The sequence below is a fragment of the Helianthus annuus genome, chromosome 14 (genome assembly GCF_002127325.2).
Source record: "Helianthus annuus cultivar XRQ/B chromosome 14, HanXRQr2.0-SUNRISE, whole genome shotgun sequence".
In the NCBI taxonomy this organism is placed as follows: Eukaryota; Viridiplantae; Streptophyta; class Magnoliopsida; order Asterales; family Asteraceae; genus Helianthus; species Helianthus annuus.
Genome location: NC_035446.2, coordinates 36,641,089 through 36,713,177, shown reverse-complemented (window position 1 = coordinate 36,713,177; position 72,089 = coordinate 36,641,089). Strand labels below are relative to the sequence as shown.

Here is a 72,089-nt window from a genome sequence, read left to right as displayed (position 1 = left end):
ACCCATACGACTAGATTATCGAGGCCGGTGTGCTTGCTCAACACAAGTTCCCTAAAGTTGCCGTATAATGAGATCCACATTCGTCCCATGAGGTAGCGAATACCATCTGTCCTGCCAAAGGTTGCTTTTCCATGCCCCGCATGGGTTTAACTTGAGAATCCTTCTCTCTTTAGTTCTCCAGTTTGAATAGAGCGAGTCTGATCAGGTAGATTAGAGTCGATAGTGAGTGGCAAAGCTCGTCCACATTCAGTTTTCACAGTCGTAATCATCCAAAAGTTCCATCCAGCGATGCCATTAACTGATTTAGCTTTTTCGAAACAAGGGTACATAGGAGGCCCTTGTGATCGGTCTAAGTGGTGCATTCGGTACCGTCCAAGTAATGCCTCCAACTTAAATCCAAAGACCACAGTTTCCACCGCAGGTTGTGTGTGTCGTGCCGCTCGCCTTCGTAACTCTATTACGCAAGTCATCACCTTCTCGTGTTGCATCGGTGTGTAACTTGGACTCTGATTAGAACTATCATGGTATACCACCAGATCATCAGTACCCTCGGGTAGAAGTGATGCTCAGTGCGTTATAGGGTTGGGTTTCAAAAGCTGAGAAGACGCCCTCCTATTTTGGTTCCCATGAGTTCACAGCTCCCCGCTGTGCTAAAGAGATTAAGGTTGCGCAATCTTCGAAAATCCTGTGATGAATCTACGATAGTATCCAGTGAAACCAAGAAATCGTTGCATCCCCGAAGGAATCCTTGATGTCGATCAGTTTCTAGCAAAATGGATTCTAGCAAGATCCACGCGTATTCCCACTTCGTTGGTTACATGATCAAATGCATCTTCCGAATCTAGATGTTACACTAAACAAGACTTCGCATGTAATGGCTCCTCCCTCAGGAGCCCTAAAATAAGATACAGATTTTGTCTATGATGTTCCTTCCTCCTGGAAATGATTCAACACGTTGTCAATAAGCATAGTCGATTCATGTGATCCATGCAGCTGCCGGTGTGATGATTAGCCCAGAGGTTTTGGAATACAACGTCGCATTGGCCGCCCTGTGTCTGATATGACGTTGTAGGAACATTCTCCCCTCTGGACTCCCATCCGATGATAGTTCATTCGTTAGTCATTCCCCGAATGGAAGCTTGACCCTCGCACTGGTAGACAGGTTGCCAAAACATGATCAAGGCAAACGATTCTAAACTGTCTCCTTGTTAGGTTCTGGATATTCAGTACACATACGAAAAGGCTTATCTTCACGGGTATAACTGGGGCTCCCCAAAGCGACAAGCTAGATCCGACAAACTCCTGCCTAGTATTTCCTGTAGTTGATTAAACAGTTCTTGCAACCCTCTCGTGCAAGATGGTACAATGTACGAGTATTCAGAGCTGCCTCCATCGTGAGATCAGCTGAGATTCCGACTAACAGTTGTGAAAGTAAACCTGAAAGTTCCTCGAGTAGCACACCAAGGGGAGTCACGAACAATTAGTGGATCCCTGATCCTATTTTCCTTAGCCTGACAATCAGAAACATTTGCTAACACAGCGGGGTAATCCCTCCGTAGACACTTCTGGGACTTCATAGCTGATATGGCGTTAACCCTTGCACCACTCTGTTGTTATTCCCCGGGCCTTCATAACAGCTTTAGAACAAATAACGATTCTCTACACAAAATTTTCTCCTCATAAGGTATGTCTGCGCGACCTCTGAATAACCAATCCACACTAACTACTGCACTGTAACCATCAGGGGTAGTAGAAAGAAGGTCGATGTCGAACACCTATCCCCCAAGGTAGAGTTTGCATCCTGGCGAACATATAAGGCTTCAGTTGACTTGCATCGGCCAACTCCACAACAAGTTCGGTTTCAAGAAGCATTAGGGTGAAACAAAACAGTGACAGGGTGATCAGTTACCAAGAATGGGTAGGCCACCATGTTGTTATAATCCGGGCGTCGCCCACGCCCATCCTAAATGCCCTTCCACGAGTACCACATCCAGTGTTGTTGCTTCTGCTACTAGGACTCCCAAAACTGTCGTTATTCCCTGGGTTGTTGGCATCTTGCCTTAACATCAGCCATTCCTTGTTGAAGCCACCATCATTTCCATGCTGAAAGTCATGATTTGCGAGTACCTTGATGTCATCGTGACTGTTTCTTCTAATGTTGATGCTGGAGACGGAGTCCTGCGGCCTTACACCGACAGGGTCCACCTTTTCACATTATGTGCCACGTCCTAAGGCGCTACTCATTGTGCTGGCAGTTACACATTCTACACCATGGCCGACTCTCATCGTTTATGTCCCGGTTGACTCGTGAGAGTTGACTCTCATAAGTCGTTGTCTAGGGTTTAAGGATTCAGTTGAAGTCAATTTGCTGGTGTTCGCTGCCGGTAATCAGGGTCGTTCTAGTACTAAGGTTGGTAAGGCACTACGCTCATCCTCTTGTCCATCGTTCTTGCATGTTGACTGAGTACTACACGATATGTTTCCAGAGTGTTGTAGAAGTGATCGCACTTCGGGGTCTAAGACGTTTAGTACAGTGAGTTCCAGCAAACAGAAAGGAGTGTGAGAGGTATAGACCAATCATTGGTGTTGCAACATCCAACTCAGGGACGTTCGTACAAGCACCTAACATTCTACACAGTTCGCTGGGCGTTCGGATGAGGGTTCAGGTGATATTCGATAGCATCGAGATTCGCAATGATTCAGAGAGGAATGAAAAGATCACGTTCGAGTAGGAGACAATCACTACTGTGACTCCTATAGATTGTTGTGTTTCACATTGATCAATTAATGCGACGGAACCCCTTTCTCACTTGTTAAGCCTCACTGGGACTCACATGCACCCCACATTATTATTATGTGTGCACCCACAATAATATTGCGATTTGCATGCTCATCTCAGTTCCTCTTAACTCATGTCAAATGGTTCCTCCAACTCGAGTAGCAAACAAAGAGCATCCCAAAATGTGAGTCATGAATGTTTAGGGAAATACCACCCTATCAGTCACATAACACATGCAAGTAATACATGAATTCATACTGTTGTGCTAGACATGCAATCACATGCAATAACATATAAAAGTGTTCACTAGTTATGCAGTACAATGAGTATACGAGAGACGAACCTTGCAATCTGGAGCTGAGTGTCATGGTCGATCTCGGATCCGTTCGGTTATAGTCTGGTTTTATAAAAACGTTTTAAAACCAAGTTCACTATAACCAGTGGCTCTGATACCAAACTGTCACACCCCCAAAATACCACCTAGGGAAAGTCCCTGCTAGGCGCGTGACGTACCAACAACGAGCCACTAATTACATTGAACCAACCATAATATGTTTAACAAAAATTCCATTCATTAAATAAAAACGTTCATAGAATATAATCCAAGTTAAATAGTGACAGCGGAAGCAAATAACCATTCATTGTTTAAATGTTTCAAAACCTAATATATATGAATTCAGTAAACAAGACGCGTAGCTAAGCACTGCGACCCATGACCACTCCAGCCATCCAGATAGCAAGTTCCCATCCAAAGTACCTAACGACCTGCGAGCATGTAACAAGTGTATCAGACAAAGCTGGCGAGTTCACAATTTAAGAAAACGTTTGTTACCAGTTGTATGTAAAACAGTTCACTGACAATGCAAGTAATATTGTTAATATCTCAATTCCGAACAAGACGACTCCTGAAAAACATGACTGCCCTTCCCACGTACTCCTATCTAGTACTGGGCCACGACTGGGTCATTAGTTCACATCCGTCCTCTCTAGGAGCGGTGTGAGGGTGCCAAACCTAAGTAGCGCTACCAACTAATACCCGTTACCCTCCAGGTAACATAATAAGGGACTTACAAGATTGATAGGTGAGAATATTAACCAATATACCTGTTTTTACCCAAAAGACTTATCCCTCCACGGGATACCCACTGACTGTCCCCAACCACTGGGACGCATGCTCGAATGTAGTGAACTCACCTTTGATTTGCTCGGTTAGATTAGCTTCTTGTTTTATAGTTGGTCAAACACGCCCTAGCATAGGTACCAGTAACAATCAGTTTCGTAGCACTTAAACACACATTCCTTATACACATTACACATGTGGCACACAAGTATTACATACACCCTCAATCCATTAGTGTACCAGAAATATATATAACATATGGCCAATCATAACAATTACGCACGCACATTAGCTATTCATTGTCATCAAGCAACTGGTATCCCAGTCGTATACAAATTTACATCACCGATTCATATTACACATAAGCTCATTCATTGATTGATACACCACATGACCCATTAACATCACCTGGCCCAATGAGACTTGAGGCCCGTTAATTAGTACCCAACCCAGTACCGATTAATTATTCATTACAGCCCAATAGGGTCCTTAGAATAATGCCCGGCCCAACACGAATCGCATGAACTCATTAGTTTATTTACTTATAACAGCCCAATTTAAATGTCTACATAATCTCAGCCCATATCTAATATTACGAATCCAACTATCAATTATCATAAGTCCTATACATTCTCAAAAACACTCATGTGCATAAATCAAAACTAAGCATATTATATAACTCTGATTATTATGATTAAACTTGGGAACAAATAAACTCATGCCAATTAACTTATACTTAGCAAGTTACATACCATCATATACCAAAACAGTCAACCCATGCATGCACATCGTTTCATAATACATTTTAGACATTCAAACCATATGTTCATAACACAATTACATGATTCACATCAATGAGCTAACAGTGCACGGCCCATTCAGTCGAGAGCCCCTAGTGAGTGTGCGGTTCACATTTAATTGTGCGATCCCAGCCCAACTGTGTGTGTGCCCCCGTGTTATCATGCAGCCCATTAACGTGGTTTAGCCGAATAAAGTGTGCGAGCCCATTACTTCCTGTGCGGCCCATTTACCTCCGGCCCACTCGGGTGTTTGTTTAGTCGCATGGCCTACCCCCTGCCCACTATAAAGCATGCGGCAGGCCCATTCCCTTTGGTTCAGCCCACAACCTAAAGCAAGGCCCGAACCCCTCATCTTCCTTTTGTTTCTCGAATGATCAAGCCAGGATTACATTCATATGTTCTACAACCCACACTTCTCTTTTAATCAGTGTCTAGTTCAAACCAGTTAGTTAGGTTTAGAAGTAAAACAACTATCATGCATATCCTATGCCTAATTCAAGCCAGACAGTGTTATATATATCCAACATTGAGTGACCGATTTGTAACTTGGTTCACTAGATTAATTACAATGGATCTAATCAAACTCGTGGCCCTATAATCTAGCCGTTTAACCGCACCCGAGACCTTTATCACATGATCGATATATTGTTTTCAATACGCTAAAGCAGCCCTAGTCATTCTACAAAAACATATAAACACCACCAACAATTAGTAGACACATATATGTGTACTTAGACGTTCAACGAATCCATGCTCATAACATCACATAACATCGTTCTCGTCATACCAGGAGATAACCTAAACTTACATGTATAATATAAAATAGAGATTATCATAAGCATGGATTTACTAACCGATTACTTGATCCAATATGATGGTGTCTCGAGGGGGAGGTGTATCTACTGCCGTCGTGTTTTAGAGGGGTGTAGGGTTTGCCAAGAGTTGTGAAGTCTTATGCATAATGTACGTAGATAATGGGGAAGGGAGGTGGGCTCGGTTTGGGTTTGGTCCAATAAACAATCACCACATGTGCAGCCCACTTAATGCAATAAATCAAAATCACATGCAACTAGTTAAAAATCACATGCAGCTAGCTATTGATTGGAGCCTAATGTCGGCCCATGTGCTGAACAAATAATTAAGCTTATGTCGGCCCATGTGCTGAATAATTAATAAGTTTATAAATATTAATTTGCGTGAGATATGTTTAGTGATTTAATAATAGTGTTTACCCGATCCATGACTAACAAAGATATCCACAAAGATATCCTAAGTGTATGCGTGTGCCAAGATGTCCACATGCGACCCAAATGTAACGTGTGTGCGGTTTGAAACATAAATTCGATATAGACGGCCCAAAAGCATAATCGGCCCAATCGTCTACCAAGTTTAACATGAGAGGAAACGTTGGAAAGGAATAATGAGAAATTAAGATCACGAACGAACTGGCACAAACCTTGAAAGTCCGGGTTGTCACACCAACCGAGATCCGTCAATTCCTAGGTTTGGCAGGGTGCAGATTTATTGAGGATTTTTCGAAAATCGCTCAACCTTTGACCTCCTTCACTCAAAGGGACAAGAAGTACGAATGGGGAGATAAACAAGAAGAAGCCTTTCAGTTGCTGAAAAATAAGCTTTGCGATGCACCGATTTTATCCCTACCCAAAGGCACTAATGACATTGTGGTATATTGCGATGCCTCGCGTCAAGGTTTAGGCTGCGTGCTGATGCAGCGACAGAAGGTTATAACCTATGCTTCGCGCCAGTTGAAGGTTCATGAGAAGAACTACACCACGCATGATTTGGAATTAGGCGCTGTGGTGTTTGCTTTGAAGATCTGGCGACATTATTTGTTGGCACCCGATGCACGATCTTTACAGATCACAAGAGCTTACAACATATATTCAATCAGAAAGAGCTTAATATGAGACAACATCGATGGGTGGGGCTGTTAAATGATTATGATTGTGAGATCAAGTATCACCCAGGGAAGGCAAATGTTGTAGCAGACGCCTTGATTCGGAAAGAAAGGATAAAGCCCATAAAGGTTAGGGCTTTGGAAATGATTATTCAAACGGACCTCTCATTGCACATTCGTGCAGCGCAGAGAGAAGCTCTTAAAAAGGGGAACCTTGTGAACGAATATCTCCGTGGGATGGAGAAACAGTTAGTACCCAATGAGGAAGGAACATTGTGTTTCATGGGAAGAATTTGGGTACCCCTCTTTGGTGGTCTCAGAGAAGTAATTTTTGATGAAGCTCACAAGTCAAGGTACTCGATCCATCCAGGATCGGATAAGATGCACCAAGATTTAAAGGATTTATATTGGTGGCCAAGATTAAAAGGTGATGTTGCAACGTATGTTGGTAAATGTCTGACTTGTGCCAAGGTAAAGGCCGAATATCAGAAGCCTTCAGGTCTTCTGCAACAACCTGAAATACCCATGTGAAAATGGGAGCAAATTTCAATGGATTTTATAACGAAGTTACCAAAGACACCCATAGGTCATGATACGATTTGGGTAATCGTAGACCGTCTGACGAAATCTGCTCACTTTTTGCCGATCAAGGAAAAAGACAACACTAGCAAGCTTGCTGACAGATAGTTGCACGACATAGAGTGCCTCTCTCTATTATCTCTGATAGAGACGGAAGATTTTTGTCAAGGATTTGGCAATCCTTCCAAAAAGTCTTTGGTTCTTAGTTGAATCTGAGTACTGCATTCCACCCACAGACAGACGGCCAGAGTGAACGAACGACTCAAACGCTAGAAGATATGTTGCGAGCTTGCGTAATGGATTTGGGTGGCAGTTGGGACACTCACCTACCTTTGGTAGAGTTCTCATATAACAACAGTTACCATGCGAGCATACAAGCTGCACTGTTTGAAGCTCTCTATGGACGCAAGTGTCGATCACCATTATGCTGGGCAGACGCGGGTGATAGACAGCTTGTTGGCCCCGAATTAGTTCAAGAGACGACAGATAAGATTATTCAGATCCGAGAGCGCATCAAGGCGGCTCGTGATCGACAAAAGAGCTATGCGGACCAAAGGAGGAAACCTTTGGAGTTTCAAGTGGGAGATATGGTTTTGTTAAAGGTCTCACCCTGGAAGGGTGTAGCACGCTTTGGGAAGCGTGGGAAGTTGAACCCAAGATATATTGGACCGTTCAAAATCCTAGAGAGGATTGGTCTTGAAGCTTACAAGTTGGATCTACCCGCAGAACTGAATGGCGTGCATGATACTTTTCATTTATCTAATCTGAAAAAAGAGTCCAACTCAAGAAACAGTTGTCATTCCTGTCAATGAAGTCTAGATTGACGACACACTCCACTTTACTGAAGAACCTGTTGAGGTTACTGACTGGAATGTTAACTGATGGGATTTTAACATGTTTATCAAAGCAATTTCATCCATATGAAATAAAAACGCAGCGGAAATAATGTTTAAAACATGTTACTTTTATAAGATATAAAACCATTTTAATGCAAAATCCCAAAACCCGGATCCATATATGAAGATGCATACTATCAAACATAACCATAGGGTGTTTAGAAAAACTACCTTCTTGGAGTAATAGGATGATGAAAGGGATGATGATTCTTGAAATGGTTGTCCACAAGAGTAGAAGACCTCAAGCTTGTATACCCCAAGCTTCCAACAAACACCACAAGATTAGCTAGGATTTAACACACTTGATCAAAACCGAAAACCTTGAGAACCCCTTCTAATGGCCGATTTTGAGAGCCAAAATAACACAAGTCTTACACCAATTTTGTGAACTAAAAATGGTTATAAAGGCATGAGAGATGATCACCTCCAATCCACCCAATCACATGCCTTCTTACACATGCAAATGCATGAAAGGTAATTGGACCAAAATGGTCTTGGAAAGACCATCCAATAAGAACCCATCTAACTTGTAAGAAGTGCATGTAAAATGATTGGCCCTTTTTGTCTTGGGAAGGGGGGGGGGGGCGGCCTAGCTTATTTTATAAAAAAAAATCAATTCTTTTTATAAAATTTAAGTCTTGTTTATTTTATACCTTTTATAAAATATTACACCATATGTTTGCAAGACTTTATGTAATCTTTTATAATGTTATTTAACCCATTAAATAACAAAATAAAATATTCTCTCAAAATAAATTATCCATATAATTTATTAGTTTCTCAAGTGTAATTATTTAGAAAACCAATTTCTAAATATTGTAAGTGTTAATATTTATTTGTTTGATCATATCACAGATAAATAATATAAGTGTTTGTCTAGCTTGTTATTGGGTATGACTCGACTTGGATCATAACGCATTAGCCACATCAATTTAATATGTGTCTTGGGCATACAGAGTCCAACAATCTCCCACTTGCACAAGATACATAGAAGATTGATGCAAGCAGTAAATGACGCCTAACTACGGTTTACTACCCCCAATACGTATGACTATATTTGCCATTCAATAACATCATCCCTTTCAAGTCCCTTACTTGAACATGATTTAGGTGAATCTATCATTTATCCTTTCGTTACAGATGTCATGTTAAATCCAGAGACATAGAGTGATCACTCTCTGTTGATTTAACTTTATCAGGCCTTAGACATCTTACTCTCAACGAATAAGAGGAACAAATCCCTTCTTGACTACATACGTCTCTCACAACCACCTTGTACCACACCTGAGCTCAGCCTTATGTACTGTCATATTACTGACAGCGAAGAAATAAGTCAAGGCATAATATTTGGTGAATATCAAGACCCAATATGTATCTCAGGTCAGAGGATACTATGATATTCGCCTTAACTCAAATTTACTTATGATCAATCACAAATGATTCCATGCAGTAATATTTGAGAGCGAGTCAGTCCAATATTTGTATCCCACAAATATCTATGAACTTTGGCAGCAACACTTTGCTCTATATTCATTCTAAATGAATATCCACCAATCCAAGTTCATAATAGTCTTACATTCATATTTGTTCCCACAATTATGATTGACTACGGACATTTAGAATAATTAAGTTATTCACGGATTTAAACACGCTAATATGAAACGTAACTCAAAATACCATAAATGAGTTAAAATAACAATTGTTTCAATATCCAAATACAAAATTTGATCAAATCCAATCACTAGAATATCGAAGTCCTAAGGAACATGTGTGACCCTCATGTTTTCCTCTGTCAAGGAGCTTCGTGAGTGGATCCGCAATGTTTTGATCGGTGTGAACTTGGCGGATACATATCTTTCCTTTTTCAACTTCATCCCTTATGTAGTTGAATCTCCGCTCGATATGTCTAGTCTTTTGGTGCGCACGAGGTTCCTTGATTTGAGCAATCGCACCCTCGTTGTCACAAAAGATCTCTAGGGGATCTTGAATGGTAGGGACCACCCCTAGGTCGGCTATAAATTTCTTCAGCCATGCAGCTTCCTGGGCTGCCAATGAAGCGGCGATGTATTCTGATTCTGTAGTGGACAATGCTACCACGTCTTGTTTTGAGCTCTTCCAGGAGACTGCTCCTCCATTTAAAATGAAGACATACCCCGATTGCGATCGAGAATCACTTCGATCGGTTTGGAAACTCGCGTCCGTGTAACCCTTTACAACGAGTTCCTCCTCACCAGATCCATATATTAAGAACATATCCTTAGTCCTCCTAAGATATTTCAATATGCTTTTAACAGCCATCCAATGACTGTTACCTGGATTTTGTTGGTATCTACTCGTCATGCTCAAGGCGCATGAGACGTCCGGCCTAGTGCATATCATTGCATACATGATGGATCCTATAGCTGACGTATATGGGATTCTTTTCATTTTCTCTTGCTCATCCTTTGAGCTTGGACATTGAGATGTATTCAAAATTGTCCCCTTTTGAATAGGTACAAAACCTCTCTTAGAGTTCTCCATTTGGAACCTATTCAAGACTTTGTCAATGTATGCACTTTGGTTTAAACCTATCAAGCGCCTTGATCTATCCCTATAGACCTTTATTCCCAGAATGTAGGCTACTTCACCAAGATCCTTAATGGAAAAACAACTTCCAAGCCAAGCTTTTACACCTTCCATGGTTGGAATGTCATTCCCAAATAGTAGAATGTCATCGACATACAGTACTAAGAAAGTGATGATGCTCCCACTAGCCTTCTTATACACACAAGCTTCATCGCCGTTCTTGATGAATCCAAAATTCTTAATTTCTTCATCAAAACGGTGATTCCAACTTCTAGATGCTTGTTTCAATCCATAGATTGATTTCTTTAACTTGCATACTTTGTCAGGATGTTTTGGATCGACAAAACCTTCAGGCTGAACCATATAGACATCTTCATCAAGATATCCATTGAGAAATGCCGTTTTGACATCCAATTGCCAGATCTCATAGTCATAATATGCGGCTATGGCAAATAATATTCGATTGACTTTAGCATCGCCACAGGCGAGAAGGTCTCATCATAATCAATCCCTTGAGTTTGAGTGAAACCTTTTGCTACAAGTCTTGCTTTGTAAGTATCCAAGTTACCATGCATATCAGTTTTCTTCTTGAAAACCCACTTACTTCCAACTACTTTAGAGTTAAGTGGTGGCACAACCAATTCCCAAACTTGGTTGTCATACATGGATTGCATCTCTATGTTCATGGCTTCAAGCCATTTGTCGCAATCGGATTTTGACATTGCATCATGGTATGTGGTTGGTTCATCTGAATCTACCACGTAGCATCCATCCATGAAAAATCCATATCTTTCAGGTGGATTGCTAATTCTACCAGATCTGCGAACATTTTGTGTATTTCGATCAACCTCTTGATCGATTTCAACAACCTCTTGTTGAGTGCTAGTATCAACCAAACGTGTATCGTCTTGTGGTTCTTGATCCTCCTCAAGTTCCACTGTTCTATCACTAGTTCCTTCCATAAGGAACTTAGCTTCTAAGAACTTACCCTTTCGAGCAACAAATACCTTTTGCTCAGTTGGGTCGTAGAAATAGTATCCTATATCATCTTTAGGATAACCTACAAAGATACACTTAGTAGATCGGACTTCCAATTTATTTGGAGTGTATTGCTTAACATAAGCTTCACAACCCCAAACCCTTAAGAATGATAATGATGGAGGGTTTCCGTGCCATATTTCAAAAGGTGTCTTTTCCACTTTCTTGGTTGGGGCCATATTTAATATACGGACTGCGGAGAGCAAAGCGTAACCCCAAAATGATAGAGGCAATGTGCTTCTAGCCATCATAGATCGAACCATATCTAATAGAGTTCGATTTCTCCTTTCGGACACACCATTGTGTTGTGGTGTTCCAGTTGGAGTAAGTTGTGAGATAATCCCACAACTCCTAAGATGATCTTGAAAGGCACTACTAAGGTATTCACCTCCTCTATCGGTGCGAAGGACTTTGATTGTTTTCTTGAGTTGATTTTCTACTTCACTTTTGAAGTCTTTGAACATTTCAAATGCTTCATCCTTGTGTTTTAGTAAATACACATAACCATAACGACTATAGTCGTCGGTAAAGGTAATGAAGTATCTTTCACCATTCCTAGTCATCGGCTTAAAAGGACCACATACATCTGAATGTATGATACCTAATAAGTCCTTAGCCCTTTCAAATGTTCCACTAAAGGGCGTCTTGGTCATTTTGCCTTGTAAACAAGATTCGCATACATCAAATGAATTATCTTCATTTGTATTTAAAAGACCATTTTTCTGAAGTGTATGCATGCGATTCTTGCTTATATGTCCAAGGCGACAATGCCAAAGGTAGGAATCACTCAAATCTATTTTGAGTTTCTTGTTGGTTACTTGGTACATTGAGCTATCATATGATGCGTTATCATGATCTAATTCATAAATACCATTTAAAGACATAGCTTTAAAATAAAACACATCATTCATAGAAACATAAATGTCTTGGTTAACAAATTCGAAATTAAAACCAGATTGTTTTAAAAGGGAAACTGAAATTATGTTCCTAGTCAGACTAGGAGCATACAAAACATTCTTCAAAATGACTTCCAAACCACTTGGAAGTTCTAAAACGTAGTCTCCTTGAGCTTCGACTTCAACTTTTGCTCCGTTGCCCATAAAGAGACTAGCGTCCCCTTTCTTGTAATGTTTATTTCTTTTGAACCCCTGCAACGAATTGCAAATATGAGTTCCACATCCGGTATCTAGTACCCATGTGTTAGAAGAAATAACATTAAGCTCAACATGTATCATAAAGATAGTACCTGAGGTCTGCCCTGCATCCCTCTTGTTTTTCAACTCTTTGAGATAGGTTGGACAATTTCTCTTCCAATGTCCTATCTCACCACATTCAAAACATGGGTCATTCGTAGCAACCTTTTGCTTCTTTTCTTTTGGTTTGGCGGGTTCTGCTTTAGCTTTTCCTTTTCCCTTTCCCTTGACGTGTCCCTTCTTTTAGCATTGGTTGCTTTAGAGTCGGGGTGGGGCCTTTTCTTATTTCCTCCTTCATTGATCGCTAGGACGGGTAAAGCCTTTTTGCCCATACTTGCTTCGGCCGTTTTGAGCATTGCATGAAGCTCACCAATGCTCTTGTCCCATCCATTCATGTTGTAATTCATAACAAAGCTCTCAAATTTCTTTGTTAAAGAGTTGAGGATCAAATTCGTAGCCAACTCTTTGGAGACGGGACAATTTAGCCGTTCGAGGCGATCAATGTGGCTTTTCATCTTGAGAACATAAGATGATACCGATTGGGTTTCCTCCATTCGACATGCATGAAGCGCCCGAACAGTTTCGAAGCGTTCTACCCTTGCTTGTTGTAGGAACATTTCCTTTAACTGGGTAATCATGTCGTATGCCCCGTGGTGTTCAAAATCCTTTTGAATTTCGGGAATCATAGTTCCCAACATGAGGCATGAGGCTTGCATGGAGTCCTCGGTATACTTAACCCAATTGTTGTAGGCTTCCACATCTTCCACGTTAGGTTCATCAGGAATAGGATCATCCAACACATAGGATATCTTCTCTTGCTTGAGAACGATTCTCAAGTTTTGAAACCAATCCATGAAGTTGTTATGGTTGAGACGATCCTTTTCAAGGATGGTTCTTAGTGATAGGTTTCGGACGGTTTGGGTAATCGGGTTTGCATTGTTAGCGGCCATCTACAAAATTTAACAAGTTCAATTTTAGTATTTTCGATATTATTATATTTTAATCATTAATACCCTTTTGTGTCTTAAAGACAATTAATAATTAAAATCTAGAATCCAACGTTACATTTAAATATTGGTTAGGTGACCTTTATCCCTCTATTTAAATTAACAAGGTAGTCAACGTTTGACAATTGCAACTCTTTGCAATTTCTAGCCATATGGGATCGGTTAAACATCTTTATGTTTAGTTGGCATGTTTAATCCCATCAACACCTTTGTTCCCCATGCTTTGGTGACCCTAAGTTCATGGTTTCCAAATCAAGTCGTCCAACTTACACACACGTGTGAGTTTATACACATAAGTGGTTAGGTGACCTTTATCCCACAAACATGGTAAACCCACCTCGAACATACAAGTTCCCTCAAATGTGGTTAGGTGACCTTTATCCCACAATAAGAGTTCCCAAGTATTTCGAGTGTTGTATAAAAGGATGGTGTTTGACTTGTTTTATAAAAGGGTTTTCAATATTTCAAAATTCTAGTTAGAAAATATTATGTACCATACATTTGCATGCATTCAAATTAATGGTACTTTAGTGAAAACTAATTTTCAAGTTTCTTTTTAATAAAACCCATTTTATTATAAAAATCATTAATTTTTAATAAAACCTTTTATTAACCATTTTAATGATTTTGTTAAGAACCAATTTTACGCTTGTTGTTGATTATTAGTTTGTTAAGTCATGCATATCGACATATCATCTAAACAACAAAATAAGCAACCAAACAAGCACATCATGCATAATAATAGGTGCATAACCATAGCCAACTATTTTGACAACACTTGTTAGCCGAAACAAGTGTGCCAAAAGGTCCTTCCTAAGGGGTGAAAAATGACACAAGTTATGTGTCGTTAAACTCCCACTTGATCCCGCATCCAAATGTTTCAAGTCTCCTTCTTGTGTTGTGATTTCTCCACCTTCTTTGGGCTTCCAAAAGTCTTTTATATTCAGCTCCAAACTCCTTTGGACTCCAAAAATGAGTTTTGGTTATCGGGTTAAAATCCCGTTGAGAACGATGAAGTTCTTTGGTCCGAATATTATGGTCCAAACCAAAAGCTCATTCTTGTGTGCATCTTCTTTTACAAAATATATCCTAATACATTTTTCTAGTAAAATAAAATACACCTAATCTATTTATTTTACATACCAAATGAAAATAAATAAATTACATATCTTCTAATGGAAGAACAAAATAATAATTATTACAACCCATTGAAATAATAAATAACAACACAATCATTCAACACAAGGTCATGGCTAGGTCATATGCACCAAAATATATATCCAAATGTATATATATTAATTTCAAGAAGCATAAAAAAAATGGTTCCCTTTTATAAACATTTTCGGCTATGTTCAAAAAACCGAAAAGGTAAGTTTTGTCCAAACAAACAAATCATCCATATGAAATAAATTTTTCAAGATTCTCTTATGCATGTAAGAAAATAATCTTGAAAAACAAAGGGTTAACCATGTTAAAATTTTCGGCCATAGGGTTTTATTCAAACCCGAAACCCGAAATTTTTAATCTATTGAAGTATGCACTCACATAAGCGGCTCTAGATGCCATTGATGGGATTTTAACATGTTTATCAAAGCAATTTCATCCATATGAAATAAAAACGCAGCGGAAATAATGTTTAAAACATGTTACTTTTATAAGATATAAAACCATTTTAATGCAAAATCCCAAAACCCGGATCCATATATGAAGATGCATACTATCAAACATAACCATAGGGTGTTTAGAAAAACTACCTTCTTGGAGTAATAGGATGATGAAAGGGATGATGATTCTTGAAATGGTTGTCCTCAAGAGTAGAAGACCTCAAGCTTGTATACCCCAAGCTTCCAACAAACACCACAAGATTAGCTAGGATTTAACACACTTGATCAAAACCGAAAACCTTGAGAACCCCTTCTAATGGCCGATTTTGAGAGCCAAAATAACACAAGTCTTACACCAATTTTGTGAACTAAAAATGGTTATAAAGGCATGAGAGATGATCACCTCCAATCCACCCAATCACATGCCTTCTTACACATGCAAATGCATGAAAGGTAATTGGACCAAAATGGTCTTGGAAAGACCATCCAATAAGAACCCATCTAACTTGTAAGAAGTGCATGTAAAATGATTGGCCCTTTTTGTCTTGGGAAGGGGGGGGGGGCGGCCTAGCTTATTTTATAAAAAAAAAATCAATTCTTTTTATAAAATTTAAGTCTTGTTTATTTTATACCTTTTATAAAATATTACACCATATGTTTGCAAGACTTTATGTAATCTTTTATAATGTTATTTATGTTGGACTCTGTATGCCCAAGACACATTAAATTGATGTGGCTAGTACGTTATGATCCAAGTCGGGTCATACCCAATAACAAGCTAGACAAACACCTACAGTATTTATTTATGATATGATCAAACAAATAAATATTAACACTTACAATATTTAGAAATCGGTTTTCTAAATAATTGCACTTGACAAACTAATAAATTATATGGATAATTTATTTTTGAGAGAATATTTTATTTTGTTATTTAATAGGTTAAATAACAATTAAAATGTTGCATGTTGTTTATAAAATGTTATATTAAGTTTTTATAAAAGTTATAAAACTTAAATAGAAGACATGGAGACAAGTTAAAAAATTTTGATTGGGTGAAATGAGAGGTGGCTTGGGCCGCCCCCTATGGCTCTTCCCAAGGTTCCAAGGCCAATCAAATTTCATGCAATTCTTTGAGTAATGATGATAAATGATTTTGGTGATTTTTAAAAGTAACTAACTCATTCTTTTAAAGTGATCACAACATTTTTTTTTCAAAGTAAGAGACTTGCACAATTTCTCTCAAAAATTTTCGGCCATAGAAGGGTTCCAAGGAGCTCTTTCGGTTTCGTTTCAAGTGATTAAATCCTAGCAATCTCAAGGTGTTTTGTTGGAGGCTTGGGGGTATACTAGCTTGAGGCTTTCTCGTTTGGAAGCTACCATTCAAGATTCATCATCATCTTCCATCTCCTTGCTCCAAAGAAAGGTTGAATTCTCAAACACCCTATGGTTGTATTTTGATAGCATGCATGTCATATATGGATCCGATTATTGGGTTTTGCATTTAAAATGGTTTTAAATCTTGCAAAGTAACATGTTTTAAATCCTTATTCCGCTGCGTTTTAATTTTATTCGGATAAAATTACTTTGATAAACATGCGAAAAACCCAACAATGGCATCAGAGCCGCTTATATGAGTGCTTGCTTCATCGGATTTAAAATTTCGGGTTTTCGGGTTTATAGAAACCCTATGGCCGAAATTTTATCCATGGTTTTCCCTTTTTTTTTCAAGATTTATTTCCTACATGCATAAAGGAATCTTGAAAAATTATGTCATATGGATGATTTGTTTTGTTTGGACAAAAACCCACATTTTTCGGTTTTTCATTCTTGGCCGAAAAATATAGGTTGTAAAAGGAAACCATTTTGCTCTTGAAATTTATATATATTCGGATATATATTTTGGTGTTCATAACCTAGCCATGACCTTGTATGAATATGTTTGTGTTTGTGATTTTAGTTAATTATTCAATGGGTTGTAATAATTATTATTTTTGTCTTCCATTTGTAAAAATATGTAATTTATTTATTTTCATTTGGTATGTAAGTAAATAGATTAGATGCATTTTATTTTACTAGAAAAATGTATTAGGATACTTTTATGTAAAAGAAGATGCACACAAAAATGCGGTTTTGGTTTTGCCAATTTCGGGCATAAAGGACTTCATAGTTCTTAACGGGATTTTAGCCCGATAACCAAAACACATTTTGAAGTCCAAAGGAGTTTGGAGCTGAATATTAAAGACATTTGGAAGTTCAAAGAATGTGAAGAAATCACAACACAAGATGAAGACTTGAAGCATTTGGATGCGGGATCAAGTGGGAGTTCACCTACACCCCTCTTGTGTCTATCTTCACCCTTTAGGAAGGACCTTTTGACACACTTGTTTCGGCCAACAAGTGTGGTCAAAATAGTTGGCTATGGTTATGCACCTATTAATATGTGTGTTGTGCTTGTGTGGTTGCTTATTTTATTGTTTGGATGATATTTGGATATGCATGCTTAACAACAAATAATCCGGAACAAGCTTAAAATTGGTTCTTTAAAATCATTAAAAGAGGTTAATAAAAGGTTATTAAAAATTAATGATTTTATAATAAAATGGGTTTTGTTAAAAGAACCTTGAAAATTGGTTTTCACTAAAGTACCATTGATTTGAATGCATGCAAATATATGGTACATAAAATTTTTCTAAACTAGAATTTTGAAAAAAAATAAAAATCCCTTTTATAAAACAAGTCAAACACCATCCTTTTATACAACACTCGAATTACTTGGGAACTCTTTGTGGGATAAAGGTCACCTAACCACATTTGAGGAAACTTGTATATTTGAGGTGGGTTCACCATGTTTGTGGGATAAAGGTCACCTAACCACTTATGTGTGTAAACTCACATGTGTGTATAAGTTGGACGACTTGATTTGGAAACCATGAACTTAGGGTCACCGAAGCATGGGGAACAAAGGTGTTGATGGGATTAAACATGCCAACTAAACATAAAGATGTTTAACCGATCCCATATAGCTAGAAGTTGCAAAGGGTTGCAATCGTCAAACGTTGACTACCTTGTTAATTTAAATAATGGGATAAAGGTCACCTAACCAATATTTAAATGTAACGTTGGATTCTAGATTTTAATTATTAATTGTCTATGAGACATTAAAAGGGTATTAATGATTAAAATTTTAATAATATCGAAAATACTAAAATTGAACTTTGTTAAATTTTGTAGATGGCCGCTAACAATGCAAACTCGATTACCCAAACCGTCCGTAACCTATCACTAAGAACCATCCTTGAAAAGGATCGTCTCAACCATAACAACTTCATGGATTGGTTTCGAAACTTGAGAATTGTTCTCAAGCAAGAAAAGATATCCTATGTGTTGGACGATCCTATTCCCGACCAACCTGACGAGGAAGATGTAGAAGCCTACAATGATTGGGTTAAGTATACCGAGGACTCCATGCAAGCCTCATGCCTCATGTTGGGAACAATGATTCCCGAGATTCAAAAGGACTTTGAACATCATGGAGCATACGACATGATTACCCAATTGAAGGAAATGTTCCTACAACAAGCAAGGGTAGAACGCTTCGAAACGGTTCGAGCGCTTCATGCATGTCGAATGGAGGAAACCCAATCGGTCTCATCTTACGTCCTTAAGATGAAAAGCCACATTGATCGCCTCGAGAGGCTCAATTGTCCCGTCTCTAAAGAGTTGGCTACGGATTTGATCCTCAACTCCTTAACAAAGAAATTTGAGAGCTTTGTTATGAACTATAACATGAACGGATGGGACAAGAGCATTGGTGAGCTTCATGCAATGCTCAAAACGGCCGAAGCGGGAATGGGTAAAAAGGCTTTACCCGTTCTAACGATCAATGAGGGAGGCAAGAAAGGGCATCACCCCGACACCAAAGCAAATGTTGCCAAGGGAAAGGGACACATCAAAGGGAAGGGAAAAAGAAAGGCAAAAGCAGAACCACCAAAACCAAAAGAGAAGAAGGCAAAAGTTGCCACAAGCGATCCATGCTTTGAGTGTGGAGAGATAGGACATTGGAAAAGAAATTGTCCAACCTATCTCAAAGAGTTGAAAAACAAGAGGGATGCGGGGCAAACCTCAGGTACAATCTTTATGATACATATTGATCTAAATGTTATTTCTTCTAACACATGGGTATTAGATACCGGATGTGGAACTCATATCTGCAATTCGTTGCAGGGGTTCAAAAGAAATAAGCATTACAAGAAGGGAGACACTAGTCTCTTCATGGGCAATGGAGCGAAGGTTCAAGTTGAAGCCCAAGGAGACTATGTTTTAAAACTTCCAAGTGGTTTGGAAATATGTTTGAAAAATGTTTTGTATGCTCCTAGTTTGACTAGGAACATTATTTCTGTTTCCCTTTTAAAACAATATGGATTTGATTTGAAGTTTGTGAACAATGAAATTTATGCTTTGATGAATGACATGTTCTACTTTAAAGCTACGCCTTCAAATGGTATTTATGAATTGGTTCATGATAATACATCATTTGATAATTCGATGTACCAAGCAAACACCAAGAAACTCAAAATGGATTTGAGTGAGACCTATCTTTGGCATTGTCGTCTTGGTCATATAAACATAAATCGCATGCAAACACTTCAAAAGAATGGTCTTTTGGAAACAAATGAAATTGGTTCATTTGATACATGTGAATCTTGTTTACAAGGAAAAATGACCAAGAAACCCTTTAGTGGCACAAACCAAAGGGCAAAAGATTTATTAGGCATCATACATTCAGATGTATGTGGTCCTTTTAAGCCAATGACTAGGAATGGTGAAAGATACTTCGTAACTTTTACCGACGACTTTAGTCGTTATGGTTATGTGTACTTGCTAAGTCACAAAGATGAAGTTTTTGAAACGTTCAAAATCTTCCAAAACGAAGTAGAGAATCAACTCACCAAGACAATCAAAGTTCTTCGTTCCGATAGAGGAGGTGAATACCTTAGTGATGCTTTTCAAGATCATCTTAGGAGTTGTGGGATCATCTCACAACTTACTCCACCTGGAACACCACAACATAATGGTGTGTCTGAGAGGAGGAATCGAACTTTATTGGATATGGTTCGATCTATGATGGTTAGAAGCACATTGCCTCTATCATTTTGGGGTTACACTTTGCTCTCCGCGGCTCGTATATTAAATATGGCCCCAACCAAGAAAGTGGATAAGACACCTTTTGAAATATGGCATGGAACAGTTCCATCTTTATCATATTTAAAGGTATGGGGTTGTGATGCTTATGTGAAGCAATACACCCCAAACAAGTTAGAAGTACGATCCATTAAGTGTATCTTCGTAGGATATCCTAAAGATGATATAGGATATTATTTCTACGATCCAACAGAGCAAAAGGTATTTGTTGCTCGGAAGGGTAAGTTCTTGGAGGATAAGTTCCTTATGGAAGGAACTAATAGAACAGTGGAACTTGATGAGGATCAAGAACCACAACCCGATACACGTTTGGTTGATACTAGCACTCAACAAGAGGTTGTTGAAAATGATCAAATGGTTGATCAACATACACAAAACGTTCGCAGATCTGGTAGAATTAGTAATCCACCTGAAAGATATGGATTTTTCATGGATGGATGCTATGTGGTAGATTCAGATGAACCAACCACATACCATGATGCAATGTCAAAATCTGATTGCGACAAATGGCTTGAAGCCATGAACGTAGAGATGCAATCCATGTATGACAACCAAGTTTGGGAATTGGTTGTGCCACCTCTTAACTCCAAAGTAGTTGGAAGTAAGTGGGTTTTCAAGAAGAAAACAGATATGCATGGCAACTTGGATACTTATAAAGCGAGACTTGTAGCAAAAGGTTTCACTCAAACTCAAGGGGTTGATTATGATGAGACCTTCTCGCCAGTGGCAATGCTAAAGTCGATTAGGATATTATTTGCCATAGCTGCATATTATGACTATGAGATTTGGCAAATGGATGTCAAAACGGCTTTCCTCAATGGATATCTGGATGAAGATGTCTATATGGTTCAGCCTGAAGGTTTTGTCGATCCAAAACATCCTAACAAAGTGTGCAAGTTAAAGAAATCAATCTATGGATTGAAACAAGCATCGAGAAGTTGGAATCACCGTTTTGATAAAGAGATTAGGAATTTTGGGTTCATCAAGAACGACGATGAAGCTTGTGTGTATAAGAAAGCTAGTGGGAGCACCGTCACTTTCTTAGTATTGTATGTCGATGACATTCTACTATTTGGAAATGACATTCCAACCATGGAAGGTGTAAAAGCATGGCTTGGAAGATGTTTTTCCATTAAAGATCTTGGAGAAGCTGCCTATATTTTGGGAATAAAGATCTATAGGGATAGATCAAGGCGCTTGATAGGTTTAAACCAAAGTGCATACATTGACAAAGTCTTGAAAAGGTTCAAGATGGAGAACTCTAAGAAAGGTTTGGTACCTATTCAAAAGGGGACAATATTGAATGTAACTCAATGTCCAAGCTCAAAGGATGAGCAAGAAAGAATGAAAGGAATCCCATATGCGTCTGCTATTGGATCCATAATGTATGCAATGATATGTACTAGACCGGACGTATCATGCGCTTTAAGCATGACAAGCAGATACCAGCAAAATCCAGGTAACAGTCATTGGATGGCTGTTAAGAGCATATTGAAATACCTTAGGAGGACTAAGGACATGTTTCTAATATATGGATCTGGTGAAGAGGAACTCGTTGTAAAAGGTTACACAGATGCGAGTTTCCAAACTGATCGAGATGGTTCTCGATCACAATCTGGGTATGTCTTCATTTTGAATGGAGCTGCAGTCTCTTGGAAGAGCTCGAAGCAGGATGTTGTAGCATTGTCCACTACAGAATCAGAATACATCGCCGCCTCACTGGCAGCACAAGAAGCTGCGTGGTTAAAGAAGTTCATTGCCGACCTAGGGGTAGTCCCTACCATTCAAGACCCCCTAGAGATCTTTTGTGATAACGAGGGTGCGATTGCTCAAATCAAGGAACCTCGTGCACATCAAAAGACAAGGCACATTGAGCGGAGATTCAACTACATAAGGGATGAAGTTGAAAAGGGAAAGATATGTATTCGCAAAGTTCACACCGATCAAAACATTGCGGATCCACTCACGAAGCTCCTTGAACGGCCAAAACATGAGGGTCATACTTGTGCCTTAGGACTTCGATATTCTAGTGATTGGATTTGATCTATTTTGTATTTGGATATTGGAACAATTGTTATTTTAACTCTTTTATGGTATTTTGAGTTATGTTCCATTTTAGCATGTTTAAATCCGTGAATAAATTAATTATTCTAAATGTCCGTAGTCGATCATACTTGTGGGAACAAATATGAATGTAAGACTATTATGAACTTGGATTGGTGGATATTCATTAGGTATGAATATAGAGCAAAGTATTGCTGCCAAAGTTCATAGATATTTGTGGGATACAAATATTGGACTGACCCGCTCTCAAACGTTACTGCATGGAATCATTTGTGATTGATCATAAGTAAATTTGAGCAAAGGCGAATATCATAGTATCCTCTGACCTGAGATACATATTGGGTCTTGATATTCACTAAATATTGTACCTTGACTTAGTTCTTCGCTATCTGTAATAAGATAGTACACAAGGCTAAGCTCAAGTGTGGTACGAGGTGATTGTGAGAGACGTATGTAGTCAAGAAGGGATTTGTTCCTCTTATTCGTTGAGAGTAAGATGTCTAAGGCCTGTTAAAGTTAAATCAACAGAGAATGATCACACTGTGTCTCTGGATTTAACATGACATCTGTAACGAAAGGATAAATGATAGATTCACCTAAATCATATTCAAGTAAGGGACTTGAAGGGGATGATGTTATTGAATGGCACTTCGTCATACGTATTAGGGGTAGTGAACCGTTGTTAGGCGTTATTTACTACTTGCATCAATCTTCTATGTATCTTGTGCAAGTGGGAGATTGTTGGACTCTGTATGCCCAAGACACATATTAAATTGATGTGGCTAGTACGTTATGATCCAAGTCGGGTCATACCCAATAACAAGCTAGACAAACACCTACAATATTTATTTATGATATGATCAAACAAATAAATATTAACACTTACAATATTTAGAAATCGGTTTTCTAAATAATTGCACTTGACAAACTAATAAATTATATGGATAATTTATTTTTGAGAGAATATTTTATTTTGTTATTTAATAGGTTAAATAACAATTAAAATGTTGCATGTTGTTTATAAAATGTTATATTAAGTTTTTATAAAAGTTATAAAACTTAAATAGAAGACATGGAGACAAGTTAAAAAATTTTGATTGGGTGAAATGAGAGGTGGCTTGGGCCGCCCCCTATGGCTCTTCCCAAGGTTCCAAGGCCAATCAAATTTCATGCAATTCTTTGAGTAATGATGATAAATGATTTTGGTGATTTTTAAAAGTAACTAACTCATTCTTTTAAAGTGATCACAACATTTTTTTTCAAGTAAGAGACTTGCACAATTTCTCTCAAAAATTTTCGGCCATAGAAGGGTTCCAAGGAGCTCTTTCGGTTTCGTTTCAAGTGATTAAATCCTAGCAATCTCAAGGTGTTTTGTTGGAGGCTTGGGGGTATACTAGCTTGAGGCTTTCTCGTTTGGAAGCTACCATTCAAGATTCATCATCATCTTCCATCTCCTTGCTCCAAAGAAAGGTTGAATTCTCAAACACCCTATGGTTGTATTTTGATAGCATGCATGTCATATATGGATCCGATTATTGGGTTTTGCATTTAAAATGGTTTTAAATCTTGCAAAGTAACATGTTTTAAATCCTTATTCCGCTGCGTTTTAATTTTATTCGGATAAAATTACTTTGATAAACATGCGAAAAACCCAACAATTTAACCCATTAAATAACAAAATAAAATATTCTCTCAAAATAAATTATCCATATAATTTATTAGTTTCTCAAGTGTAATTATTTAGAAAACCAATTTCTAAATATTGTAAGTGTTAATATTTATTTGTTTGATCATATCACAGATAAATAATATAAGTGTTTGTCTAGCTTGTTATTGGGTATGACTCGACTTGGATCATAACGCATTAGCCACATCAATTTAATATGTGTCTTGGGCATACAGAGTCCAACATTAACAAGACGCGTAGGAGTAGTGTTAAACTCGTCAAGGTTCGTTGGAATGCGCGTCACGGCCCAGAATTCACTTGGGAACATGAGGATCGCATGAAAGCAAAATACCCACATTTGTTCCCTAAGACCCCTGCAGCTAGTAGCAGAACTAAAATTTCGGGACAAAATTTTCTTAACAGGGGGAGAATGTGACAACCGTAAAAAATCCAGGTATCTGTACAATTTAATTAACCATGATTAATGCTTAATGACTGTGCTGAATTACAAATGACTGCTTCCTGATTTCTGCATCATACTTACATGTGCATCACATTTCATACTGTCACATCATTTTTACATACAAACTTTAGTGACATAAACGATGCACAAAGCACGGTTAGCACAGTTAGCGGATAACTTAGAAAAATGCTGACGATGTTCAGTACATAGACAAATAGTGTTTTAAGACCCCGTGTGGGCCAGGGACAAGGTACTACACTAGTATGGTGTGTAGGGAAGTAAGGACCATAAAACTGCTTCACTAGGTGATAGTTTAAGTGTCGGAAAGTGCCTAAAACCCACTTAAAGTGCTGAATTCAGCATTTTTCAGCAAAAATCAGCATTTTAACAAGTTTATATCATGCAAAAATATGACTAAATGGTCCTGAAGGCTTTCCTAAGTGTCGGGAATTAAAAGTGTCACAAAAGGGTACTTAAAGATCACTAAACGAAATAGTTTGACATTTTAACGAACCGGTATCTAACCAAACAATCGGACCCTACCCGAAACACCAAAATTATATTAGAAGCATTGTTTTATTATTTCTGAGCTAGTTATGATCCCCGAACACCCTAACACAGTATATAACACATGTTACACATGAACACTAACTAATACACTTGAAATCTAACTAATATCTCTAACTATGATTTAAACTTACACTTAGACCCCCCCCCCTTTGTGTGTGGACGGTTTCAAGGTGGCCCCACCACCTTGATCTTCTTAATCTTACTAGATATTATATGATCTCATTAGATTTAGTAGAAGATTATGTTATATACTTGTGAAACATAATGCACAATGGATAAAAGGATTACATGAATTATAAGAAGGTCATATGCTCTCATTCTCACACCACAATTCACCTTCACCACTCCCTCTCCTCCCTTGCTTCCCTCTCGGCCGAACATAACACCCCACACCACCATTATCATCCAATCTTGATCATCCATTCCATATACTCTCAAAGGTGTAAGAAGGTCTAAAAGCAAGCTTGGTGGTCTTGGATCTTGAAGGACCTCTCCTTATTGCTTTTATCCATCACATTTGTCATCTTCAACCTCTTGTGTTCATCCCTAGCCATAGAACTAATTGTAAGGCTCTTATGATCACTTGTTACTTCATATATTATTGGTTAAAAGATGAAGGACATTTATAATTTTGTAGAACACTAAAGAACATGATCTTGAAACATGAACATAAGCTTGTCATAAGATGAACTCTTGATGAAACTATGTTGTTTAGTGTATGTAAGATACTTGATTGTTATTTTCTTGAGATTATGGTGTTGATCATCATAAGGAGCTTGCTAGATTGTGATTAAACACATGATCTAGCAAGTAAGATGATGATTATGTGATGAAACAAAATTATCATCCTCATGTGTAAGCATGAACTTGAAAAATAAAGTGATTTCTTGAAAAATAATAATCAGAGTGAGTTAATAATCTTATGGAACTAAGATATATGAGTGGTTTTCCAAAAGGGCCAAGTTCAAAATATGATATCTAGAAGATCTTGGTTCTTACTTAAACATACATTGTTTTTGGTGATAAAACAAGTGTAGAAACACTTGAGAAACAAAAATAGTTTTCCAAAGAAACCAAGTTAAATAACAAGATTTACATAAACATTGTTTTTAAAGAAACTAACCACGTTTCTAGTGGTGAAACAAGTATAAGAATACATTGTTTACAAGAAAAATCCAAGAGAATGATTTTTGGAAAAATCATCTAGTAAGTTGTAAACACCTAAATCTTTCAAGAATGATATATTTAAAGAAGTAAACACACTTTAAAGGATAACAAAATCTACTAAACACACTACCAAGTTACTACAGTTTTTATGAAAGTTCAAGTTCATGATTATATGTAGATAGCATTGTTTTGGCACACGGTAAGTGTAGATTGATTGTTGATTGTTTGTGATGATTTTGAAAAGAAAGTGATATGCTTTGATAGCATGGACACTCTATTTTTACGGGAAACTATGGCGAAATTTTCTAAAAATATAAACACTTAGAAAAATATTTTCTAAACAAATATTTACAAGTGTGTTTTAACTATGGTTTTCAGTATAAACTTTGCCATAGATTTTGGTACAAAAATAAAGTAATGGAGGTTGGTTTTTATACATAAAAATGGATAAATATGTATTTAGAATATATATTTACATTAAAGACACATTGTGTGTGATTATTTGTATACTTTGTGTATTAGTTATATTATTTGAGGATTTAAAGTAATATAACTTAACAAAATACTTAGAATTTACCATCCAAAATATTACCAAAAATCACAAGGAATAAATATATAAGTTACACACTTAATATTGTGAAACCGAACGCAAGAACGTAACTTACAAATATTCCGGAAAATACGGTTATAAATATGTTTTTGGTAAACAATATTTTGGATACGAAAGAAATGAAAATATGATTTTTATTATTATTACAAAGTATATCATATTTTCGACAAAGAGAAAATATATTATTTTTAGGAAGTAAAAATATATTTTCTTGAAGATTTAGAAGATATATAATTTTTGGGAAAAAAATATATATTTTCTTGAAATACATTATTTTTGGAACAAAATAAGTTTATATATATTTTCTAAAGTGAGACTTGAAAATATATTATTTTGAAACTACAAATACAAGAATGCGAGTATACATGTATAAGATACCTCCATCCTTGGGAAGGAAATATAAGTATAAATACTTGAGAAGTATTAGTACAAAATATTGTTTAACAAATTATTCCAAAATTAAATATAATTTAAAGTTAAAATAATCATTATTTTAACAAGAAATTATAACTTGGGATAATATTAAAAGTAACGTAACTCAAAAACGTAAATACTAAGGCAAGGCACGGCTCGTTCGTCTAATAGACCCTAGTACATTGTAGGTAGTCGTGTTTGCTGACGAGATTTGAGTTACGAGTACCGAAGACGCAAAACTGTGAGTTCATGTCCCCCTTTTCTTTAAACTGTTTGGTTTATTTACTTCGGGGTGAAATACATGTTACAAAAGGATACATACAAATACAATTGGTATGGTTAGCCTAGGAAAGAACCATAGATCATGTGAATGGGTAGGCGGATACTTGAGACCATTTATCCTCGTATAAGGACCGAGGGGCACGAGTGCTAGATCTATTTGGGTGTAGCGAGCCCACACCCATGAGGACCAGGGTGGCCCATAGGGTGACTATGTCTTCCAGCCGGAAGCCCGGTACAAATTTGCTAGGATTGAGTCTTCCTACACCGTCACACATATCAGTGGCCTTGCAAACCATTGGTGATCTTTTCCTTGATTGCTTTCATATCGGGATTTAAAAACATACATACATACACTGTTTAAAAAGGTTTTTACATATACGAAACACATGAACTCGCTCAGCTTTTGTTGATGTTTTCAAATTACATGTATTTCAGGGAACTAAGTGGATCTAGCAGGTGTTTGCATGTTTTCAAGTTGTGTCATGAATAAAGGATGTCATCCGTGGTCGTAGGGTTTGGCAGATGTATCTTATTCCTGGACGAGATACATGTTTCTAAACTCGGTTTCATTTAAGGTCTTTTGTTGTGTCTGTGTGAACTCATTTAAACATGTTGTGGTTGTAACTTAAAATTTGGTGTCTACGTTTCAGACATGTATGTTGTGGTATTTTCAAACTAAATTTTATGGATGAACATCTTATGGTTTTTATCTTATAGCGTTGTTATGGTTGCATGCCATGGTATTAAGAAAGTCACACCAATAATCACGCTTTCGCAAAAGTCAGGGTGTGACACACAGCCACTCTCTGTGTAATTGAAACTCTAACTATCTAGCTCACCCCCGGACCCTAATGCATAATGCGTGTTTATATATTACACACACATGAAAACTAGGCCAAGCCTAATTACATAACAAGAAAAACTCGGACACACATACTGTCACACCCTGGCTTTGCGGAAGCGTGGTTAATTTGGTGTGACTTCTTAATACCATAGCTTAATCATAACAAAGCTATATGAATTAAAACATGCAAGAATCATCCATTAAATTTTTAAACCAAAAGTAGTATCATTGTTTAAACGGAACAACACTCTAATAACCATGACATTGTTTCCCAAACAAAAACAACTTAAACATAACATAAACACAGTTGAAGGACTGTGACTTGTCCAGGAAAGAGTCACATTCCCTAAACCCCGGATGATCTTGGAAAGTAGTGCAGCGGGAAAACATGCCATACCGTGCCAGATCTTTAATTCCCTGAAATACATGTAAGTTGAAAAATCAACAATAATGTTGAGCGAGTTCATGTGTAAGTGAGTAAATAAACCTTTGTCTTTATCAAAAACCCTGGTATGTAGCAAATAAGGAAAAAGAGATCACCAATGGTTTGCAAGGCCATTGATATGTGTGAAGTGCAAGTAGGAAGACTCAAACCTAGCGGATTTATGCGTCGGGCACTAAGTCACCCCGAGGTCCGTTATGCTGGACCTGGGGCTGGGCTCGCTACACCCAGATAGATCTACCGCTCCTGTCCCTCGGTCCTACCAAGAGGATTAATGGCCTCAAGTTTCCGCCTACCCACTCACATGATCTAAGTAGTAAACCTCCTTACGCTAACCATACCATGTATAAAGTAATCATAAACATTGTAACATATATTCCACCCCCGCAGTTTAGAAAACTGAAAACAGTTAAGAGAAAAGGGGGACATGAACTCACAGTCAGTGCGTTGCTATACCAAGTACTCCGAATGTCGGGCAGCTGTGCAACGACCTACATGTGCTAATTCTATTAGACGGATGGCCGTGCCTTAGCTTTATAGTTTAAGTTTTTGGGAAATAGTTAGACAACTATTTCGTGTTTATATTTTGCATGTACTTGGTAGTTAATCTCCTTCCCAAGGATGGGGGATTTAATACATGTGTATTTGTATTATATCATTAAGTCCCACTTAATATATTTTTACTTCTACTTCCAAAATATAAATATTTTTCTCAAAAATATTATATTTTCACTTCACATAATACTTCCAAAATAATGCGTTGACAAAATACGCGTTCATGAATATTTCCGTATAATGCGTAAGTTACGTTTTAACGATTAAGTGGTAATAATAATTACCGGTGTAACTTATATGTTTGTCGTGTAAGCGGTTGTATTATTTTGGAGCTGTTATCGTTCGAAATATTATTTTTACTCAAAAAATAATATTTGTGTATTTTCACAAAATAATCATAAACAGTGTGGTGAAAAATATATTTACCAAATATATATTTGTAACGTTTAGTTTTGTGAAAATCCCACCTCCGAATATTGGTAAATAAAGTCGTGGCGAAATATATTTTGAAAACATATCAAAATAATTCTAACACTTGTAAATAATTCTAAGTGTTAGGTTTTTAGAAAAATTTCGCCAGAGTTTTCCCTGTAACTGGAGGTGGCCAAGCTTTCAAGCGTATCATTTTCTTTTACAAAATCATTTCAACACTTCTTTAATCAATCAATCAATTTCCGACACATCAAACTAGTCGACAAGTATGTAAATCGCATAATCACATGAACTTGTGGTTTTTCCGAAAACTATAGTGTAGATCCCGTTATATTTTGTGGATCTATGTGTAAAGTAACTAAATCTTGTAAAAACCTCGTTTTTAGAATAAATCTATCTTTACATCTTCCCGTCATCTTTTACAAAAATTGTTATTTTGCCGGATCTTTCATTTCACAAGTGTTTATACACTTGTGGTTTGTAAAAATCATATTTGTTAGTGTGTCATCCGACTTTTAGGAAACATGATTTTTCTCGACACTTGGTCCTTTGAAAATACCACTTGCAGATACGTAGATCCTCTAGTTTTGAACACTATTTTACAAGTAAAAATACTTTTACACAAGTTCATGTTTCTCGTGTGGTAGAGTTTCACCTTTTAACCCTTGTACCGTTCGAAACAAGCTTATGTCAAGATCCATGATCTTATCAAAGTCGGGATAAACGATGATCCGAGCTACCACTACGTAGATCGGGCCTAAATAATCACCATTTTCAAATACTACAACTTTTACACAAGTATTAAGCTTTTAACCAACCATATTCATGTTTTAGTAGACTTTAAAGATTCAAAATGCAAGTTTCCGAGTTTTAACCGTTACAAATCTTATTAACCACCTTAGATTAGTTCGAGAATGAGTTTTAAGTGTTATACCTCTAGCTCGGGGCTAGGGAAGATTCTAGGCGAAAAGGTGGTGGATAAAAGCAAGATAACGAGGTCCTTCCACTTCCGTTAGCTCCAAGACTCCTTATGCGTGACCCGAAAGGCTTGTGTATGCTTGGAATGGATGGATCAAAAGCAGAAAATGGGTGTGTAGGGGGTGGGGTGTTCGGCCGAGAGCTATGTAGAGGGAGAGAGAGTTGTGTTTTGGTGAAATGTGAAGTGTATAATCTAATGTGTTTAGGCTAGGTATTTATAGACAAATCAAGTTCCTTAATCCATTGGTCACTATGTCTTCAAGATATTAGGCAATTGAAATAAAATAATCTAACCTTGTACTCTTGTGTCTCCCCTAGTTAGGCCGATCTCAATGGGGGGGGGGGGTCTTGGTTCGATTTCAAGTGGATAGTTAGAGTTTAGTTATGTTAAACCAAGTTAGATTTAGGGTTAACTCGGTTAGTGGTGTGATGCGTGCTATAGCGGGTGTTAGGGTAATCAGGGACCCTAACTGGCTCAGAAAAAGACCAATAATATTTTTGTCAATATTTTCATGTTCCGGGTATAGTCCGGTTGTTCGGTTGGATAGTAATCCGTTAAAGTGCTTAAGTAAGCTTTTAAGCGTCGTTAATAATATTTTTAGTGACACAACTTATTCTACAAAGTGTCAGGAATATTTTCCTCATGTTTTGGCACTTTATTAGTTAGCCAGAAGCTAGTATGTTAATAAAAGTGCTGTGGCTTGTGCTTAGAGTACGTTTTAGGCACATCCAGTCATTATATCTTATTCCTAGAGACGCAGTTTTACAACCCTTGTATCCCTACACTCACTATGGGTGTAGTAATATATTTCTGGCTCATACAGGCCCTTAGAGGCAGTGTCTGCCTGATGCTGGCTTTATCAGCATGTTCAATAGGTTATCCGTTCTAATGCTACTGTGCTTTAGTGCATCATGTTTGTCACTAAGGTTCAACGTGTAATTAATGTAGTGACGGAAATCAAAGTATGATGCAGGAATATACAAGTACTAGAAATCAAGTAGCAGTTCATTGGCAATTTCAGTTAAGCACAGTAATTAAGCAGCAATTAGTTATTAATTAAATCGTACGGATACCTGGTTTAGTGAGGGTTGTCACATTCTCCCCCCGTTAGAAAAATTTCGTCCCGAAATTTTAAGCTCTGCTTGTAGAAGCAGGGTTCTCAGGAAATAAGTGGGGGTATTTCTCTTTCATTCGGTCCTCACGCTCCCAGGTGAATTCAGGACCATGTCTAGCATTCCAACGAACTTTGACGAGCTTGACACTGCTTCGGCGGGTCTTGTTAACTTTCCAATCCGTGACCTCGACAGGTTCTTTAACGAAATGGAGCGTGTCGTCAACATGAATTTCGTCGGTAGGAATGGCAACGGTATCTTGAGTTGGACTTCTCTTCAGATTGGATACATGGAATGTATCGTGAACACCATTCAGTTCGGCAGGTAAATCCAACTTGTAAGCTACTAACCCGATTCTCTCCAAGATCTTGAATGGTCCAATATACCTCGGGTTCAACTTTCCACGTTTCCCAAAGCGTGCCACACCCTTCCAGGGTGATACCTTCAACAAAACCATCTCACCAACCTCAAACTCTAGAGGTTTCCTGCTTCGATCCGCGTAGGCTTTCTGCCGGTCACGAGCCGCACTGATGCGGTCCCGTATCTGTGCGATCTTATCTGTGGTTTCCTGTACCACTTCAGGACCAACCAATTGTCTATCACCTGCGTCTGCCCAACAAAGCGGTGATCTGCACTTGCGCCCATATAAAGCCTCGAATGGCGCGGCACCAATACTGGTGTGGTAGCTGTTGTTGTATGAGAACTCAACCAAAGGCAAATGCTTATCCCAGCTACCGCCCAAATCCATCACACATGCTCTCAGCATATCTTCTAGTGTCTGTATCGTCCGCTCGCTTTGGCCGTCGGTCTGCGGGTGAAAAGCAGTGCTCAGATTCAACTTTGAGCCAAAAGCTTCCTGGAAGGATTGCCATATCCTTGACACGAACCTTCCGTCTCTATCAGAGATAATCGAGAGAGGTACTCCATGGCGTGTAACAATCTCTCTCATGTAAATTTCGGCCAGTTTGCTCGTATTATCCTTCTCTCGGATAGGTAGGAAGTGTGCTGACTTCGTTAAGCGGTCCACTATTACCCAAATAGTGTCATGGCCTCTTGGCGTTCTTGGCAACTTCGTAATAAAATCCATAGAGATTTGTTCCCATTTCCACTTGGGAATCTCTGGTTGCTGCAGAAGTCCCGAAGGCTTCTGGTATTCCGCTTTAACCTTAGCGCAAGTTAAACATTTGCTCACATAAACAGCCACATCGCCTTTCATCCTAGGCCACCAATAATAATCTTTAAGATCCTGGTACATCTTATCCGCTCCAGGATGGATAGAGTACCGCGACTTGTGAGCTTCATCGAAAATAACCTTCCTTAGACCACCAAACAGAGGAACCCAAATCCTTTTCTCAAAACACAACGTTCCTTCCCTGTTTGGTACCAATATCTTCTCCATCCCACGGAGATACTCTTCTTCAAGGTTTCTTTCCTTGAGAGCTTCTTTCTGCGCGGCACGAATGCGCAAGGAAAGATCGGTCTGAATAATCATCTCCAAAGCCCTAACCCTTATGGGCTTGATCCTCTCTTTTCGACTTAGGGCATCGGCGACCACATTCGCCTTCCCTGGATGATACTTAATCTCGCAGTCGTAGTCATTCAACAGTTCTACCCATCGTCTTTGTCTCATGTTCAACTCCTTCTGGTTGAATATGTGTTGGAGGCTCTTGTGATCAGTGAAGATTGTGCACTTCGTACCATAAAGGTAGTGTCTCCAGATCTTTAAAGCAAAAACCACTGCGCCTAGCTCCAAATCGTGTGTGGTATAGTTCTTTTCGTGTACCTTCAGTTGGCGTGACGCGTAGGCAATAACCTTTTGACGTTGCATCAACACACAACCCAATCCTTGACGCGATGCGTCGCAGTATACCACAAAATCATCTGTACCTTCCGGTAGAGCTAAGATTGGCGCGTTGCAAAGCTTATCCTTCAATATCTGAAATGCTTCCTCCTGTTTGATTCCCCAATCAAACTTCTTGTCCTTCTGCGTGAGGAGCGTTAATGGTTGGCGATCTTTGAAAAGTTCTCAATGAACCTTCGATAATAGCCAGCCAAACCCAAGAATTGCCGAATCTCGGTTGGCGTTTTTGGCGTTTCCCAATCCTTGATCGCCTCGATCTTGGTGGGATCCACGTGGATTCCATCTCCGTTTACCACGTGCACAAGGAATTGCACTTCTCTTAGCCAAAACTCGCACTTAGAGAATTTGGCGTATAGCTGTTCCTTCTTCAGCAGCTCCAGAATGGCTCTTAAATGCTGTTCGTGCTCAGCCTTCGTCTTTGAATAAATCAAAATATCATCGATGAATACGATCACGAACTTATCCAGGTACGGCTTGCAAACTCGATTCATCAAATCCATGAACACTGCAGGTGCGTTTGTCAAACCAAACGGCATAACGAGAAACTTGTAGTGTCCATATCGAGTTCTGAAGGCTGTCTTTGGGATACTCTCCTCCTGTATCCGTAACTGATGGTATCCAGATCGAAGATCGATCTTTGAATAAAAGCTTGAACCTTGTAGTTGGTCAAACAGATCATCGATTCTTGGCAGGGGATACCTATTCTTGATCGTCAGCTTGTTCAACTCTCTGTAGTCAATGCACATACGGAAACTACCGTCCTTCTTCTTGACAAACAAAACTGGAGCTCCCCAAGGCGAGAAGCTTGGTCGGATAAATCCCTTGTCTAACAACTCTTGAAGTTGTGTCGACAGTTCCTGCATCTCAGACGGGGCAAGTCTGTAGGGTGCCTTAGCCACAGGCGCGGCGCCTGGAACTAAGTCAATGCGAAACTCCACTTGTCTTTGAGGCGGCAAGCCAGGCAAATCTTCTGGAAAGACTTCTGGATATTCCCTCATGACAGGGATGTCTTCGATCTTTGGCTCAGCAGCCTTCTTATCTACAATGTGTGCCAGAAAGGCAGCACATCCCTTCTGCAAACACTTTCTTGCCTTCAGGCAGCTAATAATCCTCAACGGCGTCTCACGCTTTTCTCCGTGAACAACAATGGTCTCACCATCTTCGGTCGGGATACGAACGACCTTCTCATGACAAACTATCTCGGCCTTGTTACTCGATAACCAATCCATCCCTACTACCACGTCGAAGCTTCCCAACTGGACTGGTAGTAGATCTAGAGCGAACTCACGCTCTCCCAATTCGATTACGCACCCTCGAATCACTTCATTAGCTTCTACTAACTTCCCATTCGCTAAATATTCTTAAATTCTAACGACACGAAGCTATAATCGGCGCCAGTATCAAATAAAACGGATGCATAGCGTTGGTTTACAAGGAACGTACCAGTGACAACATTGGGATCCTGGCGCGCTTCCCTTGCTTCTATGTTGAAAACCCTTCCGCGGGCTTGGTTCAATTCCGGGCAATTCCTCTTGTAATGCCCAAGATCACCACAATTGAAATACCCGGGCCTCTGCCCGTTCCCACCATTGTTTCCCGCTTGGTTGTTTCCCTGATTTCGATTCATGGCGCCCGCTTGGTTTGCATGATTGACCCGATCCCCATCACCTCCATGGTTTCCTTGGGGGCGGTTCCCATTACCACCACGATTATTCCTATTCCCAGATCCTCCTTGGCCTCCCCGGCCAGCACTAGCCCAACAAAAATCCTTCATATGACCAGTCTTCCCACATGATTCACAAACTCTTAGCCTGCAACGACCAGAGTGATGTCGTTGGCATGAGTTGCACTTGGGTTGTGCACCCATATATCCCTTTCCTTTCTTCCTACCACCAGCTGTATCCTGAGCTGGCGTGTTCTGCTCTCCTTTCTTAACCACCACCCCGGTGCCCTGCTTGAAGTTCGAAAACTTTCGTTTGTTACCACCTGACGACTCCACATGAGTCTCTTTCTTCTTGGGCTCAGCTTCATCAAACTTGTTCAAACGAATTGCCTCCTCGGTGAGAGCCACACTCAAATCAATGGCTTCAGTGATAGTTGCAGGTTTGGAGGAGGTCACCATGCTGATGATTTGAGGAGCTAATCCCCAAATGAAGCGTTCAATTCTCTTGAACTCAGGTGTGACCATGTAGGGTACCACATGCGACAAGTCGTGGAATCTCTGAACATACTCTGCTATCTTAGGACCTTCCATTTTCAAATGCCAGAACTCGGTCTCCAATCTCTGAATTTCAGCGCGGGAACAGTACTTCTTGCGCATGAGTTCCTTCAGTTCAGCCCAAGTCAGCGCGTAAGCAGCAGCTTCGCCAAGTGTCTGTACTTGTAGATTCCACCAGGATAGGGCTCCATCCAGAAATAGCCCAGAGATATAAGTTACTTGTTGATCCAGCGCGCATTTGCTCATGCGAAGTACGGATTTGGTTTTCTCAGCCCAGCGGACAAAAGCGACAGCACCTCCTGTGCCATCAAAGTTTACGGGCTTGCAGTCCAAGAACTGTTTGTAGGTGCACCCTGCACATACATTATAACGCATGATTGGCATTAGCATTCTTGCTAAGGAAATCCATTTAGGTCATGGTATGTCTTAACGACTTAGGGTTACCATGAGGTGGATTGTTGTTGATGCCAGTGTTGCCAGAGTTGCTTCCACTCATTCCTCCTTGAGAGGCAGCATATTGAGCAATAGCAGCAGCAATGACTTGCTGTAGTTCGTCCTGAGTAGTGGGCATTTGCTGTGGTTGACGTCTTGGCGGCATCTTCTAAAGATGTGTACGTCGGTCAGGCCATAGTAAAGCGTACGTATATAGTAATAGTAATAGCACATAACATCTCATGTTATCGATACTTCACAAATACTAATCACACAACATCCCATGTCACAAATATTATACACACAACATCCCATGTCACAAATATTATACACACAACATCCCATGTCATAATAATGTAAATAAGCAATCAAGCGAGTCAAATATGATGAGAATACTGCGATTGCCATATATATCGAGACCACAACGTAAGTGTATCAGTACATCACTGTGTCATACAATCATCAATCAACTAGGGGCTACATCACCCCTGTCCAAAAGCTATATCAAATCAGTGTCAAATACATCAAATACATCAAGTATGTGTCAAAAGTCAATATCATCATGTAGTCTCCAAAATGCTATGCAATCAAAAGCAATCGCGGTCCTCTCACCAACGTCTACACAAGCAGTACTGATGAGCTCTATACAGATGGCGGTGGAGGAGGGGGAAAGTAAGTGTAAAGCAAGCGGCGTAGCTGAAGCCAGTCCTCCTCCATAGCCTGCTGAGTGCGAATGACGGAAGCAACCTGCTGCTCTAGTGTAAAGAGACGAGCAGCATAATCTGGGGGTAATGATCGACATGGCTGAAGAGGAGAGTGTATCTGACCATGGCATGAACATGGTGGCAGCTGAGCTCTCTCGAGCTCCTGGAGACGCTGCGTGTGTGACTCGTGCTGATGAACGAAGGACATCAAAACGTCCTCTATAGTGTGTCCCATATGAAATGGATGGTAAGGATCAGTAGGTGGCATGACTGGTGGTGTCGACCAAAGCAAAGGCTCACTGGTGGGGTCAAACGGTGCCACATGAAACGGTGAAGTAGAGGGTGGAACAGATGACATCTGGGGCATAAAGGGGATAGACATCGGTATGTGCCCAAAAGGATGGGCTGAAGAGCCCTCTCCAGGCCTCGCTAGAGGTACAAACTGAGGAACTTGAAAAGTGAAATCAACAGGTCGTGTAACAGGGATCTGAGGGGGCAAAGGTGGAACGTCCTCATCAGCAGGTATCCAACCGTGCTGTGCATGCTCATCCGGTGGATCCATGTGGTCTGCAAACAGTGCGTGCTCAGGCTCAAGTGGAATGGGATCAAATGGGGGAGCAACAATAGGATCAACTCGTGCAATGTGCTTAACAGGGATATCAGCAACAAAAGGTGGAGGAACAACAGGATCGACAGCAATAACATGATCATCCTCCAGGTGATCATCAACGGGCGGGTCAGCTAGAACGGGCTCAACTGGGATGCCAGCATGTACGGGGTCATGCTCGGGCATAGGATCTAGAGCAGCTGCCTGCTCAGGAGCCAAGGCAGGCTCATGGTCATCAAAAGCCATCTCGAAATCAAAATCGGGATCAATAGGATCAACTGGATCAGCGGGATTCTCCATGGGCTGGTCCATCGGGATAAACTCAATATCATGATCTGGGTCGAATCCCGGAGGAAAAATGGGATCAGAATCCTCTATGTCGTCATGCTCAAATGCAAAGCTCGGAATAGGTGCGGCAGAGGATGCCTGGTCAGGATCCGAATCGTGTGCAAAGTGCTGTGCGCTCACCTCGTGAGAAGGTGCGGATGCCACAGACTCAAAGGAGTCTGGGACCGGTGAATGTGCGGGTGAGTCCTCGGCAGGGGCATCAGCGATCATCAGAAGATCGCCAGCGGGAAGTAGGGCTGCGTCCGGGATCTCATCCTCTATAGGCTCATCCTCAAACAAATCGATATCGCCGTCAGCCTCGGCGTCAAGTAGTAAGTCATATGCGGGATAAACAGCTAAAGGTATAGGAGCCGGAATCACAACTAGAGGTAAGTACTCAGCAGGGGGGCCATCCGCAGGCTCATCAGCACCCTCGGGTAGTGCGAAGGGCTGGAAATCGTCGTCGTCCGTGCTAGTGGAATCAGATGTATGCACCTCATGCTCCGAAGATGGGAGGTCATCAGATACGATAGGTAGGGGTCCAGTGGTGTCCGAGTCACCTGTGCCTGGTGAGTCCATGTGTCTGTAACACCAACACAAATATGCACAAATAATCAGTCATACAATCAGGTAATCACATAAGCTACCAAGTAAGATATCACATAATCCTCCTAGTCCCACTAGCCTCCCAGCCTCCCAGACTGCCTTTTCCTAGTCCCACTAGCCAATTCTCCCAGCCTCCCAGACTGCTCTTCCTAGTCCCACTAGCCTCCCAGTCCCTCAGACTGACTCCCTAGTCCCACTAGTCAATTCTCCCAGCCTCCCAGACTGACTCCCTAGTCCCACTAGTCCATTCTCCCAGCCTCCCAGACTGACTCCCTAGTCCCACTAGAAAACTACCTCGATCCATTTGATCGAGCCTCGGCCTCCCAGACCGAGCCTCAGCCTCCCAGACTGAGCCTAAAATAATAAATAAAATGCGCTCAACATTTGTTTATAAAAAGGTTTTGGATCTGGACTTAAGTGGTATGCAGTAAAAATGTTTTCGTGAGAGCCCTAGTGATCATAGTCTAGACTCGAGAAGGAATCCTAGTTCGCTATGATCAGAGCTCTGATACCAAGCTGTCACACCCTGGCTTTGCGGAAGCGTGGTTAATTTGGTGTGACTTCTTAATACCATAGCTTAATCATAACAAAGCTATATGAATTAAAACATGCAAGAATCATCCATTAAATTTTTAAACCAAACATAGTATCATTGTTTAAACGGAACAACACTCTAATAACCATGACATTGTTTCCCAAACAAAAACAACTTAAACATAACATAAACACAGTTTAAGGACTGTGACTTGTCCAGGAAAGAGTCACGTTCCCTAAACCCCGGATGATCTTGGAAACTAGTGCAGCGGGAAAACATGCCATACCGTGCCAGATCTTTAATTCCCTGAAATACATGTAAGTTTAAAAATCAACAATAATGTTGAGCGAGTTCATGTGTAAGTGAGTAAATAAACCTTTGTCTTTATCAAAAACCCTGGTATGTAGCAAATAAGGAAAAAGAGATCACCAATGGTTTGCAAGGCCATTGATATGTGTGAAGGGCAAGTAGGAAGACTCAAACCTAGCGGATTTCTGCGTCGGGCACTAAGTCACCCCGAGGTCCGTTATGCTGGACCTGGGGCTCGGCTCGCTACACCCAGATAGATCTACCGCTCCTGTCCCTCGGTCCTACCAAGAGGATTAATGGCCTCAAGTTTCCGCCTACCCACTCACATGATCTAAGTAGTAAACCTCCTTACGCTAACCATACCATGTATAAAGTAATCATAAACATTGTAACATGTATTCCACCCCCGCAGTTAGAAAACTGAAAACAGTTAAGAGAAAAGGGGGACATGAACTCATAGTCAGTGCGTCGCTATACCAAGTACTCCGAATGTCGGGCAGCTGTGCAACGATCTACATGTGCTAATTCTATTAGACGGATGGCCGTGCCTTAGCTTTATAGTTTAAGTTTTTGGGAAATAGTTAGACAACTATTTCGTGTTTATATTTTGCATGTACTTGGTAGTTAATCTCCTTCCCAAGGATGGGGGATTTAATACATGTGTATTTGTATTATATCATTAAGTCCCACTTAATATATTTTTACTTCTACTTCCAAAATATAAATATTTTTCTCAAAAATATTATATTTTCACTTCACATAATACTTCCAAAATAATGCGTTGACAAAATACGCGTTCATGAATATTTCCGTATAATGCGTAAGTTACGTTTTAACGATTAAGTGGTAATAATAATTACTGGTGTAACTTATATGTTTGTCGTGTAAGCGGTTGTATTATTTTGGAGCTGTTATCGTTCGAAATATTATTTTTACTCTAAAAATAATATTTGTGTATTTTCACAAAATAATCATAAACAGTGTGGTGAAAAATATATTTACCAAATATATATTTGTAACGTTTAGTTTTGTGAAAATCCCACCTCCGAATATTTGTAAATAAAGTCGTGGCGAAATATATTTTGAAAACATATCAAAATAATTCTAACACTTGTAAATAATTCTAAGTGTTAGGTTTTTAGAAAAATTTCGCCAGAGTTTCCCCTGTAACTGGAGGTGGCCACGCTTTCAAGCGTATCATTTTCTTTTACAAAATCATTTCAACACTTCTTTAATCAATCAATCAATTTCCGACACATCAAACTAGTCGACAAGTATGTAAATCGCATAATCACATGAACTTGTGGTTTTTCCGAAAACTATAGTGTAGATCCCGTTATATTTTGTGGATCTATGTGTAAAGTAACTAAATCTTGTAAAAACCTCATTTTTAGAATAAATCTATCTTTACATCTTCCCGTCATCTTTTACAAAAATTGTTATTTTTCCGGATCTTTCATTTCACAAGTGTTTATACACTTGTGGTTTGTAAAAATCATATTTGTTAGTGTGTCATCCGACTTTTAGGAAACATGATTTTTCTCGACACTTGGTCCTTTGAAAATACCACTTGCAGATACGTAGATCCGCTAGTTTTGAACACTATTTTACAAGTAAAAATACTTTTACACAAGTTCATGTTTCTCGTGTGGTAGAGTTTCACCTTTTAACCCTTGTACCGTTCGAAACAAGCTTATGTCAAGATCCATGATCTTAACAAAGTCGGGTTAAACGATGATCCGAGCTACCACTACGGGGCCTAAAGAATCACCATTTTCAAATACTACCACTTTTACACAAGTATTAAGCTTTTAACCAACCATATTCATGTTTTAGTAGACTTTAAAGATTCAAAATGCAAGTTCCCGAGTTTTAACCGTTACAAATCTTATTAACCACCTTAGATTAGTTCGAGAATGAGTTTTAAGTGTTATACCTCTAGCTCGGGGCTAGGGAAGATTCTAGGCGAAAAGGTGGTGGATAAAAGCAAGATAACGAGGTCCTTCCACTTCCGTTAGCTCCAAGACTCCTTATGCGTGACCCGAAAGGCTTGTGGATGCTTGGAATGGATGGATCAAAAGCCGAAAATGGGTGTGTAGGGGGTGGGGTGTTCGGCCGAGAGCTATGTAGAGGGAGAGAGAGTTGTGTTTTGGTGAAATGTGAAGTGTATAATCTAATGTGTTTAGGCTAGGTATTTATAGTCAAATCAAGTTCCTTAATCCATTGGTCACTATGTCTTCAAGATATTAGGCAATTGAAATAAAATAATCTAACCTTGTACTCTTGTGTCTCCCCTAGTTAGGCCGATCTCAATGGGGGGGGGTCTTGGTTCGATTTCAAGTGGATAGTTAGAGTTTAGTTATGTTAAACCAAGTTAGATTTAGGGTTAACTCGGTTAGTGGTGTGATGCGTGCTATAGCGGGTGTTAGGGTAATCAGGGACCCTAACTGGCTCAGAAAAAGACCAATAATATTTTTGTCAATATTTTCATGTTCCGGGTGTAGTCCGGTTGTTCGGTTGGATAGTAATCCGTTAAAGTGCTTAAGTAAGCTTTTAAGCGTCGTTAATAATATTTTTAGTGACACAACTTATTCTACAAAGTGTCAGGAATATTTTCCTCATGTTTTGGCACTTTATTAGTTAGCCAGAAGCTAGTATGTTAATAAAAGTGCTGTGGCTTGTGCTTAGAGTACGTTTTAGGCACATCCAGTCATTATATCTTATTCCTAGAGACGCAGTTTTACAACCCTTGTATCCCTACACTCACTATGGGTGTAGTAAAATATTTCTGGCTCATACAGGCCCTTAGAGGCAGTGTCTGCCTGATGCTGGCTTTATCAGCATGTTCAATAGGTTATCCGTTCTAATGCTACTGTGCTTTAGTGCATCATGTTTGTCACTAAGGTTCAACGTGTAATTAATGTAGTGACGGAAATCAAAGTATGATGCAGGAATATACAAGTACTAGAAATCAAGTAGCAGTTCATTGGCAATTTCAGTTAAGCACAGTAATTAAGCAGCAATTAGTTATTAATTAAATCGTACGGATACCTGGTTTAGTGATGGTTGTCACACATACATAAATTCAGAATTCCTAATCTTTTTGATAAACTCGGACTCCATGATCTCTTAAGATCGGAATCTTCAAGATGGTAAACTCGGAACAGGTTATCTTCCTTGGAACTTGTCTTTCTCGGAATCCAAGTCTTGGACCTAACTATTTAGCTGTTGTCACAGAATACGCACCAACAATGAAGCCTCAGGACTTTTTTAAAATTGTACCATAACTTTTTATACGATATTATTTAAAAAAAAATTGTTCCATAAAATCAAACATTTTTTTATCTTTAATTTGAGTAACATATTGCAATATAAAATATGAAAACTAAAAAAACCCAAATATTGTATTGTGTTGTTATGTTGTATAACATATTTGTGGTGGATTTTTTGCACTAGATTTTGGTACTATATTTTTTGTGTTGGATTTGTTGTATAAATTTTGGATTAAATTTTTTTATACTATTATTTTTTACTAGATTTTCTGTAAACAAAAGGAAAGGGTTTGTGTTTCACGGCCAAAATACTCCTTCCTCCTACTACTTATAAGAAGTGACATATCTCTTCTCCATTTTTTGAGTAAACTGCTAAAATCGTCCCTGTGGTTTGACTCAAATTGCTAGATCAGTCCAAAATCAATTTTTTTTGCTAAAACAGTCCCTGAGCCTAGTTTCTGTTGCTATTTCAGTCCAATAAATTAACACCGTTAGAGCCTCCGTTAATGAATGGGTAAAACTGCTAAATTCGTCCATGGGGTTTGATTCAAGTTGCTAGATCAGTTCAAAATCAAGTTTTTTGAATTTGTTAATTATAAACTTATTTAGGTATATAATTTTTCTAGACTTACATTAATTTTTTGAATTTGTTAATTATAAACTTATTTAGATTATAAACTTATTTAGGTATATATTTTTTCTAGACTTGCATTAATTTTTTGAATTTGTTAATTATAAACTTATTTAGATTATAAACTTATTTAGGTATATAAATCATTAATATCACAAGAGAAAAAATCCTTTTGCTAGTTATTTTGAAAAATTATTTCTTAGTTATTTTGATTATTATTATTATTATTATTATTAAATATTTACTAATTATATACTTAAGTATTTAAATAAGATAATACTTAATTTAATTTAAATAAAATTAGTTTTAAAAATATAAATGTAGCTTTTTTGAAGAGCGTAATTTAACCGGCCCAGCCTTAAATACTGATTTTATTTTGATGTTGTTGCTGTTGTTGTTGTTACCATGTAAATATTTAGTATTTATTTAAGGATTTAAATAAGACAACAGTTAATTTAAACAATATTTAGTTATGAAAAATACAAACATTATATGTAAATTTAAATATTAAGAAATTAACATAATTTTTATTTGTTTTTATTTAATTCGTAATATTTAATTTTTAATATTTATCAATTATTTTAATTTAATATTTGTATTATAAAGTTCTTTTATTCATTTTTTCTACTTAACTAAGTGGTTTCTTATTTAATAATACTTATCATTCAGGTGAGGTCGGACAACATGTCGTGCCAGAACAAGTCTCATAAAAAGGATTATTTTGGTTTGAGTCAAAACGGGTTCGGGTCAAACCAGTATTTAAGACAGGTCAAATAAAATTGCGCTCTCCAAAAGAGCTACATTCTGTTTATATTTTTATAACTAAACACAAATTTAAATTATATATTTAGGGTAGACTTGTAATTTATCTTAAATTTTAAGACATTTAAGAAAATATGTAATGCATTTGGTACAAGTATTGATGCATTAAGAACCTGTCATTTACATTTTTTTTCTCTTGTGATATTAATGATTTATTCAACGAACATAAATATAACTGGACCCGCCTTAAATAAATTTATAATCTTGTGATATTAATGATTTATATACCTAAATAAGTTTATAATCTACATAAGTTTATAATTAACAAGTTCAAAAAATTAATGTAAGTCTAGAAAAATTATATACCTAAATAAGTTTATAATCTACATAAGTTTATAATTAACAAATTCAAAAAATTAATGTAAGTCTAGAAAAATTATATACCTAAATAAGTTTATAATTAACAAATTCAAAAAACTTGATTTTGGACTGATCTAGCAACTTGAATCAAACCTCAGGGACGAATTTAGCAGTTTTACCCATTCATTAACGGAGGTTCTAACGGTGTTAATTTATTGGACTGAAATAACAACAGAAACTAGGCTCAGGGACTGTTTTAGCAAAAAAAGTTGATTTTGGACTGATCTAGCAATTTGAGTCAAACCTCAGGGATGATTTTAGCAGTTCACTCCCCTTTTTTTAAGTACATCCAAGTAACGAATATATGTAGGTTATTTAAACAAATAGAACAAAGACAATTGGTGCTTTTAATATATATGATCAAAATTTTTCACGCCATACTCGCTTCTGTTTTCTTACTAGCTTGTATAGCATCAGGTCGAACATTTCCCACATTATGAGCTGCATCCAGTGGCGCACACATAGCAAGCCGCTCCTCGAGCTCGGCGAAAGAAATAGGGCAAAACCCAAGAAAATCCGAGGGATTGAGATCGCCATTATTGCGGTTTGCTTCCGAGGTTACAGATCCGTCGAATCCAACATGTGCCACATGCTTTACATCGGTTGGAAGCCCGATTTCCAGTTCCATATGCACTTCATCCATCTCGCCGTCCTTGAACACTAGAACAACAAATACAATACAAGTCCAATGAACTAATAGCGCTATAATAGGTTTATATTTGTTATTTTTTTATAATTATCTATCGGTAAGACCCGTGTGCAAACACGGGTGGTTTCTTAGAAAACCATGCATAACACATATAAATGATGAATATGGTTATATTTATAGACTTATAGATAGATAAGTCAGTCGGTAAATACTTAAAGTTTAGAGTATAAAAAATACAAAAAATATACAATTTATTTATTAGTTTTTTTGTGAAAGAAATAACATTTGCATTCAAGAATGTTCATTCTCCAAAAAACAATGTTTTAACTCAACAGTCGTTTATATTTGTAAAATACAAAAAAAAAAAAAAAAAAAGAATTAGCCTACCGAGTGATTGAGACAAATTTTTGATACTCTTGGTGAGCCTTTGAAGGCCAATGGAGACATTAGGCTTTGAAAGTGATGTGAACCTAAATGAGTGTTTCATCATGTTGTCACTTGAAGTTGGTGCTCCTTCTTCATCTTTTTGATCCTTGGGAATACCAAATGATCTACACACTACAATCACATAAAACACATAAATATGCTAACAAGAATATTATCCCATTTATGTAATGATATTCAGTTTTAGAACAAGTTAAGATGATTGGTTTACTTGTATGATAAAAGAGGATAATCTATTTAGATCAACTGAGAAAGGAACACATGAATGTTCATAATTATGTAAAAATATTCATTCAAATTTTAAGCAAATTTGTTATTAGAAAAAATTGCTGGAGCTGGAGAGAGACCCATATGAGAAGAGTCAATATCTTCTTTCGCTCTTCTACCATGTTGAACACAAACTGCGACACTAGCTGCAGAGACACAACCGGTAACAAAGGGAAAAGCTACAAGACGTTCCATTCGATCTTTCATCATCGCGACAGGTGGCAGGAAAATAAACGATGGTGGTGGTAGTGGTAGTTGTTTTCTGAGGTTCAATTGTAAGAATAGAGTTGAGTTAGTTATAGACGTAAATGGTTGAGGATGCTTTGTAAAGAAGATATCATGATTCTGCCCGTAATGACAACTCCATCACCTTTTGGAGAATGGAGTCCATATGTGAATTCAGTGTTTGGAGTTTGGTAGAGAGATTAATTAATTAGAGACCCCTCCATGGCTCCAAATCTCAAGTATTATAAGTATTTAGTGTGTATATATATAATGTCAGAATAATGAAGAGTTTTATTATTAAAGATTATAATGTTACATATATAGTCATGTATTAATTTGAACTTAATACTGAATTAATAAATATATAAACAATTTAGAACTCTTGAAACGAAAGGTACAATAATATAGTAAATATGTGCTTTTCAAATATTAGTTTCCGGTGGAGTTTTTATGTATTGTATACTTGAAGAAAAGTAAGCAAATTTAGAAAGTGGAGTCTACCACAACCACCGAAGAGTCTTTCACCAGCAATCCATGATCATTGGTTATCAATTTCATTGTACTGCTACTTGTCAAAATGGAGATGGTCAATTGGTCGGTCATGCATTTATTTAGATTAAAGAAGTAATATAACATTGTTAAAAATTAGCACAACGAAATTAAGGTCTCAAAAATATTTTTAGGTAAGTATTTTTTAGCGGCTAAATGTTATACTCTTCGGGTATTGAACCCTTAACTTCTTTTGTCTAAATGTTATACTCTTCGGGTATTAAACCCCTAACCTCTTCTGTCTAAACATCTAGAGACTTTTTTCTTCTAGCGGTGGGCAAAGCCGCGAGAAGATTTTTAAAGTAAACTTGAAAGTTAAGGGTTGACTTATAAACTTTGAAAGAAATCAGATTTTAACTCTAAACTCTCATTTAGCTAAACTCTCATTTGACTTATGTAAACCAAAATCGCATAACAATTAACACACAGTTACACGTAGGTTATTGCACTTATAGAAATCATTAGGGTAATTAAGAACCTTGTGAACAATTCTGGACCACACACTTTTCCTAATTAAAATGGAAAAAAGATGCAATTATTTTTTTGGAAAAAATCGCAACTTTTTCTGTTAATTTTTTTTGGATATATAGCCATGTGTATATTGTCAATCTTTAACTATCCATATATGCATATACGTGTTTGAAATTGAAACATACGTATTGTACATCAATGTTTGTTAATGTACATCTATGTACAAATGTGTATAAACGATTGTATATATACGTATATAAAGAAATATTATGGTTCTGAACATGTTTTTTTCTAGTGTACATATGTGTAAAATACAAGTTTAAAGTTGAAAAATAAGTTTAGTACATATATGTTTCATAATATACGCGTATATATAGTTTAAAAATTGACAATTTACATATGTGAATAATTAAAAACTAACAATATACACAAGTATAAAAAAATCCTCTTAAAACGTGGGATTAGAATTAACTTGTATTTCTCTTAGGAAACCCCCCCCCCCCACATATATAAGGCCCTGGGGAAAAACGGGCCTCGACCGAGGGTGCCGCTAGCCCACCCCTGAGGCTGGCCCTGGTTATTTAATAAGTTTTTTAAATGTCCAAATTTTAGTCATGTATCATGGTTTGCCAAAGCCCTTGGTGTACCATGGATGTTCAAGTTGAAATATTGTCTTGGCAGACCGTTAAATCTTTATGGATAAGTTTGGTTCAATGTTATGAGTTTTCATCTTTTGCAATTATTATTATTATTATTATTATTATTATTATTATTATTATTATTATTATTGTAATTGTTTTTGTTGTAATATTATGATAATTTTACTCCTAAATTACACCAAATTAAATCTAATCTAACTGTGTTAGGATTTGAATCTTGGTTTTCTCTCCAAAGTCAAAAGTCTCTGCCACCCAGCCATAGCTAGAATGGTTGTAGCTTCTTATTTTATTATTAATATAACAATAACAATTAAGATTGCTTAATTATCCCCTGATCTTTAATAAGTTTAACATTTAGCCCTTCAATTTTGATAAAATTATACTTTTTTTTTTATCTTACTTTTTCTTTGACTAATTTACACTATAACCCATGAACTTTAATAAAGTTATCATCTAGAGTTTTTACCGAATTTTCTGGTACATGATCTTTTATGGGTCATGATCTTTTATGGGTTTGGTTTGTTTATATCAACGCTCCACACGGGTTATTTTTATCTATGTTTCGATGTGAATTTTCGCTATATCGTTTCAGAACCGACCAATTGTTTTAAATGTTTATATCGTCCGACGTTTATCTCAAAATATACCATTGTGACGTGATATTTTATGAATTTTGATAACGTTGTTTTTCATCAACCGGTTGTTTTAGAAGTTTTTCTAAACTGTTTTGTTTTTATAAACATAACATATTTATGAAATTTGAAAGGGCCATTCTGCCGTATATACAACCAGAAAAGTCAGGAGGACACAGTTTGGTTTAATGGTTAAGAAAAATTTATCAAACAAAGGCCGCACCATGATTTTAATCTACTCCTTTTATTTTACTTGGAAACGTGATTTTCCATGGTTTTAAAACTAATGTGCATAATCACACCCTTCAATTTTCCCAAGTCTAAAACCAAGCCCTCACTTTATGGGTAGCATGGTTTGTTTTTAGACTACACTTTTAATATTGTTGTAATACCCCAAAAATATTAAATGCACATATACGTGAATATATATATATATATATATATATATATATAGGGTAAGGTTCATTTGAGAACCACCCTTATTGTGAGAACCGTGAGAACCAATGTGAACACAAAATAAAATCTACAAAAAAATCAAAAAAGCACTCAAAAATTTTTTATTTTTTTAATATTTTTCTACCAAAAATCACTATATTTAGTTACAAAAAAAAAAAAAAAACGTTTTTTTTAGTAACAGTTATCCATGCACATGTGCATACGTATCATTACTTCAACAAATTCGGTAATACGTTATCAGTAATAGACAATTGCACTTTAATCTACAATATCATCCGTAATACACTACTTTTTACATTACCAATATTCAAAATGCACATGTGCATCATTAGGTATAACCATGATATAACATGTTTTGGTACAACAGGTTTGTGATTTTGAATGGAGAAGTAGGCCCATATACATGTCTTTTGGTTAGTTATATATAGTGGTTGATGATTTGGCTATAGTTGTTACTTTATGATGTAATTTGATGATTGGATGGTATAAATGGTGTTGATATAGATGTAACAAAGGGAAAATATTGGTAATGGTGTTGTATTATGGATGGTAGGAGGTAATGATATTGCATTATGGATGGTAGGAGGTAATGGTAGTGTATTATGGATGGTATGATAGATGAAAGGGAAAGTGTATTCAAAGTAGTGTACCAAAACACCTTATTTCATGTTGATACATATAGATGCACATGTGCATTTCTAATATTGGTAATGTAAAAGGTAGTGTATTACATATAGTAGTGTAAATGAAAGCGTAATTGTCTAATATTTGTAATGAATTATGGAATTTGTCAAATACATGACAAAAATGCACATGTGCATGTTTGTGTATTATGGATGGAATGATAGATGAAAGAGAAGGTAGTGTACCAACACACCTTATTTCATGTTGATACATATAGATGCACATGTGCATTTCTAATATTGTTAACGTAAAAAGTAGTATATTACACGTGATACTGTAAATGAAAGTGCAATTGTCAAATATTTGTTATAAATTACGGAATTTGTCAAAGAAATGATACAAATGCACATGTATAACTGTGACTCGAATTTTTTATTTTACATTTTTTGAATTTTTTTTAATTTTTTATTATAAACGAAATATAGCGATTTTTCCAAAAAAATAGTAAAAAAAATAAAAAAATTTTGGGTGTTTTTTAGATTTTTTTAGGTATTACTGTTTGTGTTCACACTAGTTCTCGCGGTTCTCGCAATAAAGGGTGGTTTCCTAACGGATCCTTCTCCTATACATATATATAGTTAACTTTCGTTTTGCTCCCTGTGGTTTGGTTATTTTAACGGTTTTTGCTCCAATAGTTTAAAAATAGCCATTTTCCTCCCTAATCATTCGAGTTTGTCGCCAGTTTGCTCCCTGGCTCTAAATAAGTTAAAACGTTCAATTAAAAGTAGTGGTATTTCGGTAGTTTACTATTACATGCTCACATACATTAATAGAGTGCGTTGCTATCTTTTCGTAACAAGATCCGGTAATGCTTCGACGTTACATCTATTTATTCTAGACAGCTCTTTATGGTGGTCCCAATTTCTCTTTAAATATTAAACACTATAGAATGTATAACCGGAAAACATATATTTTGTTTGCTTGCTTGACACCAAACTATTTTTTCTATAGATTTTATATAGGTTTATGAACCCATAAGGAGTTTTATAGAAAATGATGTATAACATTACTAACAGGGCACATAGTCATCTTAGATGATAGACATTCAAAGTTGCTAGATTGCGTTACTTTGTGGATCTTCACATAAACTGACCTGAAGCTAGCTTTTGTACCAAAAGGCAAATTGTAATGACAAATGGTGATTTAACAACGGTATTGCTAAATTGATTAGATTCAACTTGGTATATTCAACGTTAATGCTGATAGAGAAATAAAATACACTCTTATAGTCAACTTGGTATATTCAACGTCAACTTGGTATAACCAACACCTAGACTAGTATCATAACAATCAAGTAACACCAAATCATCACTATAATTCCAAGTGTTCATACTTGTGTTCATAAAACCCATATAGCATATATATAATTAATCATTCAACCATTAGGTTATGAAACAAAATCACTAAATTCTTATCTAGGGTTTGTTCCTAGACTTATAATCATATCAATTTTGCCAGAACATCAAACATTCATTCAAGAATTTCTTTTATGAGAGTTCATGACAAATCAAAACATCACCAAATATCAAAATTGAACATACCTTGTGATCTCCTAACTATAGTGATCATGAATTTTGCATGGAATTGATTCCAAATCTGTTTCTTTTTTTTTATTTTGAGAGTATTTAGTGAATTTAGGGTTTTAGAAGAAGAGCTCTGTTTGCACTGGATTTTGGTCGAACAGGAAAACACACACAACTGTGTGTTATATTTTTAAAATTTCTATTTAATAAACATGTTTCAAGTTTGTCCCTTTTTAGTCCCTCTATTTTTAAGATTTATAAAATGGGTTAGAATCCTTTGATTCTTTATCATTTCATAACATCTAATTAACTAGGTTATTTATTCATAGTTTTATTTATATATATACAAACATATATATATATATATATATATATATATATATATATATAGAAGAAGGATCCTTTAGGAACCACCCTTTATTGCGAGAACCAATGTGAACACAACCAAAAAAAATATAAAAAATAGAAATTTTTTTTTAAAATTTTTTATAAAAAAATCGATACTTTTCTTCATCAAGCTTTGATTATTGGAGTCAGGGTCAGTAACAATGGTATCAGACCGTAGAACAGGGATGCGATTTTGAACTGGGAGTTAGGGCATGCGTGATTATGGGTATATAACGTTCGTGATTAATCTTTTCAACATGCGTGATTAGGGTTTTTGAGTTTGATAACGTGCGTGATTTACAAATGAACGTGCGTAATTATTGGTCGTATTGGTAGCACGTTAAGAGCTATTGTACGTTAACCTTCCTCTCTCTCTCTCTCTATATATATATATACACAAAGGCCAGTTAACGTACAATACAGCTTAACGTACATCACGTACGACAGATAATTACGCACGTTCATTTGAAAATCACGCACGTTATAAACTAAAAAACTGAAATCACGCATGTTGGAAAACATTAATCACGCATGATGAAAACATTAATCACGCATGTTATACACATAATCACGCACATTGTCGTACGTGATGTACGTTAAGGCATTTAGTATTTTACACTTTTCCTATATATAGGTAGAGGTTCCTGTAAAAAAAGGGGTTTTTTATGAGATAGGTAAGAAAGAATCTACACCATTAGATCTTTGATCTAATGGTTGAGATCATAATGGAAAAATTGTAAATAATGTTTACTATTAAACAAATTAATTTTCTAGATTAAGGGTATACATGTAAATTTAACATTTTTAAATTAAGAAACTAACATTAATGCACATGCAACTTCTCCTGTCTTTTTTAAACGTCAATAACTTTTTATACGTGACTTTTTTAAAAAAATTACACCATAATAATGAGGGTTTTTTATCTTTAATATGAGTACCATATTGCTATACTTATATGGAGAAAAAAATATGTTTCGATCAGATGTTTAGCCCATGATGTTTTGTCTATGTTCATACAGTGGTGTTTTAATTGTATTGTGATTCAAAGCGTGGTGTTTTAAACACATATTAGAATGCAGGTGTAAAACACTATACGATGAACATGCGAAGAACATCTACTGGAATGTAGGTTTAAAATACCATGGTTTTTTAACATATGGAATCTGGAACATCTACTAGCATGCAGATGTAAAACACCATGCATGCAGGTCTAAAAAACCATGTACAATAACCACACTATGAACAGTATACTAAGAACACATTCTGGAAATGGAGGTAGTGTCTTTAATAGTGTTATATACTTATTGAATGGTGTTATATACTTATTGAATTGTGTTATACAATTATTGAAAGGTGTTATATATGTGTTGAATGGAGATTTTGCAGTGTTATTCGTAGTGTTTTTATAGAGATCTTTAAAATGGTGTTATATACATATTGAATGGTGTTATATAATTATTGAATGATGTTATATACGTGTTGAATAGTGGTTGCAGTGTTATTCGTAGTGTTTATGGAGATCTTTTAAAAAAAATCTTGTTCCTATAAATAAGGTGGCGGTTATGGAAGGTTTTGAATTAATTAAATCAATGATAAAATTACTTGTTTACCCTTTTTGAATTAATTTAGATTGTCATCTCCATAATATTTCTCACACTTCTTACACTTTTAACCTTTTTTACAATAACCTTACCCTATATATATATAGGAGAAGGATCCGTTAGGAACCACCCTTTATTGCGAGAGCCAATGTGAACACAACCAGAAAATACCTAAAAAAATCTAAAAAAACCCAAAATTTTTGTTTACTATTTTTTTTTGGAAAAATCGTTATATTTCGTCAATAATAAAAAAATTCAAAATTTTTTTCGAGTAACAGTTATCTATGCACATGTACATTTGTATCGTTTCTTTGACAAATTTCGTAATTCATTACAAATATCAGACAATTGCGATTTCATTTACACTACCATTCATAATACACTACTTTTTACATTAACAATAATAGAAATGCACATGTGCATCTATATGTATGAACTTGTATAACATTAACAACATTAGAAATGCACATGTGCTTCTATATATATGAACATGTTATAACGTGTTTTAGTACACCACTTTGACTACACATTCCCTTTCATCTATCATACCATCCATACTACACTACCATTACCTCCTACCATCCGTAATACAATACCATTGCTTTTTACCATCCATAATACAATATTATTACCAATATTTCACTTTATTATATATATATCAACACCCTTTATACCATCCAAACAACATATTACATGTATATGGGCCTACCATCCATACAAATATAATCAAACCATCAACCACTAGATATAACTAACCAAAACACATGTATATGAGCCTACTTCATTATTTAAAATCACAAACTTTTTGTACCAAAACACCTTATTTCATGTTGATACGTATAGATGCACATGTGCATTTCTAATGTTGGTAATGTAAACAGTAGTGTATTACATATGGTAATGTATGAAAGTGAATTTTTCTACTACTGGTAATATATTATGGAATTTGTCCAAGAAATGATACATATGCACATGTGCATCCATAACCATTACTCGAAAAAAAAAACGTTTTTTTTTTTGTAACAAAATATAGCGATTTTTATGAGAAAAATATTAAAAAAATGTGGGATTTTTGGATTTTTTTAGGTATTTTTATGTGTTCACATTGGTTCTCATGTTTCTCGCAATAAGAGTGGTTGTCAAATGGACCTTACCCCATATATATATATATATATATATATATATATATATATATATATATATATGTATATATATATATATATATATATATATATATATATATATATATATATATATATATATATATATATGTATATATATATATATATATATATGGAGAAGATCATGCGAGAACCACCTCTTATTGTGAGAACCGCGAGAACCAATGTGAACACACCAAAAATGCCTAAAAATAGCTAAAAATCACACAAATTTAAAAAAAAAAAAAAAATATTTTGGCCACTAAAAGTAGCGATTTGAGCATAAAAAATGTTAAAATTTTTTTTTTTTAGATTTGTTTTTGATTTTTTAGATTTTTTTAGGTTTTTTTGGGGGTTTAGTTTTTAGCATTTTAGCTTGGGGGGTGGGGGGGGGGGTTAGGTCTTTTTTGGGGGGGGGGGTGGGGGGGTTTAGGTTTTTTTTTTGGGGGGGGGGGTGGTGAGGGTTAGGTTTTTTTAGTTATTTTAGGTTGTGTTCACATTGGTTCTCAAGGTTCTCACAATAAGGGTGGTTCTCGCATAAGCCCCTCCCTCTATATATATATATATATATATACACAACAGTAGGAAACCCGCGCGATGCTACGGCGGTAACAATCTGCAACGCAGTGCTCCTTCTGTCGGTATCGGTTTGGTTTATTTTGATTTGTTTTGTTACGTTAGCGGTTTGGTTTGTTAAAGTATCAATATGAAGTTTGTTTTGTTTTTTTAGTACTTAAATACATTTAATTTGGGTTTTGGCATGTAAATTTAAAGTGGGGCGAAGTAACGGGTCGTTGGCTATCCAGATCTATACAACACGCGGTGTGGCTCACGCTAGTGTTGTATGCTACGCTAAGATCTTTCTGTGTTACGCTGCACTCTACGTTGGGTCATAATATTTACATGATTTCTTTTGAAGTTTTAACAACAGTTGGATTAGTTATATGGTTTATACTAACACTTACCGTGTATAACCATGTATAGATAAGGTTCTAGTGTAGTTATGTTGGTCTGCAAGTCTCGGATCGGATCAAGGATTGTATTTTTTAGAAGTTAAAGGACAATAGGGGATGGTTCAAATAAAAACCATTTTTATTGTGAAAACTCGAAAACTAACTAAAAAAAGCCTAAAAAAACACACAATTTTTTTTTTCAATTTTTTTTTATAAAAATCGCTAGTTTTTATATATAAAAAAAACTTTTAAAAAAAAAATTTGTGTAGTGCACATGTGTAATAATACACATGTGTAGTACACATACACATGTGCAGTATTACACATGTGCACTACACAAATTTTTTTTTTTTGAAATTTTTTTATATTAAAAAACCTGCGAAATTTGGTTTGAAAAAAAAAATTAAAAAAAAATTTTTTTGTATGTTTTTTTGGCTTTTTTTAATTAGTTTTCGAGTTTTCACAATAACTAGTGGTTTTCATTTGAGCCTTCCCAAGGACAATAAATAAGTAAATTTTTATGACTTCGTGTATTAAATGTTTGGTTCTTATTTTTTAAATACTTGTGTGTAAGGAAGGGTTCAAGCATACAAGCCTACTGATAATGGGTATTACAATATGAGTTTGATTTCATGAAACTATTAAAATAAGAGTTAAATTTGCGACCTGCTTCCGTTTGCAACTCAATTCTAGTTATTAAATTTAGGGGGTAACAAGTAATGTTTCATAGAATACTTTAAATAACAGTACAGGAATAACTTTGAAATTTGATGGAAAATTTACTCCTTTGCAATAGCATCAACAACTTCATGAACTTAACACACTCTCAAATTACTCGGATGGATCACCGTCTCCACCCTGTTCGTCATCTTGAAATACAAACAAGATTCAAGTTAAAAGGAAATTGCTACTTATTATTCCATTTATTTGAAGTTCAATTATCACACCCAAATTCAAGTGTTTGTCTTGGTTGGATAGAATGTTTGCTAACACTTTTTGATAAATCATAGAAAATTTTATTACCCAAAATTTTGATAAAGTTTCATGTCTGATGTTGAATTTGGTGCCAAAACATAAATAAGTGAAACATATATAAAAGAAACTCTTAAGATTTGCATGCAACGCAAAAACATATGATAGTGAATAACAAACCTTCGAACACTTTTGACTTTAGCTAGCTAGTTTAATGCTTGTTTGTGGTTTTTATTTGACTTTTGGTTAAACCTTTATATGTAAAGAAAAAAAAAAAATTGCCCCATGGAAATTAAAAAAAACACAACAAATTACCTGACTCAGCGACTGAAATTTCCAAATCCAAGCACAAAACCATGTGGAGTCATTGCTAAATCAAGTCCAGAACCCTTAGCAATGTACTCGCCACCGATACCATTGGGAGCAGACACTGGAACGATTTGGAGTGGGTTAGCCGCCACGATCCTCTTCTTCTGTTCCTCAATGTCTTTTTTTAGAAACCCCATAGCCACCTTCAACCGCTCAAGCTCTTCTATGCCTAGGCTCTCTATTGGTGCTTCCCACCAATGATTGTCAATACCTTCTTTCCTAATCTTTGTAAGCTCTTCACTTTTGTTCTTCTCAATCTCCAAATGACTAATCTCATAGGCGAGTTGCCTATTGAGTTCATGGATATTGGCATTTCGATGTGCCTCCATAAGTTGCGTCGTGCTTGAATACAGTGGTGGATTTTGCTTGAGAAAACGATCAACGATAATCTCTACAGATGGATGACCGAAGGAGAATACCTTTTTCCCCGGAGAGAAAACAATGATTGCGATTTCCACCCCGCACAAGATGCAAAGCTCACTCGCTTTCTTGAACAGACCCGAACGACGTTTGGAGAAGGTTACCAATAAGTTGCTTTCTTTCTCCATTCTTGCCATTTGGATCTTTTGGCGACCTTTACTCTTTTTTGGCATCATTGTGAGATGAGTAACAAATGTAATCAAATTTTTTTGCTTTATTTGTTCAAATGTAAAAACATTAACCATATATAAAGGCCACATCATACTATACTCATTTCACCATGTTTTGGATACACTAATAACAGTACTAAATGTTTTCCCATATATGCTTATATATATTTCAAATTTAAATTACTTCCATATAGATCATGTTTTAATGTTTTTCCTAATGAGTTTCATGCGTATAATTTCTTGGTCAACTATAGATTTTTACACAATAAGAAAACTTCAAAGATCAGGTGATAATAATTTAAACATTCCAATATATTGTTATAGTCACAACTCTAAAATGTAAAGCAATAAATATAATTCATTTAATCGAAACACAATATCAAACAATTACATTACATTAATATAAAACCAGAATTTAATTTTGTACTTGATAATGGTTTTAAAAAGAACAATGAGATAATGGACGATTTGCCCAACCCCCCTACAACAACTTGTGACAACTGACACGAAACCGGTAATTTTCGTACTATTTTAATAATTATTTATTTCCTGCATTTATGTGTTTAAACGTCAACATTAAATGCTTACATGTTGAACATATGAATTCATGCATGTTTCATACTTCATTTATCGCATTGTGCAATACATTAAGCGTTGCGTCAAAATGATTAGTAAACTCACCGGTTAGACAAGTTGTGTCAGCACAACTTCAGCGTGCAGTTAAACGATAGATTTAGAACTTAGATGTAGGTCCAACATCAAAAATACATTAAAACCCAAGTGTGTGAACAAAGGTTTACCTTAACACTTTCAGGAAACTAAAATAAGCACTAAAAACTGTCCGAAACGCACTTTAGACGCAGAATTCTTCATATTTCAGCAAAAGTAAGCATTTAAACATTAAAATAATTTGCAGAAAGTAGTATAAGACATCCAAAATAACTTGCAAAGTGTCCAGAATGAAAACATGTCACAAAAGGTACTTCATACCTTGTAAAATTCACAACTTAGCACATTAATGAACCGACAACCGAACGATTAACCAGACACTACCCAAAACACAAAAAATAGACTAGAAACATAGTTTTGATGTTTTAAAGCTAGTTACGATGATAGAACACACTAAAAATCATAACGATACTTAAACACACTTAACTTTACATTAAATCTCTTAACTTACCTCTTTAACCCCCCTACTTCCAAAAACTTACGTATAACCCACCTTGGTTTAGGTCGGCCCCAAAGTGGCCCACAAACACCCCCATTTGACTAACCATTTGGTTAGTCAAAGATGCCAAAAACATGGAGACCTTTGGTTAATGTTATTTTGAAAGATTTTGTATAAAACCACAAGTCCTAAACACTTATCTTCACTTTCACCTTTTCACAAATTTGAAACCTTCTTCCTCCCTCTCTTCTCCCTTGCTCTCGGTCTCAAGAACACACACACATCCACATTTTCCTTCATATTCAAGGAGATCCAAGGTTGTATAAGGGTGTTAGAAGATGATCTAAGAAGGTGTAAAGCATTAGAAGTTGAAGGACCATCACTTGGAGCTTTTAACCACCATTTCTTCATCAATATTCTTCTTCTTGAGTTCTTTGCCACTTCCCTAGCCACAAGAGCTAGTGGTAAGCTTCATACACTCATCTTTACTTCACGTTAAGGTTATGTACAAGTTACACCATCTAAGAACCTAAACTATAAAAGATGAGAACACGAAAATCTAACATAATCGAAGTGAAAACAAGTTATTTTAGTGTTGTTTGATGTATGTTATGAAGTTGTTGATGTTGATCTTGTGTTTTTAGTTAGATCGGTCATGTGTAAGCTTGTTAGAAGCTTAGATCTAACAAGTTTAAGCATGGATGTTGAAAAATCCACGAAGAAACTTGATGGTGAACTTGAAGGTCTTCAAAGTGAGTATGAAAATGGTGTTAAAGTATGTTTTTCATGATCATAGAATAATTAAACTTATGGATGGTTAATTTTGTGAAAGAAAGTTTCATAAAAGTTTACTAAAGTTTAACAAGAATACTTGATTTGGAAAGATCTAAGTGTTTAAAGTGTAGATTTGAAAGACTACATATATTTAAGAATATTCAAGTTCATCATAAGATTAAACATGATGATTTTTGTGGTTGTTACTTGTTAAATTTGTTGAAACTTGAATTTTGATGATTTAAAGAAAATAAATACATGTTTTAAAAACATGGGAAACCTCCATTTTTAGGGGAAACTATGTCAAAATTTTATAAAATTTTGACACTTAGAAAAATATTTAGTTTGGTGAAAATTTTCTACAAAATTTGTTCAAAAATAATTTACAAAGATTTCCCTAATTTTTACACCAAATTTCAAGTTAAGAAAACAAACTTTTCTTCAAAAATAAAAACAATTATAAGTATGTATATTTTTAGGAAATATATATATTTAGTGGTCACAAAAGTGATGTGCTAAGTGTATATTATGTGTAATATATGTATTAGTGTTTAGGAACTTAAAAATACACTAAATACTCCAAAGGAGTGTAAATAGCAAAATACACATAAAAAGATACAAGGAAAATATTTATATATAATATCTACAAAATTCCCCATAAATGGGTGTTTGGACAAGATACAAAATATATATTAATATAAATATATTCCTCACAAATACTTGGACTTGGACAATATTTGGACGTTATTAGACATATACACACACACACACACACACACACATAGTTGGACAAATATATATAATTACTACCAATTAATGGAAATGATACAAATTCGGATAAATGACAATATATATATATATATATATATATATATATATATATATATATATATATATATATATATATATATATATATATATATACACATACCTGATAAGTATGACAAAATATATATTGTAAACAAAACTTAATAATATATTATTTTAAGAAATATAATTTCGGAAAGTATTAAAAATCAAAGAATTGATTTTTGGCAATTAATGTAAAATACATAAGTATTTACACCTAAATACAAGTATACTTCTCTAAGTATACTTATACTAAAATAATATTGGAAATATTATTTAACAAATTACTGATATTTATTTTGAAAAAAATAATATAAGTATCATATATTTGGTTAAGTTAAAAATATATATTATTTTTTAACATATATCATTTTCAAATAGTATAAATACAAATATATATATATATATATATATATATATATATATATATATATATATATATATATATATATATATTTGGGAATAAAATATATATACTCACAAGTGAAAAAATACAAGTCCGATTTACAATAATGCGACGAACGGGCGAGACCCGACCATCATGGGCACGACTAATACACATGATGAACTTATACGATTAAAACAAAATAAATACATAAATCAAGATGGTAACTTGTACTTAGTGAGTTACAAGTATAGGCGATTAACGTAGGTAGAACGTTTATAGGTTACGTCATCTACAAGACAAACACCGGTGGAGTTTCGACGCTGAAGACACAAATCTGTGAGTTCATGTCCCCACTTTTAAACATTTTCTTGTTTTCTAAACTTTGAGGAAAATACATGTACTATGGTATGTTGGAACAAAACTAAGGAACGATGCATAGATCATATTACGGATAGGGTGAGACTTAAGTACCATTAATCAACTATACACCTAGACCGGGGAGCGAAAGGTTAGATTTAATGGGTTTCAGGCAGCCTCACTCTTGGCCCTCTATTTAGCTTAAGAGTGCTTTTGTGCCTCGAGTCATGAATTGACGGAAAAATGCCTATGGTTTGGATGCTTCCTATGTTGTCACACATGTTAATGTCCTCGCGAAACATTAGCAATCTTGATTTCCTTACATTTACAGAATACACTTTTCAAGTACATTTTACAATTACATACCATGATTCTTACAACTACTACTCATATGTTTTACACAAACTGCATGAATTCACACCAACTTTTGTTGACGATTTTCAAAACTTACATGTATTTCAGGAAACCAGTGGATGCGCGCGGCCCCTTTTGTTCAAGAAGTTAGTTTATGTCAAGATGTCATGTGTCTACTTTCCATTGCCACCTTTTGATGGATTTCTTTGCTATATCCGCCTCCCTGCGGAGATATAGGAAACAAAACCTTGATCTTTGATTTAAAATGATGTTGTAAACTTTTCAAACAATTATCTTTTGTTGAGATGTAAACTCTAAACTTAACTTATATTTTGAATGTTAAACTTTGGAATGGCAAATTTGGAGTTTGTTTTATATCATGTAGTATGTTTACTTATCGTTTGCAATGAGAACCTTTCACGATCACACCTCATGCTTCCGCCTCTGAAAGGGGTGTGACAGATTGATATCAGAGCTTCGATTGTAGTGAACCAGGATTCTTTCTCGAGTCTAGTCTACAATCCTTAGGATCCTCTCATAAAACAATTTTTACAAAAACAAAAAATTTTCATTGCATAAAACATTCTGCAAAGTCCAATACATAAATTCATGTTCTTTCAAAAACAAAGCGAGGACGATTACGTGACATTAGACCACACAAAAGAGTAGACGTAGGAACATAAGTTAGTCCACACGTCACAAATTGGATAACTTAAAGTAAATATACATACTACTTGCATCCTTGTGTGTAACTATATATATATTAGGTAATAATAATTAATATATGTACATATGTCATGACTTTTATGTTGCAGGTACTCATGTTATCCTTCGAGAGTAATGGTCTATCTGATGAGCACGATCCTTTGGCGATCGTCTCCGATGACGAGGTAGCACCTGTCCCAGAGATCTTCACTTTTGATTCTAATTCCGATCCCGATCTCATGTCCGATGACGAGGACTTGGATGACTTCCATCCGTTTGCGTTACCCGACTTTGGTGACGACATTCCCTTAGAGGATGACGTTCTTGCTCTCCCTGTACCCATCCATGACCATCTTATCATCGGGCACCCCGATGGAGAGCATATCGTTGAGTCCCTACCTATTAACTTTGTCCCACTTGCTGCTATTCCCGTGGAGGACTGGCCGTTCGTTATCGACTTAGACAACGATGACGATGATGAGATCTCGGTGTTTCATGTCGACCATCCCGACGAGGACCTTGGCGATGGTGAGGTCTTCGACGTTGCTATTTTGGAGTTAGCATCACCTGTTGTTTCAGTTATCGACATTTCCTCTGACTCCGACCTCGACTCTGACGCCGACTCCAGAGAGTCAGTGACATCATCTGCACTCCGGACCGTAGGCTTAGAGGCGTATCTTGCAGATGATGATGCTATGTCAGCTGCACCCGCTACACCTGCACTTTTTCCACTCCCACTGATACACCTCCACATACCCCTACACATGCTACCAACGACGGATCCTCACAATCACTTATCCCGGAAGGACCCATGAGTTGGATACGACGCGTACGGTTTGCGTCAGTCTTCCCACACACCCACCCCACTAATGAGGGAGAGCCCTCAGGACATCCCTACATACCACCCCATGAGACGAGCCCACATACCAGCCATCCCGACTATTTCCACCATCCCCACCACATGTGATGCCATCGTCCGACCCATATCATCCCTCACATCATGCTGGATATACCCGAGATGATCTCCTTTTGTCACTCCAGCTCCAGGTCGAATGTGACAACTCGAATTTCCAAGATTCGATTTCATATGTATTACACGATCATGTATTGACTAGTTATTTATTTGCACATTTGGCTGCCATGAAATTGTATACGTTTGATTGTTTGATTGTGCATAGTTGTTTGCTATATGGTGAAACTTGTAAAATGTGTAAACTAGTTAGTGTGAAACACATCACATCACAAACAACCTTCGAAGGATGTCCAACCTCCGAAGGATGTTCACGAAACATGGCCCTAGGATCGAAGGATCACGAAACATATCCTTCGATCCGAAAGATCATCTTTCGGATCAAAGGGGTCTCGAAACATATCCTTCGGCCCAGTCATTTTAATGGGCTTGGCCCATTCCGATGATACGGTTATATTAGTGAATGCATGAGATCAGTAGGGATTTTTCTAAAAACCCTAGAACACCTCTACTTGTGACGGCAACCACAAACCTACGGAGACTTCTTGCTGATCATTTCCCTTGTTTTCATTTCCGGTTAGTGTTTAATAAATATGATTTCATGATTTATCGATCGTCTTACAATATGTTGTTGATATGATAACCGGTTATGTATGTTAAGTGGATATGGATGTTAACCGGACTTGTATGCTAATCGATTCTGTCGTGATGATGGTTAGTGATAAGGTGTTTGGGGATCGGTTGTTTTATCATGCAATTCGGATATATATTATTGTTATTGGAACCGGGACATAATATGATTGAATATTGTTATTGTTATTGTTCATGTGAATATTGTTATTGTTATTGTTCATGTGGGTAAACTAGGGTTCATGCTAGACAATGAATTCTGATGATTGTTAATGATGATGATGGCTGCAGACGATTAGGGTTTCTGTTTCTGTGAAAACGTAACTGATGGTGAAAACGTAACTGATTGTGTCGAAAGATACTTGTCTACTCGAAACATAGTTATTGTCGAAAGATACTTATTGTCGAAACATAGATGTGACCGAAAGATGCTTGACCTTCGAACCATAGTAGTGTTGACCGAAGGATAACTTTGACCGAAAGATAACTGTTTGACCGAAAGATGACACATGAACCGAAAGGTGGATGTGCGTCGAAAGATAAGGCTGGATTCGAATGATAGTGTAGGATTATAGACATCCTTCGAAAGATAATGGGTTATAACATATTTCGAAGGATGGAAGGTATACTTGAATTATTTGACATGCCATGCTAGATGATGAATGTTTACATTTGTATTTGCGTGACACTCGACTTGCATGCGTATCATTTCGAACATGAACTGATTTGTTATACGTGCATACAATAGGACTTGATTAATTACTTGTGAGTGCATAACCTAGCATACCGAGCAAACCAAGGTGAGTTCACACTCTTACCAAGGCATGGGATTCCCGGGGTGTTGGGAATGGGATTGAAAGGATAAGGTTGATTAGATACATTATTGACACTATGACTAGACTACCACATTACTATCCTCGGATGTGAAGGATACTTATACTGATCACTATCCTCGGTTGTGAAGGATACTTATACTGATCACTATCCTCGGTTGTGAAGGATACTTATACTGATCACTATCCTCGGTTGTGAAGGATACCTATACTGATCACTATCCTCGGTTGTGAAGGATACCTATAGTTACGAGTAGTCTAGTGGTTATACAACGTGGAACACCACCACCAGTACCGTGGAACACCACCACCAATAGAACATACAATCGGCCCAGTAGAGCCACTTGTTACAAACGAACTTACTATTACGCATTTACTTTCTGTGAACTCGCTCAACTAGTTTGTTGATCATTCTGTTACATGCCTTGCAGATCGTTAGGTACTTGGAGCTTGCACACGGAGGAGCTGGTCGTTGTGGGGCTTGGATCGTGATCACCTTGTTAAATACTTTTGATGTCTGATACTTATTTGCTATGGGTTTTACAATAATACGCTTCCGCTAAACAATGTTAACTTACTTATGTTTTGGAAACACCTTTCATATGGAAAATGGTTTGGATTATAATGTGTTTACTTTTACTTTATACAATATTCTGTATGATTGGTGGCTTGATCCTGGTCAGTCACGCTCCCAAGCGGTGATACTCCGCAGGTGGATTATGGGGGTGTGATAGATTGGTATCAGAGCCATTGGTTATAGAGAACTTGGTTTTAATATGGGAAAACGTTTTTATTAAAACCAGACTATAACCAGAACAGTGCTCTCAACGATCCACAACGACGCTTCGCTCCACGTGCAAGACTCAACTTCCTAGGTAATAAGGTTTATGTTTATTGCCTACATACTAGAATTTGCATAGAACTTTGCTCGTAGTATGCTTACATTACCTTGCTCACAACTTGTTATTGCATGAGAATACTTATGTGCTTACACTCTTCTGTCATCGCACTATTCGCGAACCTTTCTCACTTATGTTGCCTTTGATGTGAAGATCAATGGCCGCACGAATTACCATGACTCAAGCCCAGCTAGAGGCTCTCGTTGCTGCGGCAGTTGCAGCCGCCCAAGCAGGTAGTATACCCTGCAGTATAGACACTAGGATCTTTAGATCCTACATTAATTCTCGTACTTAACTTTGCCCTATTCGTACACAATAGGTCAACCCGCTCAGCAACAGCCTGGGTGCACCTTCAAGAATTTCATGGAATGTCGTCCTAGCTCGTTCAGTGGCACGGAGGGGGCAGTCGGACTCCTCCACTGGTTTGAAAAGCTCGAGTCGGTTTTCGAAATGTGTGAATGCCCTGAGGCTCGCAGGGTGAAGTTCGCCACTGGCACACTTGAAGGGATTGCGCTCACTTGGTGGAACGCACAAGTGCAGATCTTAGGGTTGGCAGCTGCTAACGCCACACCCTGGAATGATTTCAAAGAATTGATCAAGAGGGAATACTGCACTAGAGAAGACATTCACAAGTTGGAGGACGAGTTGTATAACTTAAAAATGGTGGGTTCGGAAATCGAAGCTTACACCAAGAGATCGAATGAGTTGGCTGTGTTATGTCCAACTATGGTGGACCCTCCATACAAGCGTATTGAGTTGTATCTCAAAGGGTTGGCGCCAGAAATACAGAGCCACGTTACCTCGGCTAACCTCAACAACATCCAGGAAATCCAGCGTCTCGCTCACCGCATCACCGATCAGGCAGTGGATCAGAATAAACTGCCTAAGCGTATCAGTGCTACTGCTACCGCTACTGCTTCTACTACACTTGCTACTCCCAGTGAAAGTAAGAGAAAATGGGATGGGGATTCTAGCAGGGGATCAGCTTCAGTGCAGTCCCAAGCTCAACAGCGAAAGACAGACAGTTACCAGAGTCCCAGTCAGCACTCCTCAGGCAGCCACAGACAGGGAAGGTATCGAGGAAATCTTCCAAAGTGTAACACCTGCAACAAGCATCATCGTGGCCAGTGTAACCAGATTCGTTGTCAAAGATGCCTCAAGACGGGTCATGAGGCCAAAGATTGTAGAAGCCCTCAACCTGCAAACCAGAATCAGCAGCAACCCCAGGCACAGCAGAATCAGCAGCAGGGTAACAAGGGGTGCTATAATTGCGGTGCAGAGGGTCACTTCAAAAGGCATTGCCCTCAGCTGAACAGAAACCAGAACAACAACAACCATAACAACAATCAGGGTAATGGTAACAACAACAACGGGGGAAACAACAACAACAACGGCAATGAAGCTCGTGGTCGTGCTTTTGTGTTGGGTCGAGGAGATGCAGTGAATGATCCCAATGTGGTTATGGGTAAGTTTCTTCTCGACGATATTTATGTTACTGTCCTATTTGATTCGGGTGCTGATACAAGCTATATGTCATTGAAAATGGGTAAATTATTAAAACGTACACCAACACCTCTAAACACCAAACACGTCGTAGAACTAGCCAATGGTAAAAGTGTAGAAGCCACACAGGTAGTCAAGGGTTGTAGTATTGTTCTAGCGGGTCAGACTTTCTCGATTGATCTCATACCCATAGTTTTGGGTAGTTTCGACGTCGTCATCGGTATGGATTGGCTATCCCAACATCATGCGGAGATCTTATGCAAAGAAAAAGTTATTCGTATTCCTCGCTCCAGTCAAGAACCTCTCGAAGTACAAGGTGACAAGAGTGGTGCTGTGGTTGGCATCATCTCATTCTTAAAGGCGCAGAAATGTTTACGAAAGGGACATACTGCCATTCTGGCACTTGTCACTGACGCATCAGCAAAGGAAAAGAAGCTGGAGGATATACCAGTTGTGCGTGATTTTCCTCAAGTGTTTCCTGAAGATTTACCTGGTTTACCTCCTCATCGTCAAGTCGAGTTTCAGATTGAGTTAGCTCCTGGAGCAGCACCAATAGCCCGCGCACCGTATCGTTTGGCTCCAACCGAACTGGAAGAACTGTCAAAGCAGCTACAAGAGCTCTTGGAAAAGGGCTTTATTCGTCCAAGCTCTTCGCCTTGGGGAGCTCCAGTGTTATTTGTGAAGAAGAAAGACGGTACGTTCAGAATGTGTATAGACTACCGGGAACTCAACAAGGTGACGGTGAAGAACCGTTATCCTCTTCCGCGCATAGATGACCTATTCGACCAGTTGCAAGGGTCGTGTTACTATTCTAAGATTGATTTAAGGTCAGGGTATCATCAGCTGAGAGTCCGGGATGAGGACGTCCCCAAAACCGCTTTCAGAACTCGCTACGGTCATTACGAGTTTCTCGTCATGCCATTCGGGCTTACGAACGCGCCTGCAGTCTTCATGGATCTTATGAACAGGGTGTGCAAACCGTATCTTGATAAGTTCGTTATCGTTTTCATCGACGACATTTTGATTTACTCCAAGAGTCAGGAGGAGCACGAGCAGCACTTACGTCTTATCTTGGAACTTCTTCGAAGGGAGCAACTGTACGCAAAGTTTTCAAAATGCGACTTCTGGCTTCGTGAAGTCCACTTCTTAGGCCATGTGGTGAACAAGGATGGGATTCATGTCGATCCATCCAAGGTTGATTCGATCAGAAACTGGCCAGCACCACGTACACCGACAGAAATACGCCAATTCTTGGGTTTGGCGGGTTACTACAGGCGATTTATTAAAGACTTCTCAAAGATCGCGCAACCACTTACTATGCTAACACAGAAAGGTGTCGTTTACAGATGGGGTAATACGCAAGAGACCGCTTTTCAGTACTTAAAGGATAGGCTTTGCAGCGCACCTATTCTTTCATTGCCCGAGGGCACGGATGACTTCGTGGTTTATTGTGACGCATCAATACAGGGTCTGGGTTGCGTATTGATGCAGCGGGATAAAGTGATAGCCTATGCTTCTCGGCAACTCAAGGTTCATGAACGGAACTACACGACGCACGATTTAGAGCTGGGAGCTGTTGTTTTCGCGCTTAAGATATGGCGACACTACCTGTACGGTACCAGGTGCACGATTTACACCGATCACAGGAGTCTCGAGCATATTCTTAAGCAAAAGGATTTGAATATGCGTCAACGGAGATGGGTTGAACTTCTGAACGACTACGAATGCGCCATCAAGTATCATCCAGGCAAGGCCAATGTAGTGGCTGATGCCCTCAGTCGGAAAGACACTCTACCTAAGCGCGTGCGAGCGCTACAACTTACTATTCAGTCCAGTCTTCCTGCACAGATACGAACTGCTCAGTTAGAAGCACTGAAACCCGAAAACGTCAAAGATGAAGCCTTACGCGGCTCAAGGCAACGCATGGAACAAAAGGAAGACGGCGCCTATTATGTAACGGGGCGTATTTGGGTCCCACTTTATGGCGGTTTACGCGAACTTGTAATGGATGAAGCTCACAAGTCTCGCTATTCGGTACATCCAGGGTCGGATAAAATGTACCACGACATCAGTACTACTTATTGGTGGCCTAGTATGAAGGCCCACATCGCCACCTATGTTGGCAAATGCTTAACCTGTGCGAGAGTCAAGGTTGAATATCAGAAACCAGCTGGTCTACTTCAGCAGCCTAAGATACCACAATGGAAATGGGAAGAAATTTCCATGGATTTTGTTACCGGTCTGCCTAGATCTCAGCGTGGGAACGATACAATATGGGTCATAGTTGATCGACTCACCAAGTCTGCACACTTCCTACCGATCAAGGAAACAGAGAAGTTCTCCACTCTCGCAGACGTTTATCTTAAAGAAGTTGTTTCGAGGCACGGAGTGCCCACCTCTATTATTTCGGATCGCGATGCACGATTCACGTCAGAACTTTGGCAAGCGATGCACAAATCCTTCGGCTCACGATTAGACATGAGCACAGCATATCATCCTCAGACGGATGGGCAGTCTGAGCGAACTATTCAAACTCTAGAAGACATGCTTCGAGCGTGTGTTATCGATTTCGGCAACGGCTGGGAAAAGCACCTCCCTTTGGTGGAGTTCTCGTACAATAACAGTTACCATACCAGCATTCAAGCCGCTCCATTCGAGGCATTGTACGGACGTAAATGCCGGTCACCTCTCTGTTGGGCAGAGGTGGGGGATAGTCAGATTACGGGTCCAGATATTGTAGTGGACGCCACAGAAAAGATTGCACAGATACGACAACGCATGGCGGCAGCACGCGACCGTCAGAAAGCCTACGCGGACAAGCGTAGAAAGCCATTGGAATTTGAGGTCGGGGACCGGGTTTTATTGAAAGTTTCACCCTGGAAGGGTGTGGTTCGATTTGGTAAACGAGGCAAACTAAATCCGCGGTACGTCGGACCATTCGAAATCTTGGAAAAGATTGGCAAAGTAGCCTACAGATTAAAACTACCAGCTGAACTCGGTGCAGTTCACAATGTATTTCACGTGTCGAATCTGAAGAAATGCTTATCAGATGAGACCCTTATAGTTCCTTTTAAGGAACTCACTATCGACGAGCGGTTGCAGTTCGTCGAGGAACCTGTTGAAATCACGGACCGGGATGTTAAGGTCCTCAAACACAAGAGAATCCCTCTTGTTCGAGTTCGTTGGAACTCCCAGCGTGGTCCAGAGTATACCTGGGAACGCGAAGACTAGATGAAAGAAAAGTACCCCCAGCTATTCGAAACCAATGCATCCACTTCTGAGGCTGAAGCTACTACTACTGAATTTCGGGACGAAATTCCAAATCAACGGGGGGATGATGTGACACCCCAGGAAAACCAGTGAACGATGTAACTTACCTAGCTTCCTCAGTGAGTGCGTACCAAATTTCGGGACGAAATTTCTTTCAAGTTGGGGATAATGTGACAACTCGAATTTCCAAGATTCGATTTCATATGTATTACACGATCATGTATTGACTAGTTATTTATTTGCACATTTGGCTGCCATGAAATTGTATACGTTTGATTGTTTGATTGTGCATAGTTGTTTGCTATATGGTGAAACTTGTAAAATGTGTAAACTAGTTAGTGTGAAACACATCACATCACAAACAACCTTCGAAGGATGTCCAACCTCCGAAGGATGTTCACGAAACATGGCCCTAGGATCGAAGGATCACGAAACATATCCTTCGATCCGAAAGATCATCTTTCGGATCAAAGGGGTCTCGAAACATATCCTTCGGCCCAGTCATTTTAATGGGCTTGGCCCATTCCGATGATACGGTTATATTAGTGAATGCATGAGATCAGTACGGATTTTTCTAAAAACCCTAGAACACCTCTACTTGTGACGGCAACCACAAACCTACGGAGACTTCTTGCTGATCATTTCCCTTGTTTTCATTTCCGGTTAGTGTTTAATAAATATGATTTCATGATTTATCGATCGTCTTACAATATGTTGTTGATATGATAACCGGTTATGTATGTTAAGTGGATATGGATGTTAACCGGACTTGTATGCTAATCGATTCTGTCGTGATGATGGTTAGTGATAAGGTGTTTGGGGATCGGTTGTTTTATCATGCAATTCGGATATATATTATTGTTATTGGAACCGGGACATAATATGATTGAATATTGTTATTGTTATTGTTCATGTGAATATTGTTATTGTTATTGTTCATGTGGGTAAACTAGGGTTCATGCTAGACAATGAATTCTGATGATTGTTAATGATGATGATGGCTGCAGACGATTAGGGTTTCTGTTTCTGTGAAAACGTAACTGATGGTGAAAACGTAACTGATTGTGTCGAAAGATACTTGTCTACTCGAAACATAGTTATTGTCGAAAGATACTTATTGTCGAAACATAGATGTGACCGAAAGATGCTTGACCTTCGAACCATAGTAGTGTTGACCGAAGGATAACTTTGACCGAAAGATAACTGTTTGACCGAAAGATGACACATGAACCGAAAGGTGGATGTGCGTCGAAAGATAAGGCTGGATTCGAATGATAGTGTAGGATTATAGACATCCTTCGAAAGATAATGGGTTATAACATATTTCGAAGGATGGAAGGTATACTTGAATTATTTGACATGCCATGCTAGATGATGAATGTTTACATTTGTATTTGCGTGACACTCGACTTGCATGCGTATCATTTCGAACATGAACTGATTTGTTATACGTGCATACAATAGGACTTGATTAATTACTTGTGAGTGCATAACCTAGCATACCGAGCAAACCAAGGTGAGTTCACACTCTTACCAAGGCATGGGATTCCCGGGGTGTTGGGAATGGGATTGAAAGGATAAGGTTGATTAGATACATTATTGACACTATGACTAGACTACCACATTACTATCCTCGGATGTGAAGGATACTTATACTGATCACTATCCTCGGTTGTGAAGGATACTTATACTGATCACTATCCTCGGTTGTGAAGGATACTTATACTGATCACTATCCTCGGTTGTGAAGGATACCTATACTGATCACTATCCTCGGTTGTGAAGGATACCTATAGTTACGAGTAGTCTA

The 72,089-nt window shown here is 37.5% G+C and overlaps 2 protein-coding genes across 3 annotated transcripts; both read right to left on the bottom strand.

Moving 5' to 3' along the window:
• Positions 1-45,220: 45,220 nt before the first annotated feature.
• Positions 45,221-46,691, bottom strand: LOC110908261 (CRIB domain-containing protein RIC4). Its single transcript, XM_022153176.2, has 3 exons — positions 46,429-46,691; positions 46,025-46,195; positions 45,221-45,648 (listed from the first exon to the last, which is right to left on the bottom strand). Exons 1-3 carry the CDS (start codon positions 46,556-46,558, stop codon positions 45,359-45,361), a joined length of 591 nt encoding a protein of 196 aa, XP_022008868.1. The 5' UTR covers positions 46,559-46,691; the 3' UTR covers positions 45,221-45,358.
• Positions 46,692-56,359: 9,668 nt separating this feature from the next.
• Positions 56,360-57,683, bottom strand: LOC110905399 (agamous-like MADS-box protein AGL62). Of its 2 annotated transcripts, none has more exons than XM_022151178.2 (2): positions 56,936-57,683; positions 56,360-56,517 (listed from the first exon to the last, which is right to left on the bottom strand). In XM_022151178.2, the coding sequence occupies exon 1, from the start codon at positions 57,670-57,672 to the stop codon at positions 56,941-56,943; it is 732 nt and encodes a 243-aa protein (XP_022006870.2). In that variant the 5' UTR covers positions 57,673-57,683; the 3' UTR covers positions 56,360-56,517; positions 56,936-56,940. The 2 variants fall into 2 exon arrangements, with proteins under 2 accessions (XP_022006870.2, XP_035838439.1); XM_035982546.1 differs by having other exon boundaries at positions 56,360-56,506.
• Between the last annotated feature and the right edge of the window lie 14,406 nt (positions 57,684-72,089).

Coding starts and splice junctions, on each gene's coding strand:
- LOC110908261 (XM_022153176.2), bottom strand. CDS start 46,558: ATGATGAAAGATCGAATGGAACGTCTTGTAGCTTTTCCCTTTGTTACC. Junction 46,196..46,428: donor TATTGACTCTTCTCATATGG/GTCTCTCTCCAG, acceptor ATGTGATTGTAG/TGTGTAGATCATTTGGTATT. Junction 45,649..46,024: donor AAATTTGTCTCAATCACTCG/GTAGGCTAATTC, acceptor TTGTTGTTCTAG/TGTTCAAGGACGGCGAGATG.
- LOC110905399 (XM_022151178.2), bottom strand. CDS start 57,672: ATGATGTGGCCTTTATATATGGTTAATGTTTTTACATTTGAACAAATA.